The sequence below is a fragment of the Zophobas morio genome, unplaced genomic scaffold (genome assembly GCF_036711695.1).
Source record: "Zophobas morio isolate AGI-343-1 ecotype UQ-CSIRO unplaced genomic scaffold, CSIRO_AGI_Zmor_V1 ptg000058l, whole genome shotgun sequence".
Lineage (NCBI taxonomy): Eukaryota > Metazoa > Arthropoda > Insecta > Coleoptera > Tenebrionidae > Zophobas > Zophobas morio.
The window spans coordinates 2,285,985-2,358,073 of NW_026972163.1; the positions used below are offsets into that span (position 1 = coordinate 2,285,985).

The window sequence follows — 72,089 nt, forward strand, 5'->3', positions numbered from 1 at the left end:
TTTATTGAATGCAGAATTATTTGTGATTTTTGAAACAATAGTTTTTATATCGACACCTAAATCTTTAGATTTTTCAGATTTATTTTGCTCATCATATTTATATTGAGATGTATCTGCTGAATCTGCTGTGTCTGGATACCAACATAATTGTGATGCTGAAGTGTCAGACACATCTCCTGAAAATTCAATCAGATTTGAAATTAACGTAGCAACACCCACATAATTTGTTTCTTCTATTAATACACCTTCATAGAATAGCCTCACATAGTCAATAGTATATTATTTGACAAGCGCATAATGTAGCATATTATTCACGAGGATGAAAATTACACACGAGCCGCAGGCGAGTGTGTAAATCATCCGTGTGAATAATAGCCATTATGCGCTAGTTAAATACGACGTTTTATCTACGACTCTAAACAAATTATACACGTTTCACAAATAATAATTTATTTCAGAAACAATAAACAAAACAAATAAGTAATTAATTATTATTATTACTTGTCTTAGCAAGAAAATTAAATGTAAAATGGCCACTGCAGTTTGAAATCTGTATTGGCTTGCCTTTCATGTCAACACTGACATTACTACTGAGGGAATGGGAATTTTTAACAAAATTACTAGTTTCTCTTAAACCACAATTAGTTTCACTTGATGTACATGGGGGAGATGGATTCATCACAACTTTATCGCAGTTTACAGCAGCATACTCCTCTATGTTTTCACAGTTTTCTGCCATTACAGGAGCTCGAATTGATGTACATGGTGTTGACGAGGGATTCACCTGTTTAAAAATTTTCTTTGATGTTTCTAGTTTGTATCTCACACTGTTATCTATGTAGCCCTCTGCCACGGAGGAGCTTTTCCATCCTCCGTGGCGTTTTAAATCGGTTATGTCCCCTCCACCATCCACCAATAAAGTAGCCGAGGATCTACGAAAAGAGTGTCCAGTAAATAATTCTGGATTTGGGAGCCCCAAATATGCTGCAACTTCTTTCGGCATACCACCAAATTTATTGATACCTATTCTCTGCATAGTACATTTACCATTCTGGTAATTAAGGAAAAACACATCTGATTGCACTTCAGCTGGACGTAAATCAAGATACTTTTTGCATATTAAATAGTAATCTTCAGTTACTGTGAAAGATCTTCTAATCTTTGTTTTAGTGTTGGGCAGTGTTACCAAAAAAGCTGAATTCAAATCTTTGATGTCTTGAATTCGCATTGAATGCAGTTCTTGAGTCCTACATGCACCCATTATGCCCATTATCAAAGCCACCTTTAAAAAAATAATAAATGAGAACCTACAACATAATTTTGAAACAATAATTTCTTACCTTCGTTGCTAGATATTTTACATCAGGGGCTTCAGTGATGAATTTAGTTATTTGTTGAGGACTAAGCGTTTTCGCTTTCTTTGGCTGGTAATTTTCTCCTTGACGCTTTAAGAATGCTCTTAATTTATGGTACTGTTCTATATTAATGTTATGATTGATGTTGAGAGTACTTCGTAGCATGGAGTAATAAGTCCACAGCGTAGAAATTTTGTATTTACTTGATAAGTCTGCAAAGTATGCTAATATCACCCGTTCGGAAAATGAGGTAATCTTCTTTTCTTGTTTCCACTTCATGAATTGATTGTACGCTATTTTGTACAATTTTTGAGATTTCTCTGGTAACAGGTTAACAGCACCAGCTGCTTCTGCCACTTCGGGAGGTGTGCCAGGAAGATTTTCAGTGTTTTCATTCATTATAACTGATGATAACCTCTTATAAAAACACTCGTCGGTAATAAATTTTCGCAAGAAATCAAAATTCAAAACAATACGCACAATGGTGGCTAAGCGTCCGTAGTAGCAGGTGGCAACGTAAACAACGTCAGAGCCATCTACAATCTACAATCGCGAAATACGAATTCCGTTTAGATTGTAAATTTAAATTTTAAATCCTACACAGAATAATAACTGTTAAATATATAACACGTAAAAAACGAATACATACATAGTTTTGACGTTTATATTTTTCTAGAAAAAAAGGAACAGTATTTTAGGACATTTTGAAATAAATCCATTATTCACTAGTGTTTAATATTCATTAAACACTAGTGATTAATATGGGGTATTATGTATCTATAGTTACGTACATAATGCGTCTATTATTAAAGAGTCGTAGATAAAATCATTTATCCCATTATTTGATATGGTTGCATAATTATTTGGATCGTTTTTAATTTTAGATTTGACAAAAATATAAGCACCTGATAAATGTTTCCATCCACTTATGTTAGTTTCGATCGTATACTGTTCAAGTTCTTTCACATTGACATTAGTTTCTCTAATTTCATTGTAAGTATAACTTTTTGTTGATTCATCAATTACAGGTATTTCATCAATACGCCATAAATTGTGTCTACAACGTTTTCCATTTATTTAAATAAAAAGAAGGTTGATGGAATCAGTGTCCACACAGTGGACTATGATTCTTATTGTAATAAATGAAATGTATTACTTCGGTCTGCCAGTATTTTTTACTATTTTTTAGTATTTCATCTTTATCAGGTAGTCCCTTGGAAATGAATATTACTAATTATTTCGAGCAATTTGGGTATTCAGATAGTAATGGATCATCATTAACAGAAACCAATGAAGCATTAATAAGGTTTCAAGAATTCTACAATTTACCAACTGATGGAACTTTGAATCAGGAAACACTTGATTTAATGAAAACACCCAGATGTGGTGTCAAAGATAATCCAACAGCTTATAGAGTTTATTATCAAAAATGGAATAACACAAATCTTAAATGGTATTTTTCGTTAGCTACAAACGAAATGAAAGAATTAGCAGAAAAAGCCTTTGATCAATGGAAATCTGTTTCAAATTTAAAGTTTAATTACAATAGCGTTAAACCGGACATACTTATTTCATTTTCTAATACGCTGTTTCAACATAATCATAATTCACGGTGTCAACAAGGAATATGTTCTAGCAGTTTTGATGGAAAAGGTAATGTTTTAGCACATGGCTTCTTTCCAAATAATGATGAATGTCTAGGAATTCATTTTGATAAATCAGAAAATTGGTATTTTGGGGAATCAGGCAATACACCTGATGGCCAAACTAATTTTTATACAGTATTATTACATGAAATCGGACACACATTAGGTACTGAACATTCTGCAAATAATAATTCAATTATGTACGCCTATTATAAAGGTGATATTGATAAATTAACTCAAGACGATATGTGGGCAATTCAATATTTATATGGAAGACCTGAACGATTAAAATATGAATTAATACCAACAACAACAACAGTTAAACCTACTGTAAGACAAAGCGTCCCTGAAGGTCAGCCTAGAGGTATATTCGGTAATTTATGTGATTTTAATAAAGAAATTGATACATTCTTAATTGCAAATCATCATATGTATATTTTTTATAAGAAATATGTTTGGTAGTCAATTTAAAAGACATGACTTATGATAAAGAACCAAAATTTATTAAAGATTATTTTTATTTTTTGCCAGATGATTTTCAAGAAATTTCACATATTTATAAAAAGACCTTCAGGTGATGTTTTAATGATTGTTAAAAATTTATATTATTTAATTGATTTTCCAAGTTTTAATGTTAAAAGTGGATATAACGGTCAATCTATTGAAAATTTAGGAATACCAAAAGGAAAAAGAATTGATGCAATATTTAGAACTTATTCTGGAAAAACATATATATTTTATGATAAAGTCTTGTACATTGAGTTTGATGAGTGTTTGTTTAGATCAAAGAAAAATGGCCTTATTTCAGAATTATTTGCTGGAATACCTCCAAATATAAGCAGAGCATTCAGATATAGAAATTTATATTTTTTTAAAGATAAAATGTATTATGAATTTGATGATATTTCGAATGCATTAGTTAAATCTGATAAATTTGACTTGACAGTTTTCGGATTTAAATGTGGACTTATCGATCAAATAATAAAACTGATTCAACGTCTGTGATTCAACTAAGGTATGCTGTATGCATAGTTTCATTAACTGAAGGAATTTATACTTGAAATATGTATATGTACTCCTATATTTTTAAATGACCTTAAAGACTTGGTCATTTTCTAAGGTGTATACCGTTTGGGTATACACCGAATTTTCCAACTCACATAATTCTTTTAAATAAAGTTTATATTCATCTATTTTTCATTAACAAATAGTTTTCACATCAATTTTACAGACAGGCTGTTTTACCCCATCAGAAAAATTTATCAATATTTGAAATTGATTAAAAACTTGTTCAATGGGTTGATTTCTAGAATCATTAAATTCGGGCGAAGCCCTCATGAGCGAAGCGAAATTTGAACTGTTGTGCTTAACATACCCATCTACATAAGTTTCTATAGCATGCGTTTTACCTTATTTAGACAAGGCCAAATCATCAAAAAAACAAAGTGTTCTGAGGGGGCCTACTAGTATAAAATTCAAAACAGGGTAAAACCTTTGAAAAATGTTAATTTTAAGTGTTTTTGAAAGAAAAATTTGTTTGGACCAAACTGTATTCTTGTTTGAAAAAACGGTGTATTTTCCTTGAAATGTTGACTTTTTTTGAAAAGGGTGATTTTGAAAAACCGAGCAAATTCTTTAAAAATTAAATTTTTTCACAAGTTACTAACCATATTAACCAGGCTAAAAGCTTTAAAAATGTGTTGTGTTCTGAGGGGGCCTACTAGTACAAAATTCTAAACAGTATAAAATCTTTGAAAAATGTTCATTTTAAAATATACTTTAAAAAAACAAGACAAGACGGTGAGGTTTGTTTGTAAAATGTATTTTCACGGCACTATGAACTGTTTTTTAAAAACAAGGCAGAATCCTTAAAATTTGAACTGTATAAACTTAAAAACAGGTTAAAATGCTTTGAAATATTTGCTTTTTTAACATACATTAAAAAACAGGTCAGTCTTTAAAAATGTTACTTTTTAAAAAACTACCTTAAAAACGCATAATCCTTAAAATGTTAACTGTTTTTCCGAAGGTGAATTTTTTTAGCCGAAATCGAATCTTATATTTCTTAAAAACAGGGCAGAATCCTTAAAATTTTGACTTTTTAAAAAAGGGTGACTTCGAAAAATCGAGCAAATTCTTTAAAAATTTTAACTTTTTAAAAGTTACTTTGAAAACCAGGCTAAAAGCATTAAAAATGTGTTGTGTTCTGAGGGGACCTACTAGTACAAAATTCAAAACGGTAAAATTTGTAATTTTGAGTGTTTTTGAAAGGGAAATTCGTTTCGCTCATGAGGACTTTGTCCGAATTTGTTTGGACAAAACCGTATTCATATGTGTGCTGAAATGCCCCCAACAGAAAAAACAGGGTTAAAAGACGAATTTTAAGTTTTATTTTATATTTTATATTTATTTTAATATTTATTTTAAAATATTGGGTATCAACAGGTCCAAAAAGTTATTGTTATAAAACTAATACAGGTAAAGTTGTTTGCAAAATTAAAGGATTTACATTAAACTATGAAACGTCCGAAAAGATTAATTCCGATAGCATGAATAATATTTTAGAACACAAAGACAGTAAAATTAGTACACAATATAATCGAATTACCAGAGATACTAAAACTAAAGAACTTTTAAATAAAATAGAAACAAAGGAATTTGGTTTTGTTTATGACAAGCGAGTTATTCTAGAAAACTTTGATACAATACCATTTGGATATTAATTCTTTTAGTTGCTAATTAATAATCCTTTATTATTGTTCCTGGGTTAAATAGTTCATGATTGGTTATTTGTCGCAGCACACAAAAAAATAGGAGAAGAACTTAATAATCTCTATTCATTTTTTTACTGAAGTGGCCCATCCCTAACAATAAGACCTATAATTTTTAAAATCCAAGTGTTTATAAATGGTAACTTTTCTTGGCCGAAACCGTATTCACGTTTGATAAAACAGGGTATATTTCTTAAAATTCGCTTCACTCATGAGGACTTTGTCCGAATTTTGACTTTTTAAAAAAAGGGTGAGTTCGAAAACTCGGACAAATTCTTTAAAAAATGTTAATTTTAAAATATATCTTAAAAACGGGAGTCTTCACGATTTTTCTGCTTTTCTGTTAACCCTTGAAAATCGGGGTGTTTTCCTTAAAAAGTAGCTGTGTTCTCAAGGGGCCATCTTAGTAGTCCTAAGGTCAAATAAAAATTGCATTAATAAATCGCAAGTGTAAAATTATGTTATTTTATAAATTTTCTTAAAATTTTAGGTCGGAATAGGTATCTAAATTTTGGTTGAACTAACTCGATAGACATGTACAACTAGTAAAAAGAAAATGTTACTAATGTCTATCAAACTTGCATATCTGTTAATAAAAAAATCGCCTTGGCGTTAATTTTATTAATGAGTTATCCGTTTGTCATGGCACTCATGGCGTCAAAAAGACAGACAGATAAGATTTATTTTTGGTTTTCCTTATTTTCTTTTGTGACACTTTTGCATATCCACTGGTTGTAAATCCAACTTTCAAGATACACAAGAAATTTTACAGATCAATACAATGTGAAGCGATTTTCCATAAATTTAATGTGGCAACAATGTCGGGATTGATAACGTCGGTTTACTGTGTTATTTATACTGAAATGGGACTGAGAAAGCTGTTGGATATAGTGGGTCTGGTAACGTTGGATGAATATGGTGTTAACTTTTTTCATGGAATAATTTTACCCCTCTACTTTTTTTTAAGTCTGTTATTGCAAAAACCATTAAATTTATTATATTATACTCGGAAAAACAGCCGGGCTTGGTAACGTCTGTTTAATATGTATATATATATAGATAATAATTATATTTCTCGTCTCTGCAAATTCAAAACGAAATAGTGAGGTTAAGTTGAAAAAGAACTTGTAAATTAACTTTTGAAAAAACTTACCTGTTTATCTAGTAGCTTATTCATAATTATCCATAAACTTTACGCTATTCAAAACTTTTGATTGTGAGTAACTTATGTATTCTACCATAAATGAAGACGACGAGCACTGCACGACTATACAAGATTCATATTAGAAAAACAATGGCGACTCACCCTACATTATGGCGCCAACGTTTTTCAGGAAACATAGTAGAAACATTTCTGAGGCGCAGACCGATCAATGTTTTTCTAAATAATTCGGAGATGTGTAATAAATGTTTCCTAAACTATGTTACAGGCGTTTCATTTAACGGTTGATTACACAGGTCTACAAAAAAAAATCGCAGTCATACGCTTTTTGTCTTTTGAGCATAAATGACTTCCTTGTATCCTAAAACTTCTATAAAAATGATTTTTGCCGTTTGTGCACGTCTAGTTTAATTTTTATTGGAGTCCGAAATACGAAAAAACACGATTTTAACACTTTTCAAAAAAATAATAACTTGCCCAATAATAATAATTTTTATGAAATAATTAGCAAATTTTATTTATAAGGATTTGAATAAATGGTTTTAATTAATTTTAGATGCTTAAAATCGTTTTCTTTTTGCTTGACGACTGTAACAATTCGATGAACACTCCGTTTGCAGGAACCAACAATAATCTCCCATTGTTTATCCTGATCCCTTACTTCGAAACTGAGATATTGGTGATACATCAATTTAATAATATGCGATATATGCAGACGTTGACATTTTATAGCATATTGACCGCAGATGTAACAAAATACATTAGGGTTGTTTTTACACATGTACAATTGGTTTCAAAAAAAACAGGACAAATGAAAGTGACATAAACGTCATATTTCCATTGCTTTTCGATCTATGATTTACTCATCTTGTCCCGTTTTTTGTGAAACCAATTGTAAGTGCGATCTTTTTTTAATATTACACTCATTTTGCAAAATTACACACAATAAGAATTTTGACATAACTTCTAAATGTCATTTAAATTGTGCCACATGCCTACTGGACTAAATCATCGAATCCGATTTTTTCAACTCGTGTAATAAGGGCAGTACAGATGCACGTTTTATGTGAAAAATGGCAATTTTACGATATAAAATTACGTGTAGCACAAAAATGTGACGTGATGGAAAAATTTGGAGAGCAGATTTGAAATCTACATAAAAAACTGCATTAAGTGCACACATTTTTATTAAAGGAGTATTTTGGTTGTTGACCAATGTTATAAACGTTGCATTAATGTTTCATGTTTACTGGGATTTTACCAAATTAAAACATTTGGTGGATATGTTATCTCAAAACAAAAACATTTACAAAAGCACATATTCCCAGTTAATATCAGCTCAAACAACAACTGGTTCTCTGGTAGCTATCACTCCGCAATTATTGCAATACGCGTCCAGTCGCCAGTATAATGGCTGGTTTTAATGCTGGGATTCCCGATCGCGAGACACAGATGACAGTGACTATATAGAGATAGATAAGAAAAGGAAGCAAGTTTATCACTATTTTATAAATCACCCAGTATGTATGTTATTAATTTATTAACTTTGGATAAGAAATGAATTTATTTGGATAACAAAAAGCGCCTGTAAAATTAAAATAGGCGTTACAAAAAGAATACATTCGGTTTCATTTAACATACATTAATACAATACATAAGTTGTGCATACCTTTTGTTATTTAATAAACACTATCAGACCGAACATTTTGTCTGCTCGACGGTCGAGATGAAAAAAAAAGGACGTCGCACAATACGGCGTTTGACACAAGCCCTTCTTTTCCCCTTCTCTTCTTGCCAGTTCTGACAGTACCAACTTAACTTATAGCTCTTACATTTTACCCTAACATGGCTTAGTCTGATTTCACCATTGAAGGTCGCTTTACAAAATAATTAATACTCAACACTCCTCCTTAATTATTTTAGAGCGTAAATCTTCAAAAGTTTTGCGAGATAACGCTTTGGTAAGTATATCTGCCAGCTGATCAGAACTTCTAACATGTTGCAGTCTAACTGTCTTGTCTACGTGCTCTTTGATGAATTTTCTAGGAATTTCAATGTGTTTCTTGCCTTTAGTTATTTTTCCATCATACGAGTTCTTCAGCATGTGAATAGCGGATTGATTGTCGACACATAGCGTTGTTGGTTTGTCTGATGTAAAAATTTCCAGTTCTTTTCCAATCCTGCGAATCCAGCAGACGTCATCAATTGCTGAGACAGCGGCTCGATATTCAGCTTCTGCCGTAGATGTTGCGACCAGTCGTTGTTTCTGCGCGTACCAGACAATTGGTCCGCCTCTCATCACAAGGACTCCGCTAGTCGAGTGTCCGGTGAGTGCATCGCCACCATAATCAGAATCGGTGTAGGCGATGAGCTCGGTATCTCCATTGAACCAGATTCCATAATTTACGGTTCCTTTCAAATACGCAAACACTCGTTTCACCATCTTCCAACTGCTTTCCATTGGATTGTTGTTGAATCTGCTGAGATAATTCACAACAAAGCTAATATCAGGACGTGATATTGTTGCGAGATACAGGAGGCTTCCGATCACTTCACGATATGGCTTGTCTTTCGACAGTGGTTTATCATTTTCGTAATTCTTCTCATCAGTCAACATTCCTCGTTCCATTGGCGTATAGGCTGAATTTACAGTGTCGAATTTAAAACGTTCCAGTATACTCTCGGTGTACTTCGGTTGACTTACAAAGATTCCATTTCGATTCGCTTTGATCTCCATTCCCAGATATGATATTTTGTCTTTCAAGCTGTCATCAAATGTGATTTCAAACTTCTTGCTCATCTTACTCAACACTTTCAACATTTCTTGTACATCTTTTCCGACAACAAGTCCATCATCTACAAATAAAGCAATGATGATACTCTTGTTTTGATTATAGTATATGCAGGGATCATCGTCCGTACTTTCGAAGTTTAAAGTTTGCAAAAACGTCGAAAATTTATCATTCCAGTTTTTCGGAGCTTGCTTCAGACCATACAGACTTTTATTCAGTTTGCAAACTCGTCCTGTCTTATCGTTGAATCCTTCGGGTTGATACATGTAGATTTCTTCTCTCAAATCACCATGCAAAAATGCTGTCTTAACATCAAATGTTATAAGTTTCATACGATTTGAGGCTGCGAGACTCAAGATTAGTCGAATTGACACATGTCGTGCAACTGGACTAAACGTTTCGGAATAGTCAATTCCCTTTTCCTGTTCAAAACCTCTCACTACCAGTCTAGCTTTCAGTCGTCCATCTTGCTTTTCACGTAACACCCAGCGACAGGTCAAGGGTGTGATGTGACTTGGCATTTTCACTAAATCCCATGTTTTCATTTGCATAAGCGATTCAAATTCTTCCGTTATGGCCTGCACCCACTTTTCGTCCTTCAACGCTTCTGTGATAGGAATGTCTTGAACTTCCCCAATCATGGCAGTATCCATATTCCTTTCGTCATTCTCTGTAATGTAATCATCTAGTCTGGCTGGCCTTTTCAAGTTCCTTCGATTACGCAGATTTGAGCGTGTACTTTCTTGTTGAATAAGCACACCAGATGAATCAGAATCATCTGATATATCTACATACTCTGACGATTGACTTGCGGTTTCGGAGGATGAAGTATCATGATTTCTTTCCAAGTCTTTTTCTTCATTTTCATCAGTCATTTGAAATTCGATGGAACTCCTTTGATTTTCAGGGTTCTCATCAAATACAACATTTTCAGAGCTGACTATATCGTCCTCCTCCTTCAAATAAATTCTGTAACTTGGTGAGTCCAAATCATACCCCACAAGAATTCCTTTCCGAGATTTCTTCTCAGTTTTACCTCGTTTGTGATCTTGAATGTATACATAACATTCGCAACCAAAACATTTCAGACTCTGTAATTTTACTTGTCGTCCAAACCATAAGTCAGCAGGACTCATTCCTTTCACTGAGCTAGTTCCGGTTTGATTAATCGTAAATACCGAATAGTTTATTGCTTCAGCCCATAGATTTTCGTCAAGATCTTTGGCATGAATGACTGACCTTGCAGCTTCAACTACTGTGCGCATTTCTCTTTCAATCCGTCCATTCTGTTGGGGTGTATACGCATTCGACTTGCTGTGAAAAACTCCAAGTTCTTCCAGAAGATTTTTCACATTTGAGTTGATGACTTCTTTTCCATTGTCCGACCTGAGGCATTTGACTTTCCTTCCAAATTGATTTTCAACCATTTTCATAAAGATATCCAACTTACTCGCTGCTTCATCTTTGTGTTTTAAAAAGTAAACTGTTCTAAAATGCGAAAAGTCATCTTTCAATAACAGAAAGTACTTGGCTCCTCCCAAGGATGGAATATTCATCTCACAGAGATCTACATGAATTAGTTCTAGTGTACTCGTCGATACCTTCTCGTTCCTCGGATGTGAGACGCGATGTTGTTTTCCATAGACACAGCCAGGACAGACGTAATCATTCCAGTCATCGATATACTTAACACCGCTCTTCTTCAATATGTCACGAACATACTTGATATTTTGGTGGGCCAATTTTTCATGCCATGCTTTGATTGAAGTTGTCATCAGACATTTGTTGACTTTTTCATTTCGAAATAGCATTGTGTATAGTTTGTCCTCGCGTTCAGCTATTGCTACTGTCTCATTTCCGTCTGCTAATTTGTAAACAGATTGTTCGGCATTTGCGCATTGTATAAAACCTTTATCTAACATTTGAGCAACTGAAAATAAATTGAAACTTAAGTTCGGAACAAACAGTACGTCAGTCAGCACCACTGGATACCATTCAGTTCCATTGAATGCTTCCATTTCGACATCTCCGGCACCTATACCTTCAATTTGCGTGGAATTTCCGATAAGTATCTTTGTTGGTTCTTCAAATTCAGTGAAATTGATTAGCCAGTCCTTTCGAAAGGTCATATGTTGCGTGGCTCCACAGTCTTGGTACCACGAATTGTAGCTTTCATTTTTAGCATTTCTATTGTTGATTTCTGCAGTCGTCAGACCAATAGTAATAAATGCCCGTCGTTTTGACTTATCAGAATTATTTTTGTCCGACTTATCGTTTGAGTTTTTATCATTCGGTCTTTTTGAACATTCTTTTGCAAAATGTCCCTTCTCATGACATATGTTACACGAATAATTATTTTTGCAATATTCGATGTATTTGGCACAGGGTTTGTTCTTACAATCTTTCTTGAAGTGTCCAGGTTGTCCACATTTAAAACACAGATTCGACGAATTTTCCTGCTGTTTTGGCTTACCATTTTTATTCCCTGACTGTTTGGTGAAAAAGGCATTGTGGCCTTTCGATTTATCTGTTTCATGTAGCCTGTCTTCTTCTAGTCTCAGACGGTCAATTAAGGTAGTTAAATTCTTGTCACATGAACTGACATTGTCCCACGCAGTGCGAAAATGACACAGTTTTGGTGGCAACATTCCCAAGATTCTTGTCTGAACCCAATTTTCTTTAACCTCTTCACCTTCAGCACTCAATTCTTCAGCCAACTGCATTATTGCTAAACAGTTCTCGACAGCTGACTTACCATTGTCATACTTGTAACTGAAAAATCGTCTTTGCAGACCTTCTATAGTTAAATCAGACTTCTTGCCGTACAACATTTCTAATTTTTCTAACATTTTGTACGCTGATTTGCAATTAACAATTTTCTTGGAGATTTCACTACTTACATTTAAACCAACTAAAACTTGACATTCAAGATCTTTTTTAGTCCAAAGTTTGACTGCGGCATCAGTGTCGGCGCCTGAAGGCTTGGTATCAGTTCCGATTGCTACCGCATACAAGTCTTTGGATTTCAGAGTTAAATCTAACTTGAATCTCCAGGAAATGTAATTAACTTTACCTTGCGCATTTTCTGACAGAGTTTCCAACTGTGTTCTGACCGTATCCATTTTTTTTTTTTTTAATTTACCAGTACTAAACTAACTTGTACAATATTTAAAGTTGATAAACAAAAGTTAACCTCACTGACGAAGTATTTATCTGACATACACAAGGATTAAATTCACTTGCAAAATATTTAGCTGACTTGCGACGACACACATGTACAAAATTATTGTGAAATAACTGACAGAGATTATGTTTCACAAACTAACAGACCAACAGACATAAAAACATAAATTCTCCTGCATTACATCAGACTTGGTAATATTTATCAGACAAAGAATTTGTTACACTGACGAACAGACATAAGAATAAAAAAAATTTCTTACTAATTACATACGAAATTTGTTGTAAACCGACGCTACTGTTGTAGTTTTCCACAGACGAATGCTGATTGCTCATTGGCTGGGATGCTGGCGTGCAGTGATCCGCGATGCGCTAACCTCACTTTCTTATATCATTACAGCTGCCACGTGCTTCCTCAATCCGACATGCTTGCTTTCTTTTCAGACGGTTTATCCATTCATTTCTTATTACAGACCAAAGTTAAATCAGACACAGAGCAAGCTACTGGGCGACATAACCTGTTATTAATTTATTAACTTTGGATAAGAAATGAATTTATTTGGATAACAAAAAGCGCCTGTAAAATTAAAATAGGCGTTACAAAAAGAATACATTCGGTTTCATTTAACATACATTAATACAATACATAAGTTGTGCATACCTTTTGTTATTTAATAAACACTATCAGACCGAACATTTTGTCTGCTCGACGGTCGAGATGAAAAAAAAAGGACGTCGCACAATACGGCGTTTGACACAAGCCCTTCTTTTCCCCTTCTCTTCTTGCCAGTTCTGACAGTACCAACTTAACCTATAGCTCTTACATTTTACCCTAACATGGCCTAGTCTGATTTCACCATTGAAAGTCGCTTTACAAAATAATTAATACTCAACAATGTACAAGTTTTTAAGAAGAAATGGATTTATTCTTCCTTCAGTCAGTACATTAAAATTGATGTTGACAAGTTATAAAACCAAACCAGGTTACAACAAAAAATTATTTCAACGACTACAACAAAAAGCGCGTACAATGGAAGAGAAAGAAAAGAAATGTATACTTCTATTCGACGAAATGGATATAAAACAAGATCTACAATTTTCAAAAACATCTGGCGAAGTACTAGGTTTTGAAAACATGGGTGAATTTGGTTCAAGAGCTGTACCTGCTAAACATGTTTTAATATTGATGGCAAGAGGAATCTACTGTGACTGGAAACTACCAATTTCATATTATTTTACAGAAAATGGTGTAAAAGCTGAAGTGTTAGAGAAAATTCTAAAAAACTATTTGTTGCATCTATAAGAAAGTGGTCTGGAACCGCTTGGAGTTGTGTGTGATCAGTCTACAACGAACCAGAAGTGTTTCAGACTAATGGGTGTTACAGCGGAAATGCCATACTTTGAGCTTAATGATGAAGAATTTTATTGTATTTATGATGTTCCTCATTTGCTGAAAAGTATTCGTAACAATTTAATGTCTGGAAATTATCTGTTGCACGAAAAAATAATTTCATGGTCTTTTATAGAGGAAGTTTATATTTTAGACAAATCTAGCACAACTGGAAGAGCGTTAGTGAAATTAACAGATCGTCATATTAAACCTAACAACTTCCAGAAGATGAGTGTTCGTTTGGCTGCACAAGTGTGTAGTCAAAGAGTCGCAGCAGGCATAAAAACTGCAGTCAACAGCAGACAGCTATCAGTGGAAGCAACACATACTGCTGATTTTATAGATGCTATCGATAAATTGTTTGATGCGCTTAACAGTAAGTTTCCATGGAGTAAGAAGCCATGGAATAGACCTTTAGCAGATAATAACACAGACGTTACGAGTGCGCTCGATAAAGGTTTAGATATTATGTCTAATTTAAAAAAGTGTACTGTTAAAGGGAAAATCAGTACTCCTCCTTGTTTTAATAATAATAATAATAATAATATATATTGAATCCAACAGACCGATGGTCCACAAAGGATTAAACAACACTTTACAGTTAACATATGTTCAGATACATATAATTACAAACTAATAATAACAATAATACACAAGGTGCGTACAGTTGATACCTATATATTACACAGGGACATTATTAATTAATCTTTTACAGTTCTTACGGAACATTTTAAAGTTACCTCTAAATATATCAATAAGCCCCGATAATTCATTACACTTTCTTACAGATGTTAAATATTGGGGAATAAAAATGATAATTTGTACGGGAATGCGGAATTGAAAATACTAAAGAATGACGACTGTTCAACCGAGGTACAATGAAATTCAAATATGATAGTAAATGACTGCAATTTATCATGTGATGGATTAACTTAAACATAAATATATTGCAAGAAAATTTTCTTCTGCCCTCTAATGATTCCATACTGAAACGGTTGTATAAGACCCTTCTATCAAAATGTTTCGGAGGATAGGCTCTACTTTCTACAAAATACAAGTACTTGCAGTATTTAATTTGGATACGCTCAAGAGACTGTACATGGACAAAATAAAATGGTGACCATCCCACACTGGCATATTCAAGTCTACACCTTACCAATACATAGTACAACGATAACAAGCAGTTGACATCTTTAAAATCGGATACATTTCGCTTTATAAAACCCGAAGTTTTTATAGCTTGAGTGCAGATATGATTAATATGTGGAACAAACGATAAAGTGTGGTCTATCATAACACCAAGATCTTTAATTTCAGAAACTCTAACAAGTGGCTTATCATTTACAACATAATTGTAATTTAGAATATTATGTGTTTTTCGAGATAAACTTATCACTTTACATTTAGAGTCATTTACAATTAATTTATTTTCTATACAACACCTATAGAATCTATTGACATCATTTTGCAGAGTTCTACAATCCTCTAGTGATATTATAGGTTTAACAATCTTGACATCATCAGCATATGCATAAATTTGACAGTGAAATAAATTAAGAGTTCTATTTAGAAAAGCTAGGAATAAAATAGGACCCAGGTTAGATCCTTGAGTGACACCGCTGGGAGTTAAGAACTTATACGAACAGCAACTAGCATATTCCACATATTGAGATCTATTAAATAAAATGGATTGAAATAAATTAATTAGTTCATTACACAAACCAAACTGAGACAATCTGTGCAAAAGAATTTTATGATCAACTATGTCAAAAGCTTTAGAAAGGTCTGTGTATACTACGTCTACTTGATGGAAGCTATCAAATTCATTAAGTACATATTGTGTAAATTCAAGAAGATTCGTTACAGTAGATTTTTTTCGCACAAAACCATGTTGATTTTCATTGATAGTTGTTTTCTTGGTATGATCCAAAGTATAAGAGCCATCAAAATGTTACATAATGTATGTAAGAGTGAAGAATTGCCATACATTCTAACTGGCAGATTAAATCAAGACCCACTTGAGAACCTCTTTTCCATATACCGACAACGTGGTGGATATAATAAAAATCCTACAGTTACAACATTTAATGGGTTTTTTAAATCTCATACGGTGATTAATTTGATGAAACCACCAGAACAATCAAACTGTGAGATCGATGAAGATTTTAATCTCTTCGAAGGTGACGAAGAGGATGTTTTCTCTTCTTCACCTTCGAAGAGATTAAAAAGTGGCAATAGTGATGAAGAATCCACATCATTATCAGAAGAATCATCAATTCACTCCAGTCCCAGTCAGTCAGAAGCTACACTAGAAGATTGTTCAGTGGTATATTTCGGAGGATATTTAGTGAAAAAGTTGTTGGACAAATTTACCTGTGCATTTTGCAAAAAAAATTTCTTAGGTACTCGTGATTTGAAAGAATCATCGCAATTGCTAATATTGTATAAAAATTATGATACTGAAAAACAGTTAACCTTGAAGGTGCCTCAGAAATCTATAACGAAATTGGTAAAATATTCAATGAGAATAATTGACAGAAACTGGCAAAAATATACTAATAAAAATTTGCTACTTTTTTTCCAAAAACATATTTTTAATAAATATGTTGCTAATAAACTGCCGCACATCACTCAACGGACTGAATGTGGTAATCACGTAAAATTTTTTCTCAGACTTTTAATTTCAGTTACTATGCATAAAAAATGTAAATATCTGAGCACCTCTTTACGGCAACCTGCTCAAAAAACCTTTAAACCAAGCACCAAACTTTCAATTTTGCAGAATTTGTGATCAAATACATATTTTATTTTTTATAACAATAATTAGGTACCTAATATTTCATAATAGACTGGCATGGCAGTACGGTAGTGAGGCAGATGTGAACCCAGACATTATCAACAAGCATTCCACTCACTACGGCTCGGTTTGTTCGTCCTATAAGCCATGAGTCCTCAACGTCTGCAGTAAGTTCTGTGGTCTGTAGTGCTGGTATGTGTGTGTACTTATGTAATGACAAGTGTACTTACGAGTATGTACAAGTTTTTAGAAGGAATAAAGCTTTTTTTGTTAGAACTGTATTTTTCAAATTAGATTAAGAAACTAATTGTACATTTACAAAAAGTTCACTTTGCTACCAATAAAAATGATCCTTTAACGTTCAAACATTTTTTTTATTAGTGTAGAGGTGTAATCGCTCAAACAAATTGAGTCAACTTTTTTCCTTAATTTTTATTGTTGGAGAAGTTATTAAATTCTGAGCTTCTTTTGCAAAGATGTAGTAAAACACGTTTTTGTTAACACTTTTAAATTGTTTAGAAAATGCTTTCACTGGTGCATTCGCTGAGGACGTTTGCATAAAATGATGCTGAAATTATAATTTGTTTATAGGACCAAGTTTTTATAAAAAAATTACAGATCACCAAATGTGATGAGCCCAGCAAAAAGTTGATTTGAATTTGTTGTACTGTACTTCAGGGGTAAGGGAAGTTCTGTCGAAATAATCTTCGATCAAATTTTTTGGTACGTTTGTGCAAGGAAGTGTTGCAAAAATAGGTACCACTATAAGCATTGAATCAATATCTTAGCGCATACAAACGTATCAAAAAAAAAAACAATTACCTTTTTGCTAAAACTCACAATAAAATGCTAAACATGTCGTGGTGATTTAAAATTTTTTCTAAACATATGAAATGATCGAAATTTAATTTATTTATTAAAAAAATGCAGTTTTATAAACAAATTGTGATCGCAGTTAATTATTTCGGCATCATTATTATGTGTACGTCCTCAACAACCCAGTAAACCTTTTTATGTGTCTGAAATGTGTCAAAAACAATCATTCAGAAACATGAAACGTTTCTCACAGAGCCTGGACACATTTCTGGAACATCCCGGCAACCAAAAATGTCCTACCCTTATTATGTTTCATTTGAAACGTTTCATGTGAAACCTCTTTGAAACATTTCATGTGAAACGTTTTTAAAACAGCTTTGAAACATCTTGTATAAAACATCTTTTTAGGTATCAAGAATGTTTCACCAAGAAATTAATACCTGTATATTTTTAATAGCTATGCTATAATTTAATACTAGACATATATACATATGTGTATGTGGATTATATTATCATATATACTTACCTACTGAAATTTGGTTTGGAGTTCGAAATACGGGCTTCTTTTATCACGACCTCAACAAAATATTATTTTTTAATATCTTTTAGTAGAATTCATTAAATCCACAAACATACATAAATAACTAAATAAAAAATTCTTTTAATAAATAAAATAAACACTGAATAATACTACTCAATTTTTTGGAATATGTATTTATTACATATATGATATGGTAATTTTAAACAAAAGTAACTTACAAAGTGCACAGTTAAAATAAAACAAAATACAAAAAATATAAAAAAATACTGACAGGAAGTTAAAGTTATACATACAACTATTTCTCAAGTTTTCTCGTGAAGCGAAGATTTGCTTGTCTCAGCCATGTAGAAACAGTTAATTCAAATATTTTGTCGGTTAATAACGGAAAATTTTTTCGAACTGCATCTAAAATGTACTTTAAATCAATAAAAATAATAAACACATATACATATTATTAGTTTTTAGTACATCCATAATGATCAAGTTAGACACTTGAAAATTATTTTTTCTACCCAGCCAAGAGCATTTACGAGCCAATTTATCATCAAATATGCGGCGCAAACCCCTTTTTATATTTTCTTTAGTGGAGTTGCCTCCACATAAGCGGAAAATGTTGTCCTAATTATTTGATTTAAATTTTAAATATATACGTATGAACACATTAGATATTGCATATTTACCAGTTCTTTTCTGGCGTCCTCGCCAGATTTTAATCTTTCTTCGTATTCACATAACAGCCGGTACTTTGTAAAAGGTTGTATACATGTATTACTAATACTGTCAGTATTATGTAATGGGGTATGTGTAGGATCATTACTGATTTTTTGTAATAATCTTTTCACCATAATTTCTACCCGAGTGGTTTTTCTTATAATTTCATTTAGTTTGTCTACAATTTGATCTACAAATATAATAGCTATGTGTAATTTTCAGTTTCAATTTTATTTAAACTTACCATCAACATTACATGGTTCAGTAATGATTAAGGAGTCTTGTGGAGAAGTATTAACTTCTGAACCTAACGATACTACAAAATTAAAAACTTAAAGTACGACGTTTTGATATTGTAATCTACGTACAGGTCGCAGGTGAATCATTATTATTACGTTCCAAGCTTCTTACTGATACTAAAACAGAACAACAAATATATAAATGAACGATTAGATGTACAAGGCCGGCGAATAAATTTCGGACTTCAAATTTACTGTCACGTCAAAATTTGCATGTAGTTAAATTAGACTCATGACAATGAAATGACATTAGTGTCCGAAATTTATTGATTGGCACCGTACTCTATTAGTCATCTATCGTACAAGTATCACCAGAAGTAGTGGCAATGTCACCATAGGATTTGGCAGATACTAAAATCATGAAACATAAAAAATTACACAACACACTTCGTTTTTAACATACAAATATCATTTAGGGATCGTGAAGGCACTGTCGTAGCTGGCGAAGGTGGTGCTGAAACACAAACGGTTTTTTCCACACAATATAAAAATTAAAGCGACATACTTAAACTTTATGTACTATTTTACCTTTAATAATTTTTGGCGGAGGTGGAATTTGATCATCTTCCTCTTCTTCTAGTACATCAGTTATAAAATCCTTAAGACAAATTGCCTTTCGTTTGCGTTTCTTGGAACGAACTTCTTCTCCCTCTGACTCAGTTACCTTTTCATTTTTTTTCTCAAAGGAAATGGCTTCCTTATATGATACTATAATTAAAATGTTAAAAACAGTACGTAACAACGCGAAAAAATATGCATACCGCTATTTTTAAGCATTACCCTTGCCGGCCAAACGTCCCATTGCTTTTCTGGGGGAGTTGCATTTTTGATATGTTTTCGTATATTCCTCTTCGGCCAAAACGAAAATACTTCGTCGTTTTTGCTGAAGACCCAATTGTTGGGAATGCAGGATATTTCCCGATAATCGTCGTCCTTGGTGAATTCAACAACAGTCCACTGGAACGACAAATTAACGAGAGAGAACAAGCACTATTTTAGTGCTATAATGATTATTTCCATTTCTGATGAAACACCAATTGCTGTACGAATGATGTTTAAATATTATTAGTTGTAAGTAAATATCCCACAATCGTAGTTTTACTTCTGGGCTGATCTAAGTAGCAAATCAAATAAAAAGAAACGAAGACTAAAACGATAATTATAATGATAAGACTACTGTAAGTAGGAATTGTTAGCGTAAAAACTATTTCTTTCATCAGCATTATGAAATTTTAGCTGGTATTAAAAATGTAATTAATTTTATTTATGCCTTAAATAAACTTCGGCCAATATACTTTTTACAAATACTTAATAAATAACAGCAAAAGCATATATGGTTAACCGTAAAATCACAAAGACTTTACAACCTTAGTGATGCTGCTTAAAATTTTCTAAAATATTACAACAGTATGTTATAAATAGCTGCCCTAGTTTTTCGTGACACCAGTACAAATTTTAGTTCATAATTTTTTACTGCATACACACCAGTTTCGTCTTATACAAAATAAATTTATAATTAAAAGATAATTAGATTAACAAGTACGAACCTGATGAACGTGATTTATTGTTTCTCGTTATGCAATAGTGGTATAAAAACCAACGTTTCTTCATTGATGATATACTTCAGGCATTTTTGTTTAATATCGTCACACTGTATCTTACACAAATCTTGAGATAAATGGTTTTGTGTTGTTACTATATTAAAAAATTCTTGAGAATTGCAAGGTTCAGTGTACAATGATGATAGCGGATATAATTTTTTGCCATAAAGAAAAATGTTATTGTTGAAATTTTTAGCAATATACTTGACACAAAATATACTGTTATCACTTAAAAGGACAAAGTTATCTTTGTCATTTATTATAATTTGAAAATTTTTCAATTTTAATTTCTTAAAGCATGTAATATTTTCATTCAGTTGATTTTCTACTTCATATTCTAGTTGGGGATAACTGACACCAGTCTTCTCATTTAATTGTAGTCTTTCGGTCAGCCTGCAAACAATTTGTTGTAATGGTCGACGTGAAGTTTTGACCATTTTTTTAATATTGTATAAATAATTCTCATATTTGAAAGCGCTAAATTCATCCAAATTACCATGAAGCAAGCAGTCATTTGGCAAATGTATTAAATTGTGTACATTATAAGAAACAAATTCCTTCCCATATAATGCACCAAAATTTTTTACAAAATAACGTAATAAATCACAAGCTGAGTTGTTATATTTAAGATACAATTCAGGTGAACACAGAAAACGAATAGCCGTGTGTAACGACATGAAATGTAAAAATTTGTCTCGGGGTAAAACATCCTTTAATATTATTGGTCCTGTATACAGCAACAGTTGTCTAAATTCTGTTGCTTTAAAACGATCGACTTCGAGAAGACTTCTAGGAGTTCTTGCAAATTCTATAGGTATAACTTTTTTAAGCTTCAAGATGTTTTTAGATAAAATGGCCATTTTCGAGTCAGGAATTCTAACATCTTTTTTACCTTTCACCCAAAAAAGTACTAGCCGTTTCATCACACCTAAGCACACAAGATGCATGTAGTCCAAACATACGTTACTAACAAGCCCTACGTTTAAATTTTCAAGTGGACTATTATACAAATGAAAATCATCATCTTCTTTGTTTTTGAAGGAATCATCTGTGCGCAACGGAGAAACCAAACTCTGAAAAGTTACTCTGCCATTTATGTACTCGCCTTGATCAATACATTTCGTACAACCATGGTAGCCTGTGTGACCCTTGACACCTAAAATGAATGCCTTGGCAGGAGCATCGCAGATAATCTTAGAAATCCTAGGAAAAATTTTTGTTTTGCCAACCTCTAAACCATTTAGCTCTAAAAATTTGAATTCTTGGACAAATTCATTTAAGAACTGACTAACATCGCTTGGTTTTTTCATACCGTGATATATTCCACAAATAAATGGAGGCGATAATCTTGACTCTATTGATAATAATATGGGCCAAAATTGACTAGTAGAGCTTTTAGTCAGTGGCAACCCATCTATGTTTAAACTGAGTTTTAAAATATCGTTCTCTTTTACTGTCTGGACATCAGTTAAATTATTTAAAATTCCACGCGCAACCCCGAAGTGATAATAATGTCCTTCAAGTACATCAATAATATTACATGATCTGGGCGTTTGCAATAGAGTTCTAGCGTTTTTGGGTAAATTGTAACCACCTTGTCTTAAAATTTGCAGCAAATCATTAATAGCTTGTTGAGAGAGCAATGTTCGGTATTGAAGTATCCAATTACGAATATCATTCACGAAAGTATTATTCGGGCGTTCATGAGCTGGATTTTCATGAGTGTCAAGAAATGGCAATTCATTATTAAGAGTAAAGTCAGATGTGAAGCTATTTATTTCTTGTGTTGATTTCTGCGGCGGCGAAAATCGCCGACGTTCACAATACGTGTCATCAACGGATGAGGCAACAGCAATACTGTAACAATTTGCCGATGGAATATTTTTTGCGGGATCAAGATGATTACACAATTGCACGTTGAATTTATTTTGGTGTTTTACACTGCAAATTTGGCTACTTAATTTTAAATCAGTACTTGTACTCTTTGTGGATCCGTGGGTGTATGGCTTGCAAATATTGTTACGTACTAATCTACGGAGATGCCGTTTACTGAAACACAAGTTTATTTGTTCGATTAGAGAATAAGCTACTTACATGCCTTTCTTCAAGTAATTCTTTTTCCTCTTGCGACATGTTGTTCCGACATATATGTTGACGCTACAACTACGCAAATCACATATACATATGATGTACTAATAAAAATAGTACCTTTAATATACAGTAGGTTATTATACGTTAATGCGATAAACTAATACCGATTCAAGAACCTTTATGGTACTTATTTTTTCACAAAACACGAACGTTTCGCGGGAATCCGTCGTTCTAGCACGATGCGCAATAACAAAATACTCCTCTGTCAAAATTGCAGTGCGCAAGCGCTCTGAAGAATGTTTTAAATGCGTCTCAAGAGGAACGTTTGAGAAACGTTTCAGCAAAAATGTGCCTGAAACGTTTCTATTTAGGTTGCACGTTTGTTTATGAAATGTTACACTGGAACGTTTCAAATTATACGCGTTTGGGATGTTTCGTAATGTTTCATAAATGTTTCGTGTTTACTGGGAAGTGCATTAGTGAAATCATTTTTTTATATGTTTAATACAGGAAAACTGTTAAATACCAACTTCGTGAAAAAAAAATCATGTTTAATAATGTTTGCAAAAATTGAAACTAAGGATAAAAAACTTTAGGGGTCCGATAACTTTTAATGCGATAAGCTAATCACACAGTTAAGGAATGCCAATCAAATATGCTTGTTACGCCACTGCATTTGGTCAAGCGACGTCTGTTGGTCCTACGCCATCTATCGGTATTGGTCCACAACTAAAACCGTTGACTGTATGTTTATATATAGTCACTGCAGATGACAACCACGGAACATACTAGCAAGAACCAACAAACTGTAAACCTATAATACATATAATGTTAGCAGGGGCGCAACGTTGTACTATTGGCCGATAGAGGACGCCATTACTATAAAAGTTAAACTTTTTCATTTTGTTTCCAGAGAAATGGAGAGGGAGAATGAGTTTCAACTTGCGCAGACACAAAATCCTTAATAAAATTGAAATCAGCCAATATAAATCTCTAGCGTTAGGCAAAAGGGCATAAGTCAATAATTGCCAATTTTCACAATGAATTTTTAAAGTATGAATTTGTTGTCTAAAATCGATTTATCGATTGTAAGTCAGCTATTCTTTATAGTAACAGTAAAATACATCCCAGTAGTTAATATTTGCTTCACTTTTGCAAAAAACTTATTTTGTCCTTAGTTATAATTGACATAAGTCTTTTTGATCAATCTTTAGTTCAAAGGATAACGACTTACGCCCTTTAAAACTAAAGTCAATTTTTTGCGAGAAAACAATTTAGCGTGTTGACTAAATTCCAATGAACTGGACGTTTTTGCGATGTTGTTTACACATGTGTAACGGCATTACTGGCGTCATACAGGCAGAAAATAAGTAGGATTATTTTTACTAGTAGTAATAACAAAGAATAGCAACAAATAGAAGAATGTATGCACAAGAGTCGTGTTCTTCCCAAGATTTTGCAAAAAGCAAGGAAGTAGATAGTTATGTTACAGTTTTCTATATGCCGCCTTGTTGAAAGAAATCTTATTGGGTGATTCAATCGTTTTAGTGAACTAATTACTGAACCGTAAAATTTTTAGTAAACAGATGCCAGTAGAATTGCCATAAAATAATAGTATAAAAAATGTTTTTCAAGTTTTTATTATTTCACTCTAAACAAAAGTAATATAATTAATCGATTATGTACTTATTTATAATCGAGTTTATAATTAAAAAAATCATTCATTATCTGCATCAAATGTTTCTAGATCTGGATCGTTGTCAGCTGCAGCCTTTGTTTTTAAATTTTCATAAAAGCGCCGGTAGATTACCGGAACTAGCGGCAAAAGCTCCAGCAAATGTTGTTTCTTTTCTTCTGCTATTGGTACCGTATCTGAGTATCTTTGCTTTAAATTTATAGCACCAGGGCGACCACGCCGATTGAAATTTATTTCATAAAACTGATCATTCTTCTTAAGGGTTTTTTTATAGTAAATTATTCCCTGCTGTTTTGTGTATTTGAGCCACTTACAGTCGTGCCATAGAAATCTTCGGCCACTTGAATCTTTTTGTTTTTTAACAAGTCACTAAAATTATAGAAGTCTTCTTGAGACATCTCTACTACATTAAAAGGTTTCTTTTTGTTGGTGCACCTTATTAAGGTAGCCCAGTCGTGAGGATGTGCGATTTTCATTCCAGTTTCTTTCTTCTGCTTTTCTATTAGTGAATGATCTGCATCACATTCCATGTGGCTGTGGCCTGATGTAAGAAATTTGTGGTTAATCTCCTCAAGTGATTCTTTCATTTGAATTACAGCTAAAAACATGGCAGCTACAAAAGCGTTTTTATTCTGACCCCCACATGTGTCAGAATAAAAAGTAATCTTTTGAATATCTGTTGGTAAAGCCATAATCTCTTTGAATTGTTTATTCAAAGAGATTAGAAGCAATTTCGTTTGCACCTCGCATGGCTAGTGACTCATGCCACAAGTAACACGAAGCAGAACCTGAATCGCAGTTATGTATTGTCAGGTTATAGGTCCAATATTTTCTTTTATAGAATGACACAGAAGTTTCTAAAAAAGGTGTAGGAAGACACTGCTGAAGATCGAAAGAATAGCAAACTGATGTAGAGTTTTCTCTGGATAATTTTTTGTCTTCTCTTTTAGAAGCATATGCTAAATCAGCTTCTTCGTGATGTTCTCTCTGTTTGATCCGTATTTAATTTTTTTCCTCTTCATCATTGGTTACTTCTAGTTCCATTTTCATTGTCTCACATTTATGACAAATGTCGGTTTTTGGGAGTTTGAAAGCAAGGTTTAATTTTCGAAACTCATTTTCGTAAGTTGTTCTTCCAACTGGTTCTAGGTTTGTTTCACAGTATAATTTATACATTTTTGTTAGATTCAAGTCTGAAGGTAGATAATTTTTATAATTAACACGACGTGTATAATGGCTTTCATACTTAGGAAAAGAATTTATGTGACAAACAACCGCTTCAATTCTTTCACAAGATATTTTGTTTTTAGGATCATGTTTTCCACGTTTATCATCACTAACAGTACCACTTTTGCTTTGCGATTTATTTAGAATTGTATTTCGAATAAACTTTTCAGTTTCGTCAAGAGTCGCTTGAAAACATTTTTTACATACTGTTCGGCGCTGTCCGTTTATTTCAAATGCGTATTTATAGGTAACAGTTCTTTCTTTAAAATCTTGTTGTTTTCTTATTCTTCTTGTTTTTACTTCTTCTGAAGTTACCAATTTATTTATGTAATTCATCCTTCGTTCACGATTGCCCAATTGCCAGTATTCGTTAAAAATTGTTTCTCTCAAATCATCACTCAAAAAATCTTTGCACTTCATTCTACAAAGAGTGGACTTGGAAGCTCGTTTTCTCGTAACTTTTCCCTTAGCAGTCAAATATTCTTGACCAGTATGGCGCTTTAATTTTCTTTCATTTCTTAGCTTTCTTGAATAAGGCTTTTCTCTATTTATAACTTGGTTAATTCCGTGTCCATTGTCCGCATTTTCTACTTCCGAAGCAATGCCTATTGCGTCATTTTCAATAGTTCGTTCGCTTTCATTTACTGTAATATCTGAAGCAAGTTTTTTTTGTGGTACTTCTGATGTGTAAATTGACACTTTTCTTTTTTTAAAAACAGCCCTGTCAGTGTCACTCTCGCTGTCTTCTTCACCGACTTTACATTCATATTCAGGATCCCTATCGCTGTCGTAACCATCTCCTATAATCCAGTCAATTTTTGTGTGACTCTCATATTCTAGGGAAAAAACAACATTCTTGAGTTAAAAACAATTTTTATAAATAACATTAATAACTGTTTAAAAAGCCAAGTTACTTTTTCACATTATTATTAAGAAATGTTTTGTAAAATATGTTGCGATAGATTTGATTAGTAATAATAATAAGAACTTACTTTCATTCAAAATCCTTTTTGTGTGCTCCGACATTATGATGTTTAACTAACTATGACGTCAGCCTACTATGTTTAATCAGACGATTGACCGCGGATTGGCGTATTGGTCAAAAGGAATTAGGTCGCGCTCAAAGAATAATCATTAGGATTTAAGAGGACTTAAGACCTTTGTGCCATATTTATTCTTTGGTAATAAAAACTTAAGTTGAATTAAGCCTTTTTTCACATCTTTATAGAACTTAAGTCTTTAAAACCCCCCCAAAAAAAGGTATAATTTATAGAAATGACTTAAATCCGTTTTACCAGACGGTTTGTGGCTTGTAATTACATGTTATGGTATACTTAACTCCAAATGCTTATTTTTTGACTTAAGTCCTTTTGCCCTAACGCTAGAGAAATATATTGCCAACATAATCACAAATTATTTACAGAACTTGATATCCCTAGACAATTGCTTGATTATTTACCGGGAAGTTTAAAATCATTAATTAAAGTCACCTAATAATCAATCACAACTAAAATATATTTCACCTTATATAAATAAATAAACATAATTATACTTCAATATATTTATGGATGTGAAAACAGTACCAATTTTGTATACACATGTCTAACAGAAGTGCCTTGAGCAAGACATGAAAGTCTTTTGCTCAAATTAAACATTCTTATTCGCATGTAGGCATTAATTATTTGTTTAATAAGAATATTTAAATGGCCTTCATCGATGGCCGCCGTCTTGAGTATGTGGTCCTCTAAATTAGGAAAAAGAATGCTGGCAGCGCTGTAGAATTTCTGCGCACAAGCTATGCCAAAAGTTTTAACAACATTTAGTTTTGAGAATGCCCTTTCACATCTAACTTGCGTACAAGGCAAAGTCATTCTATATTTAAATACGTTCTATATATTATTAAACAAGCCAGATTGACTTGAGAGATCAAATATTACTGCAAACGCACAAGAAAGGCATTTTCCGCATTTTTCATATTGTTTGTCTGAAGTACATGTGTCTTCGTCATCGTCGTCGTCGTCGTCTTCTTGATCCGTTTTACTGTTGTCACCTCGATAACTACTCTACTGTGAAACTGTTATACGGAACAGCAAATTGTCGGAGTTCTTTAAGTAACTGTGTTCTCTGTATACAAGCTAGTTTAGAGAAAGTCGTCAAAGCAGTATCAAGAAATCCCCTATCCGGTGATGTCACAATTTCTTCGTATTTTTTTGGATCTAACCGTGAACAGTCTCTCAATAAATCTTTATTTGGCATAAACCCATCCTGGAGCCTCACAAAAACTGAACCAAAAATTTGAAATTATTTTTGTTTAAAACTTTCTACTGGCAATTGCTTTTAGCATTCATCATTCGATATTTCACCTGGCAATTTCTTTTTGGAAGAAACTCTTCTGAAAGGTAAATCTTCTTCAACATCAACATCGACCTGTTCACTGAATACTGTGTTTAAGAATACAGTAAAATTCTTTGTTTACTCATATAATTTTTAAAAATGTTAGTCATTTGTCTTGCTTGAAATTTGTTGAATTAAATTTTCAATAATTCTGGATTCTGGATTCTTAATTTATGGGGGCTGACCGTAGCCAGCCGGCACTTAGGCCTCGCCTTTGGGCCCATTGTACCTTCCCAATTTTCAATAATAGACCATACTCGTAAACAGTCGAGCGATTTGCTCTGCAGATATTTTGAAACTGGTGAGATAACATTAAAATTGTCTAAAAATGTTGTGTTGAATATGAAACCCATTTTCTTTTAACTTTTTCTCCCGAATCAAGGCTCCTAAAATACACTTTTCTGGGATCAAATGGTAATTTTTTATTTCCAAAATTGGTCGGTTGAAATGGATGTTTCTTCCAAATAGATATATATTTTACTGTTCAAGGATCCATTGGGACCTGGATTAATAACTAAAATAGTATGTATTATCAGAAAGATGAAACTCATTTATGGTTTGACACTCTAAGTGTGAATCTTGCATATTCACATCTATATCGTTATCTTCATCTAAGAATTAAATTTATCAATACAATTAAAATTTTCCTAAATACGCTTACCTAGATTAGTCGTGACTGTATTTTTTTTTTACATTTAGTAAAATTTTCAAATTTTAAGTTGTCACCTCACTACTAGTACTAGGTTTCTCAGAAATTAAAAATGTCTGTAATTTTGGCACTTTCTTTAAAATGTCTTCAAGTTCTTGTTTTTTCTGCATTTTAAATTTTCTCTTCTGGGTACCACTTAGTACTTTTTTATTCACGATGAATGTTTTGTTATATCACAAAGAACTCAATACCAGCATGTACCACGTACTGAATAATCAAAAATGCGGTGCAAAAAAACACCTTGAATGAATCGTGTATCATAGGTTAAATCCTTCTGGTGCCCACAATATACATATCAGAGAGTAAGGAAAAATAAATATATTACAAAAATTTTTCAATTTTAAATATTTTAAAATAGCTACGATTTCAAAATTAGTTGTAATTTGCACTTACCTCAATGTTAATCGCAATTTGAATTTAAAATTAATGATGACAAAGCGCCACGGAATGATACACAGAATCAAATTCGGCTACGAACAGGAACAGTGAAAATGTTAAGCTTCTACTTGTATTTCAAGTCAGACAATCTTAAGTTTTCTTTGGGTTTCTTTATTGAACTAAAAGGCGCCTGCCAAACAAAAAACAAATGATAATGATTTACAACTTAAAACGATTTACACGTTAAGAGTATATAAGGAAATAAACTGTATATATCATAGCTTGTAACTAAAGAAAAATCCCTGACAACTCACATACTAATATGTATTAACATGACGGACCCTCACAGACTTTGCTTTCAATACCTTCAATAAATATCAAGACTACACCGCCATTTTTATTATTCAGTTCTGTCTGGTCCTCTCACTCACCTACAAACATACTAACCACTAGATGTGTAAAATAATTAATTTCAACAGAAAAATATAACAAAGCTGTTGATCAAACTCCACAACCAGCCGATTATACCGGGAAAATTTTTAGGTATGTACGGACATGGAGTTTTATGGTAAAAGCAAACGTGATAAATGTTAGGAAAAAATCTGGTTTTGGTCACACCGCTGTCTCGTCGAATTGTTACCCAGAAATGCAATCATATATCTAGTATCTTTTGTCGAGATTGATCTAAAGGTCCAATCACTCAACCCATAGGCGCACTCACTGTTAATTATTTAGAGTCATAATAAAGTGTCAAGTTATGCGCTGTTTTGGTGAAACACTCCTCATAGTGGAATGTTAAAATTTAACTTTTTCTGAACAGTTTTCGATGGGCGTCTCGGTCTCTTCCTAATATTTTGTACGTGGTGATTCAATGCAAATCTAATATTATTTTATTTTTATAAAGTTAAAATAAAAGCATAGGCGGCCTTAAGAGGTGCATCTTTCGCTTACTGTGTTGAACCGGCCTTGTTGGAGAGACTGTACAGAGAAATGCCGAACTTCTGTATTTCCTTTAATTCTTACACAGCAGCAACAATAACAGTGATAAACACTTGTACTTTAAATATATTTTTTCTACTCATATTGAGAAAATGTTGAATTTTTACTGAATTGTGGATTGAGAAAATTGACCATTTTTCAATCTATTGAAGAATCAGCACTTTCTCCACAGCTTTTGTCCAATCAGAACGCGACACTTTCTTTTCTCCACAGTTCCCCACTATCACCTCTAATAAAAATTGAACTCGTCATGCGTTACCCTGGTTATGTTTTGTTTACACGTCATCATTAATGTTAAATATCTGGTTGACCGAGTTTCACTCGGCTCGTTTGGTAGTATTAGATCAGATTAGGACAGATAAATATGCGTATAGTATGCATTTTGAAGTACACGCGCTACTTAAAAATACACATTAAAAAAGAAATTCCATAAGCAGTCTTTGTTTTAAACACTGATAAGTGACATGTAGAGATTAAAGAACAGAAAACTGGAATTATTGTTTGACATCTCATTTGTTACCCAAGTTTTCTCTCTGTCGTTTTTTTTTTCCTAGTTCTCTCTCTCGACTCTAGAAAAAGGTCACAACCACATTCTTACTGCCAGAAGAGTTTCGCCTCTGGTGTGGTTAACATACTGAGTTACCGTGCTCTTTTGTGTTATTCCTAATTTCTCAATCTCAACCCTGCTCCCGAAGATGCCATTTACGAAAGTGTGCGAAACGTTGAGCCCAAAAACTCAAATAACACGGTCCCATCCCCGAAAACGATCACATGTTGACACTGACCGTGGAACCTCTGAAATGAATGCTTGACAAAATAATCTCAATTCAACACACTTTCGTGTGCCTTTTATCCGCTCACTGTTTAGTTTTTGGTAAATTTTCTCACCTCAGGAGGTGAATTTCAACGTCCTCTATACAGTGGAGTATGTTTCGGTACGTACAATTGAAGATAAAAAGGTACGTCAAACGTACTGTCAGACTGTCACCCAAACTTCTCATATAAAACAATCTCGTGTTCGTGTAGTGTCATCTGATGTTGCCTAGCAACAAATATATTATATATATTATATATAATATATAATGCCTGAAAATTGCTGAAAATGCATGAAGCTGTAATTTTCAGAAGTTAAAACTATGATCAATCGATTTCTTGACCCAAAAAACCCCTAACCTGTAAATTTCATCGAAATCGTTAGAGCCGTTTTCGAGAAACCCATTACATATATATATATATAAATATATATATACAAACTTTGCTCGTTTAATAGTATTAGATAAAAATAATTCTTGTTTTTTTTTTGTCTTTATTTCTTGATTATATGAGCAGAAAAAGTATAGTGTTAAACTCGTGAGAAATTGGTCATTCCACTCGGATGAGTTCCTCCACTCGCCTTTGGCTCGTTCCGGAAACTCTCATCCTCGTGTGGAATGCCCAACTTTCTCACTCGTTGAACAATATACTATTACATTGTCAGTACGGCTCTGGGCGTGTTACTTCTACATCACAAAACGAAAATAATTTTTTAAAACAACTGGATTTGTGGGATTATAATTCAAGGGCGAGAGAAGTTCTATCGAAATAGACTTTGACCAATTTTTTATGGCCGGATAGCCGGCGGGCCAGACCGACGCTGGTTACCTCAGAAAGTTATGAATTAAAGTTATATATAGATAATTATTCTTATCTACAAAAATTCTCTTTATTTTTCTTTCTTAAATCAAGCAGGTTACATACTTACAATGTGCTCATCTGTTTTTTTTATGAACATAGGAACTAAGCATGGGATATGTTCAGAGTTAAAAAAATGTCCTGATATAACAGAACCGTAATTTCATAATTTCTATCTCTTTTTCCAATAGTAATACACACCAACGCGAAAATGCTTTGATCTTCGCGGTAAAAATGTTTCTGCCTTATGACCTCCTCCTTTTTAAAATGTAATAATTCAAAAATAAATTTAGTATTTCCGAGAGTAAATACCAAAGCTTCTTCCCAAACTTTACTTCTTTCAAGTAACTTACGAGGTTTGAAGAAAGACACTTTTGATTTAAGAGTAGAATTACAACCATGGCACTGCACATGTTCTAGGCATCTGTAAAAAACATAAAATTTTAGAGATGTAAATTGAGGTCAGTTTGTAGTAGATTAATTAAATAACAATATAGATCTTGATGAAAAAGTATTACAAATCATAAATATCTAAAATTATGTAGTAGCTGTAAACGTTCAACAATTTCTAATAGATTTTAAACGAACTGAGCACGAGGCTTATTTATGACAATAAAGTATGGACGCTTTATAAAAATGTTTATGCTACTTAATGTGTTGGGAACGAAATTTTATATTTGTAGAAAATGTAATTGTGTCGGTATCATTATGCCAAAAGACACCTAATGTCTTTGTGGGTTGCTGTTTATCCGGAGGGTAGAATAATATTCTACCGTCCCCGTGTTTATCCAAGGACAGGTTACTTTGCATTTTTACCTGAAGATTATTCACTAACCTGGAGCAGTTGGAATTTATTTTGTGAAGTTGAAAACCACCCGATTTTAAAATGGAATTTACGTCAGTTAATAACTGTGCGGCTTGTTCGATGGTATCAGCCCCGGTAATAAGATCGACTTAAAAATCGTTATAAATTACGAGTACATTGGAGGCTCCGGGATATTGAAATTTTGAATGATTGGCGAGTTCTATTAAACATCTTGTGGCAAGAAAAGACGAGCTAGCAAACCCATAATTAACGGTATTTAATTGATACACTTTGACCGGTTCATTAGTATTGTGACGCCAAATATATATTTGTTGGTCATCCTCATCAATCATCATGTAACAATATTTGGCGGCACATTTTTTGCACGTCGCCCGTAATTCCTATTTTATGAGTTCTAAAGCGTAACAGAACTCTGAAAAGGTCCTGCTGCAAGTTGGGGACCTGTTAAGTGTCATTTATTGACTTATTGTTGTTGGTTTTTAAAGACGTGTTGAAAACTACTCGCAGTTTAGTCGTGGGAGAAAATTCGTAATAAATTGGTGATGGCTTTAAAAATAACCTGAATTGTCTGTTTTTGAAATTTCTGACATGTGTTGAAGAAACAAATACGTATCCATAAATTCCGAGTATTCTTTGAACAATTGAGGGTCTTTGTGTATCCGCCTTTCCAAGTAGTAAAACAGTTTTAAAGTGTCGGTGCCTTTGATCTTTGCTGCTCAATTTTGGTGACCTTCAGCTATTTTGTTGGGGTGTTTTGACACGGAAATTTTAAATGTTGGTTTTTATCAAAGGTTGAATGTTCATATAAATAATAATTTGCCTGTCATTTATGTCGGGAAAATTGGTTCCACGTATATTTGTCGCATAGTCAATTGATCCCAAAGTATTTATTTTTCATAAAATTAAATTTTTTATACAGGTGTTTCAGAATGATTTTCATCTAGTCGCTTATGGATTTTCCATGCAAATTAAAAAATGTCTCTTTCCAAAATAATTATTGGAAGAAATTACAATCGTTGGTTGCGTAACTACAAAATACCCTCGAAAAGTGATTGATAATTATGTAGGTCTGGTATCGAGGAAAACTCGATCACTGGAAGGATAAACTTGACTCAGTCTCTATTTAATTTTTCTCTTTGTTGTTTAGATTTCTTCTCTCCAGTTGGCCATTTTCCGTTTGACAAAATTGGCAATCTCATATTGTGGATGTCACAAGTAGACACAAGACAACGGTTTTACGTTATTGAACCTTCGCACCTTTAACGTTTCCATAAAAGTTAATTAAAAAAAATGCAAAGAAATACAATTTATTTTACACCAAGTGTTCGAAATTACCACCATTCTGCTGTAGGTTTTAAACAAATAGTTTTAAATAATGGGTTTTAAACTGTTAAAAACAAAACGTGAAATAAAACATTCGTTGTTCTAGAACTGTTTAAAACATGTTTAGAATATGCTTTAAGTTTTAAAAGAATCAAAAACATGTACATTTTGTTAATTTAATGCTTTGAAAATATTTACAAGTTTGGAAGCTTTTTCTACCACCCCCAAGCGGTTTCTAATTTTTTAATAAACCATTCCAAACGTGGAGAAAATTCGCTCAATGCCTGCAGAAGAAGCTATAGCTGTATGTAACTGGTTGGTTAAGTCTATTGTTTCTTCGTTTATTCTACCTTTTAATGCACTCCACCAAGCAACCGGTATAACATTTTCTTTGGTTTGATGTGAAAACAAATATGCTCCGAAAGGTGACATTTTTGCCTCATTAATTACATCTGACATACAGTTGGGATGGTACTTACCGACATACTGTAGGGCTTTATTTCTTTGTTCTTCAGTCAATCTTTAGCCCATAAATCGCTGATCGAGTAAATTATAAAAAGTGTACTGCGAACAGAGCCAAATCAAATCTTCCCTCTAGGTGTCTGACCTCTTCAAGACTGCAATTTTCTTCCAGTTCAGACTTGAGGATGATCCAAACTTCGGTGGCTTCGCTAATAGTACAGTCATTTTTTTGAACCTTGTGTAATGCTATAGCAATTTGTTTTAATTTATAAGTATTCTTCGCAGTCATCAACAGTCATTTTAACCATTTCGTCGCAGCGACAAGCTCTCGCAATTCCGATGATTAAAACAACTTTCATGGCTAAATATTTGAAATCATCAGCTTATCTCAAGAAACTGTCGAATTCCTGGACTTTTTGGCACTGTATCCCTCGCCTTGTTTTTTTAGATAGGCTCGAAGTTTTTGAAATTTATTGATGTCAACACCATTTTTAATATTCAGTAATAACTTTATCATGGAATAATGTGACCACATTGTGGAACTTTTAATTTCTAATTTCCTCATTTCCAGAAAATAGGCCAATAAAACGTTCTCTAAATACACAGTTATGTTTTTCCTGTTACACCAAGTCACAAATTTTTGGTAAGCAGCTACATACATTTTTTTTGACTTTGTAGGTACCAAGTCACCTATAGCAGCTGAAGCAGACTACTTCAGGCGGCGTACATTGCATTTCAATATCATCTTCATCAACAGACCTCGGCTCAAATATTGCCAAGAAACGACAAACTATTTACACATAAAACAAATTGTACTTTGATTAGACTGAAAAATTTAAAGTAAAAAATACTTACAAACTGCAAAAATTATATAAAACACTTTGTAATATTTCTTTTTTAATCTTATAATAATTGTGAATCAATTGTTGTATATTTATTAGACTTTGTTATTTGACGTAAACTAGTCACAGGTCACTGGATCTAATTAAATACAAATTTATTTTGGAAATTAAAAAAAAGACGAAACAAAACTTGAACTTCTATATTCTCTTTGCAAATCTATACTTCTATACTTATATAATAAAGCTGAAGCTTTTGTTTAATTGAACACACTAATCTCAGAAAGTACTGGTTCGAATTCAAAAAATCTTTTTGTGTTGGATAGTCCATGTATCGTATGTAGGCTATATAACATCACGCTACGATCATTAGGAGCGAAGTAGCAATGAAAAATTCGGAAAAACGGCAAAATTATTCCTCCTTTAACAGTTTCCGTTGCTTACGCTGCTGAAACGGTTAAAGTTACTTAAAAATCATGTATGACGAAATTGTTCCCCTCTAACAGTAACCATTTTTATGGTAATGAAATTTGTTCTAAAATAATAATATTAAAAATGTATTATGCTTATCATATGGTTAAATCATCTGCAAGATTTCAAAGCATTCGGTTTTGCAGATTCAAAATTAAATTGTAGGTGAAACAAAGTTCACGGGGTCGGCTAGTTTAATTATAATTATAAATGAATTATATACACTGCCTTTCAAAAAAATTGCAACAGAGTAGCAGTGAAAATACGTTTACCAGTTACTCTTCGGCGCCCACTGCACCTACGACGTGCTCTGAGCCCATCATTTACCACACCCTGCATATTCGTAAAATCATCGAATCATTTCGACCGATTCTTCTTACAAATTCACGGTAGTGATGCCCACAATGCCAGCAGAAGATCGATTCTAAGAATCAATTTTTTTTGTTTCGGGCGATTCTTAACAATCGATTTTTCTGAGAAAAAAAGATCGATTCGTAAAAATCGATTTTTTAAAATTTGTTTTATAATATTGACGTGTTTAACGAACTTCATATTTTAATATGAAGTTTCTTTTAAAAAAATACCACCTGATTAGTTGCTTTTATAATATTTATTTAGCAAAAAATAAAAAGTAAATTTCCTATACTAAACATAACAAAAATAAATTTTATATTCTTAAACATGAACAAAAATAAATTTTATATTCTTAAACATAACAAAAATAAATTTTATATTCTATAATAATTTTGTATAGAATTAAGTAACAAATGATTTTCAACTTAGAGCTTGCACGTTTCAATTATTTAAATGCCACTCGTCTTCCTCTAGAGATCCTAAAAAAAGAAGAGCGGAGAGTCTTTTACTTGCAAGTCTATTTCTCAGTTCACTTAAATTAATACCCGCTTTGCTGAAAAGTCTTTCAGACGGCACTGATGTGGCTAAAATACTTAAGTGTTTCAAAGCAATTTTTGATAAATATGGATATACATGTTTGACCGAAGTCCAAAACTTGATAGGATCTTCTGTTCTTGAACTTAAGGTTTGGTTTAAATAGTTTTTTAATTCAGAAGGTATACCTGAATTGTTACAAACTCCTTCATTTTGTTTAATGGATAATTTGTCATGAACCGCCCATAAATTTAATCCAGTACTGGTCATGTCAGTAAGTTTTTCTTGGTTTTTGTCATAATTTCGTGGTGACACTGACACTGAGTCATTTTTTTTGTGTTCATCAATTAAAACTTTTATTCTTGCAACTGCTGCTGTATCTGCTAATGGATTTTCAAAGTGTATGCGTTTAAATCTTGGGTCGAGTATAGTAGAAACTGACAGCAAATTATTTTTTTCCACGCTGGAATTATCCGAATAAAACCTTCTCGCTACCTCCTCTTTTAACTTATTCAAAATTTGTTTGACAACGTTAGTGCTAACTTCTACTTTATCTAAAGTAAGCTTTAGACAGTGTACTATTGGTATAACCTTACTTGAAGTGACATAATTTTGTCCTGACATTTCGACAGTCATGGCTTCAAAGGGAGCTAAAACCAATATCAACTCTTTCAAAATTGCAATGTTTTCTTGATCAATCATTTTAATATTTTGATTGTCAAAAAGGATAATGCTAATCAATGGTGCAAGCTCCAAAAATCGTTTCAACATGTAGTATGTCGAATTCCACCTAGTACTTATATCTTGAATAAGTTTCAGACAAGAACCTTCTGTTTTCCCATTCTGTATTTGATATGTTCGAAGTTTTTGGGCCGCATCATGACTTGTTTTAAAAAACGTAACAATAGCCTTCACTGAAGAAATAATATTATTGACATCTTTCAAACTGTTGGTAACAATTAAATTGGTAGTATGCGCAAAACATGGTAAATGTTTCTTACTACCAAAAAATTCATGCACAGCTTTCACCATATTTCCTGCATTGTCTGTAATAACTAGACAGCGGATTTCTGTCGGGCTACGTCACGATATAGGTGGGGACGCGCTGCATCGCCGGGACTCAGTAGCGGGTGATAGGTAATCACTGAATTTAATTGTCACTTGATTCCATAAATACAATTAACGATTTATTAATCAAACGGCTAAGTAAATGAGAACTGGAATTAACAGCAGAGTGCAACGAAGCAGCGTTATTCTAATCTCAAATAAACGAAGTGCAGCCGGTAACTGCAATAAATTCTCAAAACCGTACGAGCCGTACCGAGTTTGGCCTTGTCTAGCCCGACAGAAATCCGCTCTCTAGTAATAACTGCTGTTATTCTATCTTTAGAAATATTCCATTCGTGACAACAATGTAGTAAAGTAGTTCCAATATAATCGTATGTATGCTTGTTTTCTAATAAAAATACTCCTAGTGTAATTGATTTTAGTTCTGTTTCTTGAAGATAATGAACAGTTAGTCCCAAAAAACTTCGATTATTCAAACTATCAGTCCATGCGTCAGTTGTTAGACAAAAATTATCCACCAACTTGAATTTGTCTTTAATTTTGGAACTTAAAACTGTATATTTTTCATCAACTTGTCTTGTAATTGTAGAACGCCCTGGAGCCTTATATAGTGGTAAAGCGACCTTTTTGAAATATTGAAATCCTTTACGTTCTGTGAAAGATAAGGGAAGGTGATCAACTGTGATCATATAAATCAAAGCATTGGTTATTTTAGCATTCATTCTTCCACCTAGCAGAAAGCATTTCATACAAAAAAATATTTTTCAGTAATTGGAACTTACCTGAAAATGAATTTATTTCATCGAAAGCTGATACTATGTCATTTTGTTTGAACTTAAGAGTAGATTTTTCGAAACTGGGCAATGCATCTATTTCACTAAGATCAGTAAGATCACAGAGAGTTACTGTTGTTGCTTCTGATAAATTTGTCTCTAAAAGTTTAATGGAATATGTAATTAGGTATTTCTCTGCATTAACCAACTTACCGCTCTTTTCGACATCATTGTGTAGTGATGATGTAGAAACATCATTCTGTAGTGACGATGTAGTAGTCTGGGTCTGATCTTGATCCTCTTTTGAACCTTTGTTATTTATCACTTTTAGACGTTTTTGACTCTTGTTTTGTGCCAATCCCATATTTAAAAATTCTGAATGTTTACGTTTCAGGTGGTTTCGTAAATTTGTAGTATTGTTATGATGCTTGTAAACATTGCTACATATTTTGCACCTTGATGAAATTGCAGTAAATTTCGTGAAATAGCATTTTACGTCAATGTGCGACTCTGACATTTCTAATCTAAAAGTAAACAAAATGCCGAACAACTTTTATAACCAAATTACAAACCTACATATCCATCCAAAGCACAATATTCACCACATATTTACATTAACGTAGAACCAGTATTCTAAATCACTTCTAAACTATGATGTATAATCACCGGATTACCCTACCGCCTTACATGCAGAATGCAGATGACTATTGACTACATGTACATGTACATCGCAATTCTTCGGTTTTTACTTTTTTGTCCTATTCACACCACGACTTAAACAAAGATGTGCTTTGCCCTACAAATACATCAAACAAAGACAACGAACTCCCACTAGAAATAAATATAAGTAGAAAATGCTAGAAACTATTTGGCGCGTACATTGGCACATTTTGCCATTCTCACCTTTATGTACATCGAAATTAGGGGTGGTAATTCGATCAAATCAAACGTTTTAACGTTAACGTTCAAGTTCAGAAAAATGTTCGTAATCGCAGTAGATACCAACCGTTAATTCTAAAATTGCAAAAGTTACTAAGATGATTGTTTGAGCTGTGGTTTGAGTAAAAAAATGATTTCTTTCCACAATTTAAAAAAGCATCGATTTTCACTCAAAAAAAATCGATCCCCAGAAAATCGTGCAGATCAAATAATCGATTCATAATCGATCATTTTGTTAAAAATATAATCGAATATCGAAGAATCGAATCGAGAATGGGCATCACTAATTCACGGTACGACAAACCAGCTCTCGTATTCCCACAATTCTGCCTCTGTCAAAGGCGCCGATTTGTTCAAATTAAACATTTCTTCGCACCAACGGCATTTTATTGCATAAAGTGATACAACTGACAGACAACCATAGAAATAAAATGTAAAGTTTGTTAAAAAAAAATGATAAAAATTGTAACTTCTTTGCCAAGAAAAACCAGAAAAATATTCCAAAGCGTGCATTGTTTACCATGGTGCTTCGATGGGTGCATATAAGTCATTAAACAAGAAACATTTTCTAAATGTTGCAATTTTTTTAAAAGGCTGTGAATAATTATTATATTAGGTAATTGGAAAGTTTTAAGTAAATGTAGAGAAAAGGTGTATGTTTTATAATTTTTTAAAATAATCTAATATACTTTGCTGCTTTTGGATGGTCGGCTGAATTTTTTCGCTATAGTTATCGATCTCTCGAAAGGCTGCAAATAGTTCGGTCGGCACATATTCTTAAGAATTTAGAAAAACACCAATTTTATCAACAGCTTCATGCACTGCTTTCATATCAGGAATAGGTATCGCTTCATCATCACTAACACCGCTTGCTTCATCATCACTATTTTCCTGAGTGGCAGTTTTTAAAATATTTCCTTCGCAGCCTTTTTAATAGATCCATCACGTTTCCAAATTGTCGATAGAGTATTCGCTGGAATGCCGAAATCTCGTGCAATGTCTTTTTTTTCTTCACACCTTTCTCAACTTTCTGAATCAAACGAAATTTTTCGCTGATAGTTAAATTCCATTTTGTATCGTGAACGCAAGAATTGAACTCAATACAACTTGAGAAAATCGTCTACTGATAAACAGTACAAAATATTGGCTGACATTTCATTAAACAATTTCGCCACTAGGAGACGTATCAGTTTACAGAATGTGACAATGTTGAGAAAAGTTCGAATTGTAATTAAATTTGTTGTCGGTGATGAAAAATTCTTCGAAATATAGAAAACTTCGACTAATCGAGGTTTCTGTATATGCAAAATATATAAAGCTCGTTCGGGAATACTTGTCCAGTTCGAGAGACAGAACTATTCGTCTATTCGAGGTTCGAGATTAAGATGTTAGATTCTAATCACAAAAGCTATATTAAATGTAGCTACGTACATACAGTTGATAATATGAAACAGCGGTATAGCATTTAGAATAGTTTTATTCATATGCTCTGATTTTTTGGTATTATTTTTTGTCTTATAATATAATACCGGTTTTTTATTGTAATAGAGGTTTTTATGTAACTAAAATAAAATGCAGTATTTTAACCTCACCATTGACTATTACTAACAGTATAGCATTACTTCCATCACTAGTGTAACAAAAATTAAATAAAGGCAAAATCTAATCATTCGTAAAGTATTAGTGCTAAAACTGAAAACAGTCGGTCGTATTTTTCGCCGCACTAATAATAATCATGGTTACTTCCCTTATAGTAAGAATAGTTTATGAGTCCGACCTGTCCGACCGGACAGGCTAGACTCATAAACTATTCTTACTATAAGGGAAGTAATCATGAACGGTTTTATGATGCAGGATTATTAGTGCGGCGGTGTTGACAGCAAGGGCGAGTTCTTCCGTTCTAAAGGACGAACTCTGGAACGAATGCTTGGGTGTTTGTGTCAAACGAGCCGCTTTTACTAGATCATTGCAAAAGAATTTATAACTTAATGCTCCTTTTATTCCTGTTCCGCTTTCGAGAAATACAACGGAAATATCAATGCTGACACAACTGCTTTTACCGAAAATCGAAAGTCCACCAAATTTCCCCGAAAAATAATTTCTTTTTGGAATTTTGGTATATTTAGCAATAATCCGTGAGGTTAATGGCACTCCAATAAGCAACGAAAGTTACAATGAGTTGTGTAAATGTGTTGAAATTGTAAAAATATGCATTTATTTTGAAATATGCATTTATAGCCAGAATAAAAACTATGCTATTCTGAAATATAATTTAAGACATTTAAAATGAGTTCGCAGAAATATATGCAAAAGCATATAAATTTAGCCTCTAGTCAGTCATTAAGCGCACCGTCATCGATGTGTCAATAATTATGCTAGAGATAGAATAAGCAGTTAAAGGCCAAAGTTAAGTGTTTTTTGTTATTTTCAACTATACAGAGTGTTCTACTTTTGAGGTCTAACATACAATTTGGTTTTTTTTTATTATTATTGAAACACATTCATTTTTACCTACCTTTATTAGGCTACTGTATTTACATTTAACTGCTATTTAGGGCCGGTTGCATAAACCCAAATCAAAAATTTGATTATGGTTAAATCCAGTTAACAATCATCAAGTCATATAATGCGTTGCTCAAACGCCAATCAGTTGATGTGCATCAAATGTTTTGATGACAGTCAAATACGGAAATTACCAATCATCCGTTGCATAAACGCCAATCAAGGACTTGATTAGCATCAAAACGCATTTTGATTGACCATTGGTTAATTATCCGTAAAGCAGTAATTAAAGTTTGACAGCTGGCAGTTTTACATGAATTCGACTCCGAAAATAAAATAGAAAAAATATTCAATTAAATTTTATTCAGGTAATTTTAAATATACGTGAAATATTCTTTTTGCTGTAACACCTGTAAATTGTAGTTTACCTCAAAATGTCTGTGTCCTTAATGTTAACGTCCTCCAGGTTCTCTGATGATTCCGATGTTCCTGTTCCTAGAAGACCCCGAGTTTTTCGAGACAGATCCGATCCTTTCGATAGATACGACGATATCGACTTTAAGCAAAGGGATCGGTTTTCAAAAAATAGCCTAGTGGAAATTTTAAATCAGATTGGAGACCGCTTAGATCCTGTGACAAACCTTAACAGGGCTCTAAGCAGTAGAGAACAACTCCTGATTTGTCTCAGATTCTATGCAACAGGAGCATTTCAACAATTAATTGGGGATTCTGTTTTGGTATAGAAATTAACAATTTCAAGAATAATCTACAAGGTCTTCAATGAAATACTGCGATTGAAGGATGACATGCTGAAAATGCCTACCGTGCAAGAAATACCAACAATACACCGAAAATTCTTCGAAATCCGGGGTTTTCCGTGTGTGATAGGAGCAATAGGTGGTACTCATATACCAATCCAATGGCCAGGTGGACAGTTGGCTGAAACTTATAGATGCCGAAAACGATTTTTTCTCTCAATGTCCAAGTAATTTGTGACACAGGCCTTCAAATAAGACAAATCATAGCTCGCTGGCCAGGATCTGTCCACGATTCCACCGTTTTTAATGACTGTCCGTTACTTGCTGAATTAGAACGAAGAATGTATGGCGCTGGATACCCTCTTGGAGATAGGGCCTACGCATGCAAAAAATATCTTTTGACGCCATTTATTAATCCAAGAAACAGGGCTGAGGAAGCATATAATGCTTCACACAAAGGAACCAGAAATACAGTTGAAAGGTGCTTTGGAGATCTGAAACGTCGCTTTCCAGTTTTGTCTATGGGATTGCGACTAAAAATGAAAACCACTATGATGACAATCGTCGCCTGTGCAATTTTGCATAACCAGGCAATTATTTTTAAAGATGACTGGCCAGAAGATCACCTCGAAATTGAGGAAGACGATGGAGTCATAGGTGGGGAACACGTAGAAGGAAATTTTGCTGTGAGCTTCTAATACTATATTTTCAGAAAGAGTTTAACAAAAACGTTTATTAATAACTATTATAAAACTAAAAAAAAACACTTTTCAATTTCCAATTATTGAATTAGAATTTTCCAATTCGATTTCTATTTTTTTTATCTGCAAATAATTTAATTGTAAGTCTTTTTGAAAGTTTATTTTGCAAATTCACTAAAAATTGTTTTTCGTGGAAAGGGGGATTTTATTTTTCTCCTTCGAAATGGAGGAGGCAGTGCTATGAGGTTCAAGATTTCCTGGGAAAAAAATATCGTTAAAAACAAGTTAAGTTATTGGAAATAAATCTCGATATGAGAGGTCAGATTTATTACTCGTATAAGATGATGCATGCATGGCGATTTGTTCCAGTATACAAACCGAAGTATTGTGCTGCATCATCCGACACTGATTCAGCTCCTATTCCAAACGTGGGACAATAAGGGCTTCAGCCCTTTCCTTTTTTAAATTTCGTGTCAAATTTTGATAGTCTGAACATGCGTAGGCCTCTCAATGGTGGTAACATTGAATTCTTCTTACATGGTCTCTCAGCAACATTCTTTTCTTGTACAGAATTTACATCTGTTTTCTAATAAATGGGCATATTTACAAAAGAAGAAACCGCATAAGAACAGGCAGGTACGGGAGAAAAGATTTTCCGTTGATAAAAGTGAAATTTATGCTTTGATAACGCGGTCTAACCACTTTTAATAGTAACTTATGTGTTTTTAAATGTATCTAAAAACTTGGCTCAGAATTATTTTTTACTGAGTTTTTTGATGGTCTGTGAAATTTTTAGACTTTTTCATAACTTTGGTGCTATCCATCGTGAACAATTTTCAGAGGAACGGTAGCCCAAGAACAACAACAAACTCTAACTTCCACCATTAACGATTACAAATATTTAACATAATCTCAAGATGTGACGCAAATATTTCGCCACATGATTGTTCGCTGGCCAGGATCTATCCATGATGAATTAAAACGGGATATGTACGACACTGGATATCTTTCTTCTTGGAGATAGTTGTTACACTTGCAAGAGATACATTCTCACATCTTTCATTAACTCTAGAAATCGAACTGAGGAAACATCACAAAGTTATCAGAAACACAATTGAAAGGTGGTACTGAGTTTTAAACTGGAGATTTCTAACATTGTCGATAGTAACCAATATGATGATCTGAATTTGATGAAGATGAGAACATCATGGTGACCTGGAAAACAAATTTACGATGGAAACTAATCTTGTAAATACGGTATTTTTTTAAAGTTTAATGAAGAAGTTTAAAAAGTATTAATAAATTTATATTTAAACTAAAATTAAAACCAAAAACAACCTATCTATTGATTAATTATAATTAATTATTTTTAATAAGTTTTTCTAATTCTGCCTTCCTAATTCCCAAATTTTATTTTTTTTCCTTCTGGAAAAGTCTTTGCTTATGCCGAATTTCTAAATTTACGAAAAATAATTTTCTTTCATCAATTTTCTTTTTTATACTTGAATCGCTTTTCTTTGATACTGGGATTTTCTTTCAACGGATTGGAATGGAGGAGTTAGGATTTTGGGATTCGCTGTTGTTAACATTTCCTGGAAAAAAATCTGTTGTAAAACCAAAAATTTTTTTGAAAATCAATCTCAATTTTATAAAAGATCATATCAAAAAGATGCATGACCATTTGTCCCAGTATACAAACTAAAATATTGTGCCCCATCATCAAAACTATTTTCTAAAGACTGGAGCTGACCCACCAACAACTCTCCCAAAATTGCGTCAGCTTCTGTTGGTAAAATTGGGCTGTAAATTCCACCTCCTGTTTTTTTTTTTTTGTCTTTATCTGTAATATTTCAAGTGTCATTTATACTCTATATACATATACAATATGGTAACCCATACTTTTTCTATTGTTTCCGGACACTGTAAAACTTCTTCAATTTTCATCTCTGCTTCACCTACGTCCTCGGCGGCTCCTTCACCTCTGTTATCAAGTTTATTTTCGAGAATACAAATATATGTTTTTTTCTAAAAACTATTAATTATGTTATAAGTACTAAAATATTGTACATTAAATTTGTAATTTACATTCTTTTCAGCCCGTTGCTTTTTTAAACTCTCTTCGCATTTTGATAAAAAGTCTTGAGCGACTGAGCATCCCTAGGCCCATCTGTAGTTACTGAATTAAATTCATTTTTTATTTGCCCCCAACAATTCATTTTTTCTTTAACCGAAACGGCTTATGTCTTCTTATTTTCAATTATATGAACGCAGTTTTTGTAGCTTTATTTAATAAAAGTGGAAGAGATTTAATAAAGGAATATAAGGCTTGTCCCAGAAAAAATTGTCGCGTATTAATTTTGCGCCAAATTTTTAAGAAAAGAGATTCTAAAAATTTTATTGGTTAGTTGTGTTCAAAAATAACTAAAGAACATGTAACAATCAACATATTAACATTAACTATGATTCATCCAGAAATTACGCACTTTTCTTTTCACTCCCTCCATTAAGCGTTGTACATCATCATCACTTAAGAGTTTTGATGTTTCTTTCCACTTTCGTTTAAAATCAGAAACTGATTTAGCATTTTTTTTATGTTTTAATAATTTCTGCTTCATTCTGGACCAGTATCTTTCAATGGGGCGCAAATGGGGACAATTGGGAGGATTCTCATTTTTTTCTATAAATTCAGTTTGTCTTCTTTTTAGCCAATCTGTAACATTTCTGGCATAATGACAAGTTGCCAAGTCGGGCCAAAATAGCACGGGCTTATTATGAAGTCTTAAAAAAGGCAACAATCGTTTTTGAAGGCACTCCTTTAGGTAAATTTCCCCATTTATTGATCCTGTTGAAAAATAAGGCACCCTGCGTTTGCCACACGAAGAAATGGCTTGCCACACGAGTACTTTTTTAGCGAATGTTTGAGTTTTTATTACTTTAAACTCATCGCTGATAGATTTCCTGTCTTTACCTGAATAGTAGTGATGACCGGGTAGCGATTTAAAATCCATCTTACAATATGTTTCATCGTCTAAAATGAAACAATAATTTTTTGACGTCATCCGTGAATAAAGTTTTCTCGCTCTTGACTTGGCGACGGTTTCTTGCTTGCAATTTCTGTTAGGGACTTTTGTTTTTTTAAAGGACTTTATAGAATGTTTGCTCTTAAGGCCAGTCCCCACGTTTTCTCAGCGGAATTTTCGCTCTATTTTCAAAATGTAATATCTCCGTTATTAACAGATCTATAGTTTTCAAATTTTAAATATATGTTGTCCATAACTTTCTTTATATAACGCAAGGGCAATTTTGTTAAAAACAGCTTGTGATCATATAATTTTTTTAGTGAAATTTTTGCATAACGTATTTTTAAAAATCAATATTTCAGTTATTTATGGAAATTTTGGAACGGGGTTGTCACCACTGTTTTCAGCTTGCAAAACTTGAGAAATTCTACGAGGTCGATTTTTGACTTTATTTGTTGGGACTGAGATATAGTAAAAATAAAAGTTAGCAACTTCCATGATATACGCTTTTTTTAACTGTGTATCGTTTCTAAAAAATAAAATCGACGATATGTCTCGTATGATTTCTGGAGTTTTGTAAGCTGAAAACAGTGTTGAAAACCGTGTTCTGAAATTTTATTTAATAATTGAGATATTGATTTTTAAAAATACGTTATGCAAAAATTTCACTAAAATTAAAAAAATAATATGATCACAAGCTGTTTTTAACAAAATTGCCCTTGCGTTATATAAAGAAAGTTATGGACAACATATATTTAAAATTTGAAAACTATAGATCTGTTAATAACGGAGATATTACATTTTGAAAATAGAGCGAAAATTCCGCTGAGAAAACGTGGGGACTGGCCTTAATTCTATGCACTGTTGATTTAGTAGTTCCAAATTTTTTAGCCAAATCTCTTACAGAAAGGTTCGGATTCCTTTTTAAGGCTGCTAACACATTTTTTTCAATTTTCTTGTTCACAAATCCCTGTTTCCGTCCACTTCCGCTCTTCCTTCGTGCGTTCCCCGTTTCATTATATCTTTTTAATGTTCTTTGGACAGTTCTTCTGGATGTTCTTAACTCTAAAGCTATTTTTTTTGTTGATATACCTCTGCATTGAACCCATTTGTACAATATTTCTTCACGTAACTGTTCTTGAGAAAACGACATCTTTGTTAAATGTGACATGACAGTTACAACTAATTGTTTTTATTTAATACACAGCCTCCTAAGTAAAATGGCATATTTCAAAACTTTTTTAACTGAACGGGGAAACTGCGGTAGAAGGAAATTTGTGCGTCAATTTTTTCGGGGACAAGCCTTATGTATAAATGGGATCGGGAAACCTCATTGTTTGAGATTCATTATAAAAATAACTTCAAAAACTTTTCAGTATAAAAAATGAATGCAAGACACTGTTTGCTAACTGTTTAATAATAATCAAATTCATTTGCTATTAACTAACCGCTATTAACCAATTTTACTAGAAACTTCGGTGTTTTTTTAACATACCTAAAAATTTACCGTTGAATTATTACTTGCGTTAATTCGGTTTTTTCGCGTCCGGTCGACCTTTTCTGTAATTTGGAACTGAGATAAGAAAAATATTACCAAAGGAAGATGAAGAAACTGCTGGAAAAAATGTTTTAAGAAGAAATTCATATACGGAAGGTGAAAGAGTAGAGAGACGAAGAGCACGCTAAAAAAATGAGTTTGCTGGATTTAGAAATTTTATTAAAAGAGCAACAATTGTTAGCATAATGTATGAAATTTTTGATAAATTTGTTAAATTAAGTTACTGACAGTTGTTGGCGATTCTTTCTGGGCAATAAAGTAGGGCGAAGTGCTCGTTTATTAGTAACCGCCTGATACGTCATCCGGTCATATTATTTTCCTTATTGCTATGCAGTTCACATTCCTCACAATCGTCATCTTGGTTTTCAAACCATTCTTCTGGAAACCAATCGTTCATTTCTAGAGTAATATTTTGTAACACGGCAGTGGCAACAATTATTGACATTACAGTATCTAATTTTAATTAAGTATAGGAGACCTACGCTTCCATACTCCAAAGACGTTCGATCACATTGCGCGTTCGAATTATTATCGACTCGTTATACACATTCTCTGGTTTTGCATGTACGTTTAATAATTTGGTCATTAAGTAGGGTTTTAGTTAGCCACTATAAGTAAAAACTGCCCATATAGCCCAGCTTCAATTTTTGTTTTTAATCTACTGTTATTAAAAATAGTTTGGTCATGTGCTAATCCCGGCCATCTAGCCGCTATATCGTTAAACTTCAAATTTGGATCACCAACGACTTGTACATTAATAGCAAAAAAATATTTTCAACATCTGTAGATAGTTAAAGTAACTTTTGTGCCAACTTTAAACTTGAAGTGCGATTATGAAACACTCTTTAGTTTAACTGAGATGGTTACTCATAAAAGAAAATAAGATTCGCATAATCAGATGTTACAATTTTTCGAAAAAGTTGAATTTTTTTTATTGTACTTTAGGGGCGAGGAAAGTTCTGTCGAAATAACCTTCGACCAATTTTTTTGTTAATGTTTTTTAAATTATGAGTTTTTTTCAAATGCCCGACTAAAGTGGGAGTGCTTTTTACGCGTGCAGGGAAAAGTTAACAGAAAAAGTTTGTCACTTTTGAATGCTATTTTTTTTTATATATATATAAATATTCTTTATGTCGACACTATTTAATTTAAGGCTCGCGTCTGGAGGCCAAATATCTGCCTGGTCAAAGAGAGAATAAAACAACCCGGGAGATGCTGCCTCCTGTTAGTGAATTGCTAAAATGTGAATAAATGCAGCACCGATCCGTAGAATTCTACATTTTACTGTACGGAAATAAGTTTTAGTACACAAGCCGCAGTGCCTGTCTAGCCATAATAATTGCAAACAAAACCCGGGTACCTGAATTTACCCTTGACCGTTCAAAACCGGAAAGATGTAAAACTCACTGATTCATTTTCCTATTTTGGCCACAGTTAATTCTTTCCAGTTATTTATTTTGTTTCCGTACTTAAATTGTTTTCGGTAAATATATTAAATATATGTAAATATTAAAGTACCTCCTACTGTCGGGGAATCATCTGTAGATATGTGATTTATTCCTATCAAGGATGTGTTGTTTGTCTGAATTACAGGAACATCATGTAAAGCAAAAATTGGTCGCGCCAAGGTACTATTTACGAACGGGAGGGATTTTCCACATTTGTAGGCTAAACTTGAAATAAGAGAATTAACAATATTTCCGGTATAAGTAAATATTTTTATTATTTTCCTACTATCTGCACTCTCGGACATGCCCATTCATTACAAATAGAATATTTTTGGCGGAAAATTTTTCTTAAACTTAATAATGTATAAGAGTTTGGTTTTGTTATTTACTTTATCGTTTGCAACAAAACAATAGTAATAAAAATAAAAATATATTTACCAAGTAAATAACAATAAATTGTTAAAATTATTAGCCGCAATCGTTTGAAAATGAATAATAGCGTGTCCTTGAAGCTATTAGCCACATAGCAAAATTTTTTACTTTCTTCAACGCAAATCATTAGTACGTTGTATGCAAGTAATTCTAAGCATTCAACGGTGGTTTTTTATGTAAGTACTAAAATATTCATGTTAATTATTTTGGCGGCTAACTGCATGGCAGAAGGCAGTTTATTTAAAAATTTGACTTTGCTTAAACTGTTTGTTAGTATATCGTTTTGTAAGGATTTAAATAATTAATTTTAAATTTTTAATAGAAGCAGCTGCTATTTTGTATGCATATTAACTTTGACTTGCACTTTTAATTTTACGTATATCATATGCTTGCGCATCGTAAACCTCATTTTTTTGTATAAGGTGTAAATATTTTTTGTTCACTACATATTTGTCATACTGTTTCGGAAAGATTTAATTTTAAATTTTAGCAGCGCCTAAATTAAGGAAAATTGAAGGCAGTACGACTCCGCAAGTACGACTGATAAATTTTTGTTGTGCACTTTTTCGAAATCACTGAGACAAGTGTTATTGTTAAGCAGGTACGTGACAGAGCGAAAATAGCACATCTGGGGTTTCTTGAGGTTCCAACTTGACAAAGAACATCATAAAAATTCCTCGATTCTTTTCGGTGAAGGGATGAACCGGGGTCAGTAGTAGTAGCTTACGCTCGGCAAGTAAAAATATTAATAATGTGAAAAAGTTACTGCACAAATTGCAATTTCCAGCTGCACAAATGCATTTTTGAACTGCACAAAATGTGTAGAAGTGCACATTAATTTAGGCACTGAATTTTAGGCTTGAACAACAGCTTGAACGTAATTTTAAATTCGGAAAAAAATTGTTACTCAAATGGACTCGAAAGCGTGTACAAGGGATAATTTCAGTCCGCAATACCAGTCCCACTTCCGGTGACAAACAAAAGTTGTTAAATTTATTGTAGGTGGTTGTTTACATCTGGCTGGTAGAAATGGTAGAGTCCTATTGTTTGAAATGCACGTAAAGTACCTTTTTTCGGCAAAACTCAGTTTTGGAACAGTTGCCAATGTTACTACCACTTTGTCAGTGTCTGCCTAAAACATAGTTTCGGTCGTCCACTTACAAATTATTTGCACTATATTTTTGTTGTTACACCTTATTTTATAATAATGGCTCGTGACAAATTTTATCTACGCAAAAAAAAAACAAAACGTGCAATTAGTACAAAAAATTGTACAAACAGTAAAAAAACACATAAGTTTATTGAATCCATAATTTCTGAAATTGTAGAAAATGTTGAAAAAAATAAACAATCAACTAAAGATTCAATATCATAGACTCAATAAACTCGGGTTTTAGCGACAGGCACCGGCGGTCGAAAATGCAGCAGCATCTGTTTGTAATAAACCTGTCGCAGTGTCGCAATCCCATTGTAGCAAATCTAACACCCCATGTAGTAAATTACCAATCTTTATCCGACAAAAGTATGACTAATTTATGATGCAAGACAACAAAATACTTAAATTTTGTCCTCAGTTCTACAGTGAAACTTCATGCTGTAATAAAACGTGAAAAAAAAAAAATCAGTTTCAGTTGTGTTTTATGAAAATTTTCGTATTTTCAAAACTATTTTAATTTTGTACTTGTGGTGCTTTTTTGGAATAATAAAATATATCTGACGTATGTTACAACTAATTTTTTAAGTAGAAAAAAAACTGGACTGGGAAATTATTATAGAATGAAAAAATATCGGAAAAACGGGAAAATTATTCGTCCTTTGACAGCTTCCGTTGCTTACGCTGCGTATTAAACGGTTAAAGTTACAGTTTAATTATATTTCTTCAGGTAATTATTGTATTTTATTTTTTTAATTCAATGTTTCAGGTAGAATGATTTTAATAAAACGTTAGCGCTAATCGCAATCTACTCATTCTTTACTCATTATACTCGTATTGTTAAATATTTTTATTTCGCTGTTCATTAGGGGTCCCACAGTGTTGTAGAACACAGGCCCGCAGTTTGATTGTTACGCCACTGGATGGATACGTTATTTTGTCACTTCTAAAAACCGAAATGGTATTCGGTAAAATCGGAAATGCGATATCAAAATTTTATTCCGATAAATCGCTGAGTAAAAACAGCTCCCCCTGGTGGACAAGGTCCACATTAAATTAAGTCTGCAACCAAACCAGAATCTAAGTAAACCTGTATTCTGCTACGGCATCATAGCGCGTTTAATGGCAATTTCTCGTTTCAACAGATTCTGTCTTTTCGAGAGTTATTTACCTCAGTCGTGAATTTTTTAGGATTATAAATGGTATCAAAAGAAAGCTGACACTTTTCCCCAGGGGACCTCCTATCTCAGAATGCAAATCACTTCAGCACTTCTTCAAAAAATGCATCAATGTACCGGTTAAATCTGGTGTAAAAATTGGTCAACTTTATAATTTTTTTTTGTAAAAACTGCGGACTAGATATGAATATAAATATGGAGGTCCCCTGGACTCAAGTTTGTTAATTCGAAATATAATTTTTTTAAAGCGATATATCCCGTATTTTTAAAATGCAACTCCGGAAACCACGACGATGTTTTCAATGTATTTAGTATAGGGCGAAACCGATCCAGACGCGAGCCTTAAGGGAAAGTGCTGACAGAAAACTGGCCACTATTGTAACGAATACGTTTACACCAAAGTAAATACCATTTCATTCATTTCAGGTATGATTAGGCGAGGCCACGGCGTGCTTTTACGTGTACTTGCAACACCGGATGCCCTTCGTCGCTATTTACGAGTACATCTTTCCCACAGATTTTTTAGCAAAATTTACAAGCACCTTTACAAACAATCCAAACAACTGGGTTGTTGAAACCCGTCTCGTAAACATTACGCTGGAAATACCCAATAAATCTTGTAAATCACCAGAGTTCGGTATTCTTTGAGCAAATGTTGAAAGTGTGGCCTTACCCAAAACTGAGGAGCAAAAAACGCAATAGATTTATGCGTCTTACGATGCCTATTGAACCGTTTGCGTCGTCAAAACACTGAAACCCAATACACGGACGTGTTTCTCTTAGAACCCGTCAACTTTTCACAACATTGGAAGCGTTGATTGAATAATCTTATAGTGATAACATTTCTGAGTAACAGCCGTATTTTAATTTACTGCAGATTTGCCCTTTGGTAAATTTTAACAAAGTATGTTGTAGAACACGTAAACTCTTTAAAATCGCCAGTTGCTGTTCGACTGACTCATAATAAGTACACGACGACCATCGTCATATTTCTGTTCTGTCAAGCACAGCTATCTGTCCAAACAGTTAAAGTTTGCAAATTAGCAGAATTTTCTTTAAAGGACGACCATTTATAAAAACAAAATACCATCTCATTTCCTTCTCTACCACCCCTAATCCCAAAGCATACACCATGCATTTTTACTTCCCGAGCGTAAGACAAGGAAGTATTGTAATCGAGTACGTCAACCAATTCTCTATTTTTACGTTTTCGCGACCTTTCATGACGTCTACAGTACGAAGAACTAGGTCTCCCGTTTCCATCTGTCTGTCTGTTGTCAAATTTTGTATTTTTATTAGGAATATCATGTAGATGGTAAAATGCTAACCACATTTGTCGAATTTCCACCAAAAATGTGATGACGTCACTTCAAAATTGTAGATAGTAAATGGGTTTTAAATAGTATAAAAAAACATAGTCCTACACATGTAGTTTATGACGCCGTGTTCTGGTTTTACCCAAAACGTCCAGATTTTTGGAAAGAAAATCAAAATTATAAAAGAACATTTTATAATTTAATTTTGCATCTGCAAAACCGAATGTTTTGAAATCTTGCAGTTGTATTAAAATATAAGCATGATAAATTTTTATTAAAAAATATCAAAATATATCTTAAATGTCCAAAATATGTTGAATCTACACTTGTGATTTATCTTTCTATTAATAGTTTTTGGATTTGCTTATACAGGGTGACTCCAAAAAATTAACGAATGACTGAACTTATTTTATTGATTTAATCAGGAACTACAAAACCGAATGCTTTGAAATCATGGAGATGTTTTAAAGTTGACATATGCATGGTAAATTGTTTATCAAAATGTATTTGCTCATATCATTTCAAATTTATGACGTCATCTCAAAGCTTTGCCGAATAAATCCTATCTAAAATGTGCAAAATATGATCAGTCTATACTTGTAACTTACCACTGCATTAATGAATCAGTCAGTTTATTTCATTGAATAATAAATCAAGAATTGCCAAACTGAAGACTTTGCAATCTTGCAGACGTTTTTAAGTTATTGTAAATTGTTAATCCAAATATATCTGTTTATTCTTCCCAAAATATTGATGACGTCATCTCAAAATTTTGGCGAATAAATTCTACCTAAAATGTGCAAAATATATTGAGTTTACACTTGCGATTTATCACTGCATTCATATTTTTAAGATTTGCTTAAACAGGTGACTAAAAAAATTAATGAGTGAGGCAATTTATTTTATTGACTAAATCAGAAGCTGTTCACTCCATTTTCCCAGAAATTGTGGGAATATAATACTGTTATTTTTAGTATTACATTGCATCAATTCAAATTGATATACGTGTTCTTGCAAAAATGTTGATGACGTCATCACAAAATTGTGTAAAGAAAAAACCCAACTCGAAAATGCTGGATATGTTTCACTGTATTTCAGGAGCGATCAATTTTTTTCTGTGGGGTCAAAAATAATGTAATTAAATGTCCACAGTTTTCCCAAATAAAAGGTTTTTGAATTTGTTAAGAATGGGGTTGGCAAACACTTCTGTAAATCTGCCATAACAACTTTTTCAGTTTCTGAATGAATAATTGCCCTTTCTTTATCTTTACGCGTCAACTCGTATCTCTTGCCAGCGTTTTTTAATTGTTTTTCTTTTCTTGTAATAACAAAGTTTTCTCTTCGTCAACGGCATTTTTTAATTTCATATCCAAATTGTAGAAAATACACATTATATATTTTTTTATATTTAAATCGTTTCTTAATATTTTTTGATGATCTTTCCCGTGAATAGTGGCTTTTATACGCTAGATATTTATTTATGTGCTCTTTTATTGCCTCTATTACTGAAATTTATTAACAGGAACCCTTTTACCCCTTGGATAGGGCTTAATTATCCCTCCTGTTAGCCGTGCTTCGATGCAACAACGTACAAAGCGAGTTTTATTGCTAATCTATTAAAAAAAAAGTTTTACAGACTTTTAATTTTTCTTCCCAACTTGGAAAAACATTCATTGCTTCCTTGTCTCACAATATTTAATTTTCCTTAGCTCTACGTCGTTTTACTTGTTTTATGGTAATGCAAGAGCCTACAAATTGTCTTTTTGTAGTCCATGATGAGGTATTTTTTCAGAAATTGTCATTAATTAATCGACGTGTTCCTTCTAAACTTTGATATCGGCAGTTACATATTCCCTTCGAACACGTTTTTTTCTCATTGCTGCTTGCTGTGGAGATTGTGATTCATCGTAGTCAAAATTGCCTTCGGACTCAGACAGGCACAAATGGCGAAAATTTTTCATCATTTAACATAATTCCAAATTAATAACTATTACTAGTTTGTTACTTATACTACTAATCAATAAGATTGTTATTATACAAAATCACTGTCAGCAGTAACAACATTATGAACATTGTGAGTGGTCGTGAGGAAAATTAAAACATTAACTACAACTGACACTTAGGCCAACGCGTTGTTGCGTTATTATTTTCAGGGAACATGGAGTCATCAAATTTATGTGGACTTGGTATTTTTTCTTATTGCAGCATTTCTTTGATATTCTAGGAAATGCGTTAATTAAAACACAATTGTCCTTAAAGTGCGTGTATTAAAAGTGCTATCCGTTCGTTTTAAAAGCTTATTCCGAACTAACTTTTTAAGATCACAAATACGCATATATAAAATATAAAATTCAAACTGAAGTACCTACTCAGCGTTTCTCGGGCGTCTTACATTTATCGCCCTTTATAAACAAATACTTAACAGTAAGATAAACAGAGAATGTATGGGATATGGTCGTAATAATTTTTGCCTTAATTAATATGTCGAATTACAATAGATGTTAACAAAATATTAATTTTTTTTTGTAAATGTGAAAATTACGGTAGTTCTATTTAAAATCTGACTTTATCCAATTTTATATTATTAAAATGGAGTTATGCACTTTGCGCTCCCATGAATGACTTGTTTTATTAGAGAGAGATGGTGAGAGAGACGAATGCATTAGTGAAACACGTTAATGACAGATCACCGGAAAAATAATTTGTTAATTATTACTATTAGTACTAACTATATGTTTATTATTGTGCCTTTAAAATTGAAAGGGATTGAATTCTGACATATTGCCGCAGAAGAAACCACATTATTTACTACCGTACCAAGCAGCGTTGCTAGGTGTAAAATATAAAAATCACTAGACGCGCAGCTAAAAAATCACCAGTAATCACCAGGTCCTATATTACAAGAAGGAATACAATTCAAATAAAAGAGACAGATATTTAAAATATATTGAACAAATACACAATACGACATTCGTTGTACATAAAATTAAAAACATATTCGCAAACTTAAATAATAAAAACTCTAATAAAAAAAAAAAAAAATAAAAAAATAAATGGTATTAATATCATATTCAGTCTGAGTTATATTTTGAATCACAATGTTTTCGTAAAACTTTACGAGAAGGCATAAAATTGTAACAGAACGTGTTATTTTCTTTTAAAGCTCTCTTAGCGTGTAGGATTCCATGCAAAGTTTCCACTTGTAATCTATTTCGATTTTTAGTTTTATTGTTATTAATTGTTGAAAAAATTCTCTCAAGAGCTGCGCTACTATGAGGCAATAAAAAATACCCTCAATCAAGGTTACTAAATTCTTAAATTTGGTTTCACTGTCTCCACTTTTAACGGCTGCAACTTCTTTCCAAAAGGAAATCACATCTTGGTCTTTGTTTACATTTATGTTGCGCAATTCGCGATCAGTGCGTTTATGTCTATGTCGTTTAAAAATGAAATGTTCTTAAAATTATCATGAATTTCAGATATGTGACTTATGTTTTCGATATTTTGGGGCTCTACAAATTTTAAATTTCTTAGGGCCTTCATTTGTGGTGATTGAAAAGGAAATCTTTTATATATTTGATGAGCAGATTCGACTAAAAATCCTCAACAATTTTTTCTGAATAAAGTTACTTGTGCTCAAGAAGTTCATTACATTTGGTCCTAGATATCTATCTTCTAATGCTACAAAATTAGCTGCGTTTCTGTATTGTATGTCAGACACGTCAGTTTTATTCAAGTAACTTCTTTTCAAATAACATTCTAAAAAAGTCTTGTACAAAGATTCCATTCACATGTATCTTAATTGTTTCAGATTGGAACTCCAAGTTTAATTTTGTACTAAATGGTAAACAATACTCTAAAAATTGCATATATGGGACAGTAAAAGGATTTAAGAGTGCATTGCATTGTTGTCATACTCTTAACTACAACACTTTGGGGAGATAGCCACCTAGTTTGACATGGATGAAGAATTTTTTGTGGTTTTATTTGGATAAAATCTTGAAACTCTTTCAGATCTGACAACCTCTTGTAACTATTACTGAAATAATTGTAAATATTTTTTGCTAATTTTTCTATGTAACTGGGCAACTTGGCACATGCATAAGAGCTACAAAGAGCTAATGAGTGACACAGACATTTGATAGTGAATAAATTTGGTATATCTTCAACTAATAAAGTTTGCACAGAATGATTCTTTCCCATCATTACATTGGCGCCATCAGCTACCAAACCAACCAATTGATCTTTATATGGAATTTCATATTTCATAAATATCTTAACAATAGCATTATATATATTTACTGCAATTGCAGTAGCAATAGCAATTAACGTGAAGTAGCGATCGTGAATGTTAAAATATGAATCAACCATTCTAACTACTATTGCTAAACTTTTAGTAGAACTAACATCAGTTGACTCGTCAATCAAAATTGAAAATTTTTTGCACTTCATTTCTCTAACCAAAAAGAGGACATGTCTGTCACATTTGTGACTAAAGCAGTACATTTGGTTCTGTTACAAGTTATTTTTTTTATACACTCAGGATCTTTGCCTAATTCTTTGATTAATTGTACTAAATGATCTACTGTAGCAAAAGCTAAGTTATGTTCTGCCATAAATGCCGCAATCTTCAATTCAAATTCTTTCACTTTAATGGAATAGTCTTTTGGAACTATTTTTTCTATAGAAAAAATCGTTCTCACTGCCTTCTCCTTATCTAAATGTTTATTGGGTTGTACATGTTTCCGAACTGCTGCCAAACCACCAATGTAGTCATTTCCACAAAGTTTGCAACAGAAAAAAGTACTTCCCCTATTGCTAGGCTGTACCCAGGCCTTAAAATCTGGATGTGTTTCCCATGCAGCGTAGTATTTATGACTATACTTTTTCTTTAGAGTTGGGGTCTTTGTTGCTTCCATTCTATTAAAACATTACAACGCGATTTTTAAAATGTATCACAAATTAGTTTAGTTTACCTCATCAATTATTATTATAATAAGTAGCACATGACCACAGCCCGTGAGCATAGAGGTTAGAAACAGAAACAGCTATACTCTATGAGAAACAGGATACAGAAAACAACGAAAAAGCGCGCGCTTGTCAGTTGTCTTGTCACTCGTCGACTCGTCGTTAATCTCATTGTCGCCAACATTGTATACTATGAAAACTGATGAAATATAAATATCTCTATTAACAAACACGTTAAAAAAAAAAACTACAAAAATGGTTCGCCAGGACTTTTGTGAACAATGAAGTAAAGAATTCGGACTTCGACAATTTTGTCACCAGATTTATCTATTTTTCTAAAAATAATCACCAAGGCTCCAAGTAGGTTAAAAAATCACCAAAACTGGTCATATACCACCAGACTTGGCAACGCTGCCAAGTGCCCTGAGACCGGCCTGAGTCCGCTAAAATGCGCGCGATCCCGAACACGAGGTTCCCTTTCCCTTCTAGTTTTTGTCTGCATGTCAGTTCTAGAGATGGGCAAAATCGTTCCACGCGTGGAGCGCTACAACCGCTACCGCTACAAGAAAATAGCGCTCCAAGTAACTAGTTACTTTGGAACGTATTCATCACGAGTGGCGTTTGAGTACGACGCTTCCACTTGTCCGCTTGGAACTTGGAACGAATGTTCCAATCTCAAGTACCAATATGTAGCGAACGGACATTCTGGACACAATAAATACTGACAACAATTAGGACGGGCACTCTACTTTCATTTTAATAAAAAAAATAATAAAATAAACAAAACTACAAATATTTTTATGGTCTTGTTTTCGCAACTTTCTGTGTTAATTCCCAATCTTCTACTAGACTGAGATTTTACAAATTTTTTCGTTTCCTATTGAAATACATGTATTCAATTAAAACTTATTTATAAACTATTTTATACCTAAGCTTTTATATCTTTTCTGATAATGAGTCATTTATATCGACCGTCGCATTCTTACAAAAAATTATCGAATATGCAGCGTCTTTGATACCGCCCTCAAACAAAATACAACACTTGCTGATTTTGCAGATTGCTTTATGATAAAACCGCTTTGCTTTTTATTTTATCTGTTTATTTAAATATTGTTAAACCTTTACTTTTGATCTGCGTTGCAAACATTTTGTTTTTCTTTTTTTTTTTCATAAATATTATAAAATAAATACCTATTTATAAACGTTTCCTGATATCTTTTTTTGTGTTGATAAACACACAATTATTTTAATGACTGAAAGATTATTCTCTTTTTTTTTCAGTTACCAAGCCCTCACTATTTGCGTTTCTTGTAACGTTTCGGACAAACGTGTTTTATGATTTCGTTCCTTGAATTTCCGTCCCGTAACTCCCGTACAAATATCGTTTCAAGTTCCAAGTGGAACGCAGAGTGGAACGTGTTACTTTTGTCGCGAGGAGCGCTACACTCCGCTACTCGGTGGTAGCGCTACAATGGAACGGTTCCTAAAGTAACGACCCATCTCTAGTCAGTTCGCGTTTGGTGCGTAGTAATGGTAGACGTGTACGTGCGGTGTCGGTGTGTAAATGTGTTGTAATTGTTCTGCTACCCTGTTATGTGAAGAATTTTGATCCGTCGAGTCCAGATAGAATAAGGTAAACTTTCATAACATTTTTTTCTTCTTAATTCAATGCAAATTGTCAATTACGGGATCACATTGATGCATGCAAACTCGATCCCCAAGAGTTCTTTTACGTATGTGTGTAATAATCTGTTTCACTTCTTTATGCACAAAATTTAGATCATTTTTATATACAGCTAGCTCTTGCTAGGTGGCAAGAGTTTGATATAGTTTAAACAAATAATTTATCGAATATCGTTGAGGTCAGAAAATATTAAATCATTTAATAAACATTGTTTTGACAAAGTCTGTTCTACAGTGCATTTTTCAACGTTGGCTAGGCATTTACGTGCTAAAACTTTAGTTATGTTAGTGAGTTTTCTAGCAGGGATTTCAAGTAAAATTTGCCAGAATATTAGATTAGGGGGCAAGTGCCCCCGAAATAACAACGTCTACAAACCCACTGGACATAGCAAAATAGTAGTTTTCAATATTTAAAAAACGATCCGGAAGTTTGTGTCATAATTGTCAAAACGTAATTTTTTAGCTCGCTACATTTGTGTCGAATGTATCAAAACTTCCATCTAAAAATATTGTGTATTGGATATATGGTTGGTAAGGTCTCGACCAAAAGGGAGACCCTGTCATGACCAGGCGCGGATACAGGATTTCGTTCTGGAGGGGCAATTTTTGTGCAATTTTACCTATCTACCAGAAATTCGTTCTGAATACTTAAGAAAATTTATAAAATTTTAGCTAGTATACTCTTTTTCACACAACGGTGACATTTGGTTCTTTTCATTACACGTATAGTGTAGAGTAGAACCTCGATAATCCTAATTAATTGGGAAAAAGGTGTGTTCGGATTAACGATTTGTTTGGATCAGCAATTTTCCCAAAAATCTGAAAGGGAATTGAATAACAACTTCATACACAACTGAAAACAAACTTCAAGAAATAAACCTAAATTTTATTAAACAAAAATTAAAGAATTCTTAAGCAACAATGGATAATAGATACATTCTAAAAAAATATTACTCCGTGACCATAAACACGCTATCTTTTGGAATAAACACCCCGGGATCTATACCTTGAAATATTTCAGAATTTTTAGATGAATTTTTCAAAAATGAAATGTTCCATTATGTACTCGTATTACCTCCGTTATGCAAATTTCGACCCATTCTCGACGATTTTCAAAATGTAACTAAATATATTTTCTAGTAGATTTTATCCCTCAGAAGTCATTTCTGGCTTCATTTCTTCGATAACTTAAACCATTTTTCCAGAATCGTTGAAATATCGCAATTTTTAAAATTTTCGAAGAATTCGAATTTCACAGAGAATTTTCCGAAAATATTGCTACGTTACCATGGTATATTTTTGGAATCAGCACGTCGGGATATACAGGGTGTCTCAGAAATAAGTACATTAATTTTAATCGGTTATAGAGCTCACTGAACTCAACAACTTTTTTTAGTAGAGTTTTGTCAAAAACTTTTTAATTATGAAGTTAAAAATTGTTAAAGTTATATCCCAATTAATGTTACCCGCCCATGGATCCTTAGTCACCCATGGACACTAATAATTATTATAATTAATAATGTATGGTCAAAAAACAGTTACTAGGATACGTATTTTCCTAATCGTGTCAATGTGACAAACATTTAGAGAGAAATTGAAAATCCTGCTCCCTAATGGCGTACGGAATTTCATCGGCCCAAATGTGGATGTTGAACACCTTCCCTCGTGTAACCGACCTCATCAGTTGATGGAATAAGAGATACAAAATTTGCTTGTTCGTTTATTTTTCTATTAACCCACTTACAAAAGTTTTGCCTACGTGGTAAATCTGTTAGTTTCAATAACTGAACTTTCTGGTCCTGAAAGGGGTACATTTGTTCTCTGAGTATCCTCCAAATACTAAGTACTTACTCTCCGATACATCACACTAGACAGTGATGCGTGCTAATGCCCGTTCGAGCTTCGACACTCTTCAAAACAGCCTCTTCAATATTAGCAATTCTATTACTACGTAACTTACCCCGATCCTGAGGTGCCGGTTTATAAGATCCGTACTCTCGAAAATGCTGCAACGTTCTTAAAACTGCGCACATTTGGCAGACGACGATTTGGGAGGTTTTCTGAAAAAATTCGTTGGGCGCGAGTGCCGTTTCCCCGAGCTTCACCGTACGTTAAAACGATATCGGTGCATTCCAGATTTGAAAACAAAGCCATTTCAACACATTTCGTCTATAAATTAGAAATCTGTGCCAAACAAACTTTAAAGAGACAACGTTTAATAAAAACATTGACATAAAAATGATTGTCAGTGTCAAAACTGTTGCTAGGGTACCTTCTTCATTGTTGTAGTGTTGTTATTATTTGAGTTATTATTTAAGGTGAACATAGACGGCTCGTGAATATATGGGTGGGAGAATTCGAAATTCGACTTGAGTTTTCGAAAAAATGCTAGATAAAAAAGTTGTTCCGTTTCACGAGTTCTGTTACTGGTTAAAATTAATGTACTTATTTCTGAGACACCCTGTATATCTCTGAATTTTTTGAGAATTTTTAGAAAATTTTTTCGAAAATGAAATTTTTCTTATGCAAATTTCGACCCATTTTCGATGATTTTCGAAATTTAACTAAATACTTTCTCTTGTAGATTTCGGGTCTCCGATAACTTCATCCGTTTTTCCAGAATTAGTTAATTAATTCAGTGCTTTGAAATATCGCAATTTTTAAAAATTTCAAAAGATTCCATACAACATATGCAGAAAGATCTTGCGTGATTTTTGGAAGTAGATGCATGTTTTCAAGTTCAGATCGGATTGCAGAGTTTTTGTTCGGATTAAAGAGGCATCGACTTCAAATAGCCTCTGTTCGGATTACTGGATGTTGAGACAATCGTGAGTTCGGATTATAGAGGTTGTACTGTATTTACAAAATGAAATATGATTTCAAAATTTTGAAATTGGTCAAAATAAAGGACCTCGGTCGTGTGTCAGGGGGGCGGGGCAATTGCACCCATTGCGCCCCCCCCCCCCGCACCTGGTCATGACCCATTTGAACTTTTTGTTTACACCGTTGCCATGGGAACCGAGCCTCTATTCGCTGTATTTGGCTTAAATCGGGTCACATTTCAAACAGTGAGCACTTGAGTAATTGACCTGCGGGAGTTTATTTTCATTAAGCGCGAGTGAAATTGTTCGATTTTAAATAAAAATAATTGTAGTGAAAAATTTAGAGATACCCCCGATTTATTAACAAAAAAAAAGTTCACGACAAAACGAGAGACATATAGATATTTTAATAGACGGAAAACATATGATAAATTTTTGTGCATGTGCGGTTGGGAAAATAATAAACTGTTTTGTTTTGTGTGTCACCTCAGTAATGAGTTAAAAGCAAAGGGATGTGGACATATACTTTTTTAATTTTAATTAATGTATTTTTATATTAATTTCCATCACACAATTTCGTCTATTAATTAATAACAATTAATAGTAACAATAGATTTAAAAAAAATTGCTAAAATATGCAAGAAATATATCCAAGAAAAATTATTCTTTTTACACATTAATATTTTATTTCTATCATTTCTTCCAATACTTAAGACTTAGATACCACATATGTGGACTACACAAACAAATTAAAACTAATGTCCATATTACTCTATTAACTAGCTATTTTATTGACTAAGTAGTTACTCCCTTGAAAAAATATTTACATGTATTATAATGTTTTTCTCGATTTTTCCATTTTAAATGAATGTCTTTGATCACTTAATAGTTATTTAATCAACTAGTTGGGTAATGACAGCGATTAATGATCGAGCAATTTTAATTACACGAACGACTGAAGGGAGCGAGTGGAATTAAAAATAGGCGAAATCGTTAATCGCCATTACCCCACGTGTTGATTACAATATTTTTTCGACGATCGTAATTTGCGAAAACAGCAATTTGAATAATATTTTTAACATTTGTTATGCAACCAAATATACTTCTCTTAAATCTGTCAAACGTCTTTGAATAGCAGACTTTTTCTGTTTGCTTTTTTGACCTTTTGAATCAGATCACACCACAAGATTCAATGAATAATGATTCAATAAAATGAAATAAGTTTATTTTTCGACTAACAGAAGTTTTATAATTATTCAAAATACAATAATTTACTATTTGAAATCGGTCAATACAATCGTTACGTTAACTGAATATCATTTTTTTTCTGCATTGTTAATATTGAAAGTTAAATTCGAAATTGTGCAGTTGGTGAAACTAAAACATGGAGTTGAAGAAGTGGATTCTGGGTTTAAATTTAAAGTTAATTGATTGCTTTGTATATTTGAAAATGACGAGGAAGAGGAAAATGCGTTTGCAAGGTTAGGTTCGACAGTAGGTTCAACTAATCTACTGGAGTTAGAGATGGGCACATTGAAGTGAAACATCGATTTTTTCAACATCTATTTATATTTTTCTCAAAATCGATATTCGATGTATCGTACCCCCAAAACATCGATATTTTATACAATCGATATCTTTTACTAATTTTTATCAAACAAGGTGGTTTCCTGTCTTAGAGAGTAAACGCTCTGATGGAACGGAAGTTGCGCTTGGCTGCAAATGAATTTTGGCAATCTTATATAAATTTTGATATGCCATTTTGTTTTCTTCCCAAAATACGAAAGGGTCCATATAGAGCTCAACGACTGGAGCTTTTAAGTATTGACTTAACTCTGCTTTAATCAGTAATTCAACGTCTTCAGCGTGTTGCACATTTTCAGTATAATTTTGAGCTATCAACTGTTTATGATAACTCCACAAATCAAATTAAGTATCCCCACCTGTATCTTGAATCATAGTACTGTTAGAAGCACCATTTTGTACTGGATCAGTAATGTCATTTAAAGGTACATTATTTTTCATATAACTCTACAATTTCTACTGCTTTAGAAGCTGCAAGAAAATCTTTAAAATGAAGCTTTTTATAGCGAGGGTCAAGCAAGGTCCCAATTGCAAAACGTGTACTTGTTCAATTAGTCCAAATCTTTTTTCGATTTCTAAACATAATTGATTTTTTAACGATATAACATCCTCATTGTTGCATACAGATGATTCAAGTTTTTTTTTTTAAACAAGCAGTAATAGGTATTACTTTGCTAATACTGACATAATTTTCTCCACTTAACACTTTTGTAGTTGCTTCTAGTGACATTAGAAGCTGGTGAATTCCTTTTATAACATCAAATTGACCAAAGCATTGGGGTTACTACGAAGTACATCATTAATTTGTTTTCGTAACTATTTGTAGCGATCAATCATGTAGTAAGTGGAATTCCACCGGGTGCTTACATCTTCTGTAACTTTTAATGGTTGCAATATCCCATCTTGTTGTTGAAGTCTTATTAAATTCATCCATGGCTCTGACGCTAGATTTGAACCACTGGGGACGTTTTGAAGTGCTTTTTCTGGAACTAAGTTAAGAGTATGTGCAAAACATCTGATATGTTTTGCTCCTTCCAAACAAATCGCACACGGTCTTCACAATGTTGGCACCATTATCAGTGGTGATCGCCAAGATCTTTTCAACAGATAAATTCAATTCATCAAGAGCTTTAAGCAAAATTTGTTGAAGATATTCAGCAGTGTGGCTTTCTTCAAGTTTGTATACTCCAATAATTGCATTAATCATGGTTGTATGTTCTGTAAAATTAAAAAAGAAAAAATTACATATTACAGAAATTTGTGTCACCTAATAAATGTAGAGTACTACCCAAATAACTTTCCGTTTTTAATGTTTCTGTCCACACATCTGTTGTTAATGAAAGATAATCATGTTGCTGAAGTTTTTCTTTAAATTGTGAGCTTAAAACATCATATTTATTAACTAATAAACGCCCAAAGTGTCGCCGACTAGGTATTTTGTATAACCAGATTGCTACTCTCAAAAAATATTTGAACCATCATTTTCAACTGTTGATAAAGGTAAATAGTCTTTGCACAGCATATACAAACTACCATCAGTAATGTTACGATCGTTCTGACCACCTCTTGAAAATGAAGAAATTCTTTTAAATGTATCATCAATTGTTTTCTGTTTTTTAGGAGTTGCCACATAAGGTGTGGAACTTTTATCGCTGCTGCATGAAGTTTCTGACTTATTAACATTAGGAAACAGTCTTGTAGTTTCATTATAAATCTCGTTGTTGCATTCTGGGCCCCAAAAATACTTTCAGTAATAGTTAACGTTGAACTTGTTGAACTGTTAAATTGTGACATCTCAGTATTTTCAGAATGACATTTTCTTTTACCCAAACCTGCCAATCCATGCACTGCTTTTAAATGTCCCATCATGTTGGCCGTATTCCCCGAGGTTTTTAATTTCTTCAAGCATTGTTTGCACTCGACCATTCTGCTGCGTTAACGTGTTTCCACACCGCACTTTTCTTTTTTAATTTCAATTTGGTTCAAAAGCCATTTAATTGAAAAAGAAGTTCTTTTAAATTACGCGTTCATTTTAATAATGTGACTGTCAAACTTGAAATGTCTAAATTTGCTTTGACAAATTTATTAAATTGGTATGCAACCAACAATACTTTGACATTTCTATCGAGTTTATTTTATTTAAATTTGTTTCACAATACATTTTTGATTAAAAAACACCCTGTTCCACTTGCTGAGAGGCAACAATGTAATAATAAATACATAACCTCACCGCAAGCAGGATGACAGCATTTTGACAGATTTCTAATTTTTGACAGCACCATCGAACTTCAAAATCTAATGGTGTGTAAACACAAAACGATTTTGAATTCGAGATCTCATTCGTTGGTCTCGAATGAAAAAGTCGAATAGTGTAAACCAGCTTTTAAAACTTTTGGCACGTTACTTAGTTCAGTAAAATTCCCATTTTCACTAAGGACTTCGTCTAGTTTTTTTTTGAGACTGAGCAATAGGATCTTGTGTTTTATTGATATATATATTATATAGCAATAGTTTCGGTATAACAATTATCTGCAGTGGTTTTGCTGAGAGTGCTTTCGCCTGGAAAGGTCCTTTTACGGTATTTTTTCAAAAATGAATTAAATGTAGGATTACTTAAGTTATTTAATGGAATATTCCAGGCAAGCATGGCGTGACATAAATTGAACTTGAATGTTTCCTCGCACGTATCCGAGTTGCGCCCGCTACCTGAGTTCTCGAGCTCAAAAAGTCCGAATTGCCATTTTACTGTAGGTAAATGTTCCGAGTTGCGCCCGCTACCTGTAAATATTATCACACCTACCCCGTTTTATCCTCCATGAAGTAGGTAAAATTTTGAAAATCTTGTTGGAGCTTTTTTTTCATAATTTCTAAGTACAGTATTTTTCTTCATTAAAGAAAACCAAATTTTTACTTAAAGACAAAGAAAAAGTAACACTATTAGGATGACAAAAACTAAATGAGTTATTATATTTCGCGTGGAACGATTTGCAAGAATTTGTCGTTGCTCCTCCAAATTTTTCAATGTGGGCCCACATGATCCCAGGAAACGACAGCCCATTAACATCTGTGTAATATACAAATAGGTGCATGAATTGACAATCAGATTGAGGAAAATTTGATTCTATAAAACATGCAGGGTAACACAATTTGTCTACTAATTGGAGTGAATATACATTTTATAAGTGCATTTTAGGTAGGTATAGAGTAATATTACTATAAGAATGGCACCTCATTAAAACTATGCATTCGTCAATTTATTTTTAGAGTTCATTTATAATTCTATAATTGAAATATTCTCTACTGACGTCACAAAACACTGGATTTTCCAATGAAGAGTAATTTTTACCTACATTGTAGGGTGTAAGAACACGGTAAGGGAGCACTCAAGTAGTGGGCGCAATTCGGACTCCCCCGTTTCCTCTTCGTTTTTGGCTATATTAGCAGATAAAGTTTCTCGTATTGATGTTTGAGTTATGTACACTGGTTAAGTTTCTTTTTTCACGATTTCATTTGTGAAGAGACGTTCTGCAGTGTTGGCCTATAAGATGTCTCTTCCAACCCCTCGTTAAATACATTTGCAGAACTATCTATATTTACAACATCCGGCTTAAGAGACCGTTAAGTGAAGAATTCTAGTAATACGCCCAATAATGCAGTCTTGGAAAAACCCGTCCACATTACAAGAAAAGATCGATACTTATTTACCTGAATACCTACTGCCAATAACCAATGTATTAATATTAAGATTTTTACCAATTACCACAATAAATGCAGCAAAAATATTAAAATATACATAAAAATGCAATAGAATAAAAAAAATTACTATTTAAACAGAACCAACTAATAATTTGTTACTGGTTGTCGGTTTTAATTAATGTAGTTTAATAAGAAACACAAGGAAAGTTGCAATAATAAACAAAAATAACTAGTTTCACAAAAATGCAAGTAATAAAATATTGAAAAATTACAGCAATTTTTGCAGACGCACACTGAAAAAAATTTTTGGGGAAATTTACCCTGATAATTGGAGGTAACTATATTACCTCCAATTATCAGGGTAAATTTACTCCTCTTAAATGTCTTACACCCGAAAGAGAAATTTACTTTCATACGGGTAATTGCCCCGAACGGCAAGAAAATTTACACGGTAAATTTACACCTTGGAATTTTTTAGCGGTAAATTTAACCTTCACAAGGTAACATTCCCTGGTAAATTAAACCTCCGCAAGGTAATATTCACTGGTAAATTTGAGCTCCATAGGGTAATATTCACAGATAAATTTCCCTTCCATACTTTTGCTTACAGTAAAATTAACCAACGGGATGGGAAAATCCCATTCCTGCAAAAAAATATACCAGGTTAATTAACCCCTCTTGGAGTAAATTTTTTGGAGAAAATTACCCACTTTTAGTGAAACTTGTCCTGCAATGTAAAATTACCTATATACCTATAATTTATCGAAAAAAAAACTCTGCTACAGTCGAGATGTAACAATACATGTATTTGCTAAAAATTAAATTATACATATAGTTGTATAAAAATAAAAAAATGTTCTATATGATAACTAAAAAATAACTCATAATGTTATAACTCCTGGTAACGGGTGTTACCGATTCTTAGACAATAAGACTGTTAACCTGAAATTAATAACGTTTATTTTAGAACATGTAATAGAAACAACTGTACCTTTTGTAGTTTATGAAAAAATCCAATAATTTTTGTTTGCGAATTTTTTTTTAAATTCTTGGATCCTATTTGGGGATATATTTTTAGGAAAAAGAACTGAATGAATTCCCATGTTAACGAACTTTTTTTTGGATATTCCAAATTAAACATGAAATATAAGGCAAACACTTCGTTTAACGCTTGATCCATCTCTAAATATGTATTAATAATTTCTTGTTCCATGACGATATTGTAACGCTTTGTTCCATCACCTATAAAAAGAGTTTTTAAAGAAATAAACTAACCTTATTCTTGAGTTCGTAAATACATCAATTAAAGAAACTTCTTTATAACAAAATTTTTACTATTCACATAATAATCAAGCATTCAAAATTGCGAATTGTTGTGATTTGTATATAATAAACTCTTACCTTCGGTCTTTGTTATTATTTTTGGTGATATTATGTCTTCTAAACTAGAGAAATCCTGGAATTATATTATTACTATTTTTATTAATATTTATCAAAACTTACTACCTCTTCTTCGCTGAAAATTTCACATACGTCTTCAGCAAAATATTTGGAAATTATACTTAGAACACATTTAATAATTTCATTATTTTCCGTTGGTCTGCTTTTAATAATATGTCTCTTGATACCAAAATTAATTATGTTTTCGGATTTCAAAAATAAATTTTTAGATAACAAATCTATACTTTTATTCATTAATCTTTTGAAATGGAATTTAATTCCTACTGACTTTAGCAAAATTGGCCATTCATTTTTGATATCAATTACAGTGGGAGTTTTATTAATAAAATATCGTTGCTGTGCGTAACTCTTTTGTAATAACTCCATCACACTCTCGTCAGACCAGTTTTCCAAATCAATTTCTTTTAGTTTTTCTTTTATTTCATTGTCTTCGTTTGAGCCACATGGAGATGGCTGCCAATCCACGCAACCTGCTTTTGCAGACAACAACTTTTTTCTTTTATTAATTGGGACTGGGAGTGTTGATTCAACTGGGGAGTTTCTTTTATGTGTAACTTTTAGGTATTTGTACCTTTCTTTGAGCTGATTGCAGATAGTAATTAAACCATTTCCAATTACCATCCCGTCATCGTCATAATCTTGGAAAGATTTAGGATATTTTGCCACTAGTTTATGAGCGATGATTTGAAAGGTCTTTGTTGGTATTTCGTTACTTATATCTAACATATTATCAACAATAACGTTAACAACTTTTCTTCTGGTTTGTTTATCGCACTGACTTTTTTCAAGGGAATCGATAGTAGATCGTGTTAATTTTTCCCAAGGAATCTTAAAATGAATCCAAGTATTTTCAGAAACGTTTAGCCCTTCACTGCTAGTAGACGGTATAGTAAGAGTTGAGTCGCTGCTTAATTTTTTCTGTTCCTCAGAATCTAATGTTGTAGTAGATGTAGGTGAGGAAATTTTAGCAGTGTCATTACATGGTTGCCACACTTCATTTTTCTTTAATAACAACAACACTTGATTTTGAATGGTTTCCAAATTTATGGAATCATCATCAACTTCAGTTCCGTCTGACTCTAAATACAGCTTAAGCTCATCTGATTCGTGTATATTTAATTTTCGACTGGCTGCAGTATTTTATTCAAACAATTAATTGCATAAATTAATTATATTTGGTTACCTTTAGAAATAAGTTCCTGAAGAAGACTGTCGCATTCGTGCACTGCAACAAATTTTTTAATTGTTCGTGCTGCATTCCAAACCTTGAAAACTTTCATTTTTGTACATCAAGTGCTAAAAAAAAAAGATGCAAACAAAAATTGAAAAAATTTCATCAGTACAAGTTATTAGATTTGGGTACCTTGATAACATCTGTATTATACAAAAACTGCTTCCAATATATTACATTTCTTAACCATCCCAAAGAATAAGCGACACGTGGACTCTTCATTGTTGACTTGATGTTATCAAGGTGAATATGTGTTCCAAAATATTTTTCAAAAATATTATTTTTCGCCAGCCGTCTTAAAAGATGTCACTTTTAACGTCAATTTTGGACGGAAAACTTGACGTTTTTGTGAGAGTAAAAAAAAGTTGCGTTACTAAAGTAACAACGTCATTTTTGCCTTTTTAATCCTAGCATTAATTTTTTTTTTTAATCCTAGCCTTAAAAAGTTTTCAATTGTTTTATTTTGAGAATGAAATGCTATTAATATTTTCCAATTTTATTATTAACTTACATTGTTATTAATTATTTAAATTTTAAAATTAATATTGAATGTACAATAAGAACAACTGCGATTGATTTGGATTAAAGATTTTCCGTCACTATTATCATTTTTCATGCGGTCAGTAATAATATTTTGCGCTAACACTTCTACCGCTCCTGCTGTCTGGTTGGTCACAGTGTCAAAATTCAGGTTTACTGCTCCCACATTCCTACTTATTCCGTCTTCACGTGTGATCATTCTATTCGTAGTTCCACTACTTGT

At 32.9% G+C, this 72,089-nt stretch overlaps 7 protein-coding genes and 1 long non-coding RNA gene across 8 annotated transcripts in view; 2 read left to right on the forward strand and 6 right to left on the reverse strand.

The window, feature by feature from the left end:
- Positions 1–480: 480 nt before the first annotated feature.
- Positions 481–1,754, reverse strand: LOC135143430 (uncharacterized). Its single transcript, XM_064075297.1, has 2 exons — positions 1,341–1,754; positions 481–1,282 (listed from the first exon to the last, which is right to left on the reverse strand). Exons 1-2 carry the CDS (start codon positions 1,752–1,754, stop codon positions 485–487), a joined length of 1,212 nt encoding a protein of 403 aa, XP_063931367.1. The 3' UTR covers positions 481–484.
- Positions 1,755–2,575: 821 nt separating this feature from the next.
- LOC135143431 (matrix metalloproteinase-24-like) lies at positions 2,576–4,388 on the forward strand. Its single transcript, XM_064075298.1, has 2 exons — positions 2,576–3,374; positions 4,312–4,388. Exons 1-2 carry the CDS (start codon positions 2,576–2,578, stop codon positions 4,386–4,388), a joined length of 876 nt encoding a protein of 291 aa, XP_063931368.1.
- A 14,224-nt stretch (positions 4,389–18,612) lies between these two features.
- LOC135143322 (uncharacterized) lies at positions 18,613–23,224 on the reverse strand. Its single transcript, XM_064075185.1, has 9 exons — positions 23,156–23,224; positions 20,222–20,417; positions 19,989–20,168; positions 19,864–19,914; positions 19,764–19,811; positions 19,530–19,577; positions 19,406–19,477; positions 19,131–19,351; positions 18,613–18,855 (listed from the first exon to the last, which is right to left on the reverse strand). The coding sequence occupies exons 1-9, from the start codon at positions 23,192–23,194 to the stop codon at positions 18,826–18,828; spliced, it is 885 nt and encodes a 294-aa protein (XP_063931255.1). The 5' UTR covers positions 23,195–23,224; the 3' UTR covers positions 18,613–18,825.
- A 13,718-nt stretch (positions 23,225–36,942) lies between these two features.
- Positions 36,943–38,067, reverse strand: LOC135143432 (zinc finger BED domain-containing protein 4-like). Its single transcript, XM_064075299.1, has one exon. It carries the CDS (start codon positions 38,065–38,067, stop codon positions 36,943–36,945), a length of 1,125 nt encoding a protein of 374 aa, XP_063931369.1.
- A 4,684-nt stretch (positions 38,068–42,751) lies between these two features.
- On the forward strand, positions 42,752–43,773 carry LOC135143433 (putative nuclease HARBI1). Its single transcript, XM_064075300.1, has 3 exons — positions 42,752–43,054; positions 43,118–43,244; positions 43,319–43,773. The coding sequence occupies exons 1-3, from the start codon at positions 42,752–42,754 to the stop codon at positions 43,771–43,773; spliced, it is 885 nt and encodes a 294-aa protein (XP_063931370.1).
- A 25,693-nt stretch (positions 43,774–69,466) lies between these two features.
- LOC135143334 (uncharacterized) lies at positions 69,467–71,056 on the reverse strand. The gene is made up of 4 exons (XM_064075196.1): positions 70,141–71,056; positions 70,036–70,090; positions 69,626–69,876; positions 69,467–69,576 (listed from the first exon to the last, which is right to left on the reverse strand). Exons 1-4 carry the CDS (start codon positions 70,819–70,821, stop codon positions 69,556–69,558), a joined length of 1,008 nt encoding a protein of 335 aa, XP_063931266.1. The 5' UTR covers positions 70,822–71,056; the 3' UTR covers positions 69,467–69,555.
- A 1-nt stretch (position 71,057) lies between these two features.
- The window catches only part of LOC135143335 (uncharacterized), a 7,428-nt gene continuing 6,396 nt past the window's right edge, over positions 71,058–72,089 (reverse strand). Inside the window, exons 2-3 of the long non-coding RNA XR_010282757.1 lie at positions 71,279–71,391; positions 71,058–71,225 (exon numbers count right to left, since the gene is read on the reverse strand). This is a non-coding gene — a long non-coding RNA (uncharacterized LOC135143335). The remainder of the gene's footprint in view (positions 71,226–71,278; positions 71,392–72,089) is intronic.
- LOC135143333 (uncharacterized) overlaps positions 71,807–72,089 on the reverse strand; it is a 1,238-nt gene continuing 955 nt past the window's right edge. Inside the window, exon 2 of the mRNA XM_064075194.1 lies at positions 71,807–72,089. This exon is cut by the window's right edge and continues 594 nt beyond it. Coding sequence (XP_063931264.1) covers positions 71,853–72,089 — 237 coding nt within the window. The 3' untranslated portion in view covers positions 71,807–71,852.

Bases quoted from the DNA above. Each gene is read 5' to 3' on its own strand.
- LOC135143430 (XM_064075297.1), bottom strand. From the start codon at position 1,754: ATGAATGAAAACACTGAAAATCTTCCTGGCACACCTCCCGAAGTGGCA. The intron at 1,283-1,340 runs GTAAGAAATTAT...ATTTTTTTAAAG, and splicing joins TAAAATATCTAGCAACGAAG to GTGGCTTTGATAATGGGCAT.
- LOC135143431 (XM_064075298.1), top strand. From the start codon at position 2,576: ATGAATATTACTAATTATTTCGAGCAATTTGGGTATTCAGATAGTAAT. The intron at 3,375-4,311 runs GTAATTTATGTG...GTTGATTTCTAG, and splicing joins TCAGCCTAGAGGTATATTCG to AATCATTAAATTCGGGCGAA.
- LOC135143322 (XM_064075185.1), bottom strand. From the start codon at position 23,194: ATGTCGCAAGAGGAAAAAGAATTACTTGAAGAAAGGCAT. The intron at 19,812-19,863 runs GTATGTTAAAAA...TCATGATTTTAG, and splicing joins ACGATCCCTAAATGATATTT to TATCTGCCAAATCCTATGGT. The intron at 19,478-19,529 runs GTACGTAGATTA...TTAATTTTGTAG, and splicing joins TAATGATTCACCTGCGACCT to TATCGTTAGGTTCAGAAGTT.
- LOC135143432 (XM_064075299.1), bottom strand. From the start codon at position 38,067: ATGGTGAAAGCTGTGCATGAATTTTTTGGTAGTAAGAAACATTTACCA.
- LOC135143433 (XM_064075300.1), top strand. From the start codon at position 42,752: ATGTCTGTGTCCTTAATGTTAACGTCCTCCAGGTTCTCTGATGATTCC. The intron at 43,055-43,117 runs GTATAGAAATTA...CTGCGATTGAAG, and splicing joins TAATTGGGGATTCTGTTTTG to GATGACATGCTGAAAATGCC. The intron at 43,245-43,318 runs GTGGACAGTTGG...TTTGTGACACAG, and splicing joins TATACCAATCCAATGGCCAG to GCCTTCAAATAAGACAAATC.
- LOC135143334 (XM_064075196.1), bottom strand. From the start codon at position 70,821: ATGTTAGATATAAGTAACGAAATACCAACAAAGACCTTTCAAATCATC. The intron at 70,091-70,140 runs GTAGTAAGTTTT...ATATAATTCCAG, and splicing joins AAATTTTCAGCGAAGAAGAG to GATTTCTCTAGTTTAGAAGA. The intron at 69,877-70,035 runs GTAAGAGTTTAT...CTCTTTTTATAG, and splicing joins AATAATAACAAAGACCGAAG to GTGATGGAACAAAGCGTTAC.